This window comes from Oncorhynchus clarkii, chromosome 2, assembly GCF_045791955.1.
Source record: "Oncorhynchus clarkii lewisi isolate Uvic-CL-2024 chromosome 2, UVic_Ocla_1.0, whole genome shotgun sequence".
Taxonomy (NCBI): domain Eukaryota; kingdom Metazoa; phylum Chordata; class Actinopteri; order Salmoniformes; family Salmonidae; genus Oncorhynchus; species Oncorhynchus clarkii.
The window spans coordinates 36605071-36659192 of record NC_092148.1 but is presented as its reverse complement, the minus strand read 5'-3'; the positions used below and the strand labels follow the sequence as shown (position 1 = coordinate 36659192).

Genomic DNA, 54122 nt, shown 5'->3' with positions numbered 1-54122 from the left:
GAACTTTCCTGCGTTTGCCAGCAGCTCTTCGCAATGCTTGAAGCACAGCGCTGTTTATGACTTCAAGCCTGTCAACTCCCGAGATTAGGCTGGCAATACTATAGTGCCTATAAGAACATCCAATAGTCAAAGGTATATGAAATACAAATGGTATAGAGAGAAATAGTCCTATAATTCCTATAACTACAACCTAAAACTTAACTGGGAGTATTGAAGACTCGTTTTAAAAGGAACTACCAGCTTTCATATGTTCTGAGCAAGGACCTTAAACGTTAGCTTTTTTTACATGGCACATATTGCACTTTTACTTTCTTCTCCAACACTGTTTTTGCATTATTTAAACCAAATTGAACATGTTTCATTATTTATTTGAGACTAAATAGATATTTATGTATTATATTAAAGACATCTCCATTACAGACTGACCAGGTGAAAGCTATGATCCCTTATTGATGTCACTTGTTAAATCCACTTCAGTGTAGATGAAGAGGAGACAGGATAAAGGATTGTTAAACCTTGAGACGTGGATTGTGTAGGTGTACCATTCAGACCACACAATCTCACACTCAATTAGTGCAAATATGTACAAAAAGTATTTCAGCAGATTTCATGCATTTTTTGTGTGTGTTTTTACTGTGGTGTTCTACACAAACATTTTTTGTGTCCCACATTTATGTTAAGAAATAATCGTGTTAATCATTCAGGTTGTCACTGAAAAACATATAATATAATAGCCATACGTTTATATTTATTAATGCCAATGATGTTTTCTATGCTTGTTTTCACTTAATACTTTGGGATTCTAGTGCTATGTCGGATTTTATGAGGGTTCCCAGATTGGAGTAAGAGCTATATTTGTCAGTTTTTTTGTGAAATCAATGAAGGTATTTGATTGGGGAATGGGGATACATTTTTATGATGGGAAATTAATTCCCCTGGTGCAACTGATCAATTAAGCCTTATTAATGCAGTTAAACAGGTTAATGTAAAATAATGAACTGTTGGTTTACACTTATGGCACTTCCAAGGCCGTTTCATGATGATTATTACGGTCATGTCAATCATGTTGTACAGTGCATTCGGAAAGTATTCAGACACCTTGACTTTTCAACCTATTGTTACGTTACAGCCTTATTCTAAAATGTATTAAATTGTTCCCTCCCCCCTCATCAATCTACACACAAATACCTCATAATGGCAAAGAAAAAACAGGTTTCTATACATTTTTGCGAAAAAAGAAAAAAATCACATTTACATAAGTATTCAGACTCGTTATTCAGTACTTTGTTGAAGCACCTTTATCAGAGATTACTTCCTCAAGTCTTGTTAGGTATGAAGCTACAAGCTTGGCACACCTGTATTTGGAGTTTCTACCATTCTCCTCTGAAGATCCTCTCAAGCTCTGTCAAGTTGGATGGGGAGCATCGCTGCACAACTATTTCCAGGTCTCTAGAGATATTCAATCGGGTTCAAGTCCGGACTTTGGCTGCGTCACTCAAGGACGTTTGGAGACTTGTCCCGAAGCCACTCCTGCGTTGTCTTGGCTGTGTGGTTAGAGTCATTGGCCTGTTGGAAGGTGAACCTTCACCCCAGTCTGAGGTCCTGAGTGCTCTGGAGCAGGTTTTTATCAAGGATCTCTCTGTACTTTGCTCCATTCATCGTTCCCTTGATCCTGACTAGTCTCCCAGTCCCTGCCACTGAAAAACATCCATGCTTCACCGTAGAGATGGTGCCAGGTTTCCTTCTGATGTGAAGCTTGGCAGTTCAGGCCAAAGAGTTCAGTCTTTGTTTCATCAGATCAGAGAATCTTGTTTCTCACGGTCTGACTCCAAACTCCAAGTGAGCTGTCATGTGCCTTTTTACTAATGAGTGGCTTCCGTCTGGCCACTACCATAAAGGCCTGATTGGTAGAGTGCTGCAGCGATGGCTGTCCTGGAAGTTTCTCTCATGTCCACAGAAGAGCTCGGTCACAGTGACTATCGGGTTCTTTGTTGCCTCCCTGACCAAGGTCCTTCTCCTCTGATTGCTCGGTTTGGCCGGGCAGTCAGCTCTAGGAAGAGTCTAGGCGGTTCCAAACTTCTTCCATTTAACCTTTCTAGGGCAGGGGTTCCGCTCGACAACATTCCGCTGAAAAGGCAGTGCGTGAAATTCCAAAATATTTTTTTAGAAATATGTAACTTTTACAAGTCCAATACAGCAAATGAAAGATAAACATCTTGTTAATCTACCCATCATGTCCGATTTTAAAAAATGCTTACAGCGAAAGCACAACATGATTATGTTAGGTCATAGCCAAGTAAAAAAAACAGCCATTTTTCCAGCCATAGGAGTCACAAAAAGCAGAAATATAGATCAAATTAATTTTATCTTCATCAGATGACACTCATAGCACATCATGTTACACAATACATGTATGTTTTGTTCGATAATGTGCATATTTATATCCAGAAATCTCAGTTTACATTGGTGCGTTACGTGCAGTAAAGTTTTGATTCCAAAACATCCAGTGATTTTGCAGAAATACTCATAATAAACATTGATAAAAGATACAACTGTTATTCACAGAATTAAAGATGGACTTCTCCTTAATGCAACTGCTGTGTCAGATTTCAAAAAGACTTTACTGAAAAAGCATAATCTGAGAACGGCGCTCAGAACCCAAAACAGCCAGAGGGAATATCCGCCGTTTTGGAGTCAACAAAGTTAGAAATAACACCATAAATATTCACTTACCTTTGATCTTCATCAGAAGGCACTCCCAGGAATCCCAGTTTGACAATAAATTTGTTCCATAAAGTCCATCATTTATTTCCAAATAGCCACTTGTTGTTAGCGTGTTCAGCGCAGTAATCCATCTTCATGAGGCGCAGGCACTTCGTCCAGACAAAAACTCAAAGTTCCGTTACAGTCCTTTAGAAACATGTCAAACGATGTATGGAATCAATCTTTAGGTTGTTTTTAACATAAAACATCAATAATGTTCCAACCGAGAATTCCTTTGTCTGAAGAAAAGTACTGGAACGAGAGGTAACTCAGTCGGCAGCGCGCGTCATGAGACCAAGGCACTCTGCCAGACCACTGACTCTGAGGTCTCATGAGCCCCTCCTTTATAGTAGAATCCTCATTCAAGTTTCTAAAGACGGTTGACATCTAGTGGAAGCCGTAGGAAGTGCAACTTTATCCATATCTCAATGTGTATTCGGTAGGCCAAGCTTTGAAAAACTACAAACCTCAGATTTTTTTGCTAGCAGAATGGAAGGAATTGGGAGTTTATTCTCCAAAGGCAGCCCGCCCTTTGGCCCCTTTTTCACTGCCGCCTCTTCACGCAAATCTCAGGGATCTGGGCCTGTTCCCGGGAGAGCAGTCGGGCTCGTCAGACTCGTTAAAGGATGTTCAGAAGTTATTTTCGGTCACGAGACGGTAGCTGCAACATTACGTACAAAATAAGTTTGAATAAAAAAGTTACAATGAAAAATTATTTAAACACAATTGGTTGGGGACACGTGAAACATCAGCCGCCTTCTCCGGCGCCATCTTTAATATTAACGTCTTTAACTTTAATTATTTAATAAGTCGCACAAAAATGTCTCTTCCTACGAAATAAATTGCACAATAATCTTTTCACATGAATTAAGCCACAACAAAACTCACAAAAATGCACAAAATCTGCTGAAAGTTCTTGTACATATTTGCACAAACTCAGTGTGAGATTGTATTGATTAGAGGGTGAATGGGCATGACAAAATATTTAAGTGCCGGTGTGTGTCAAGAACTGCAACGCTGCTGGGTCTTTCATGCTCAACAGTTTCCCGTGTGTATCAAGAATGGTCCACCCCCCCCCCTTCTTTATAACCTCTGTCCATCTCCTAAACAAAAAAGAGCACTAGTCAATACTAAAGTGAGATGTTGTGCATTTTCTAATACATCTCAATTTAGACATGGATCTGTCTCACAGTGATCACTGTATGAGTTCTCTGAACTCTCTCACACATCTCTTTTCTCAGTCTCAGCTACTAGATAAAAGAGTAGTACAAGATCTTAAATTAGTCTCAATTTAATACGAACAATTAGATGCTCTTTCTCATATGTCTTACATTTATCCCATACAGATCTCAGTGGTAATTACACATTGTTATCTTGGACCTCTCTCACTATGAACTATATATGAGAGTAATTATTACAGGTCTGATCAATTCATGCAAATGTAATCACAGAGATATCTCTACATGATCTCAAAGTGTTGCTGAAGTGTAAAATCATCACAAAAGTGGAGCAGATATGATTTATTTCTATTAATTCATCATTCAATATACATTCATACTGTTCCAACACAAGTAATTTGTTGCGTATACCTAGCTTTTCTCAAGTGTGTTTGGGAAATTAGCTGCAAACACAATACCGGGAATAGATGTCAAGTCACGGACAACAACTTTGCCCAAAACATGCTCAAGGGCAATTACAACTGTTTACAGGGGTTTCCAATAGGGGCACAACATGAAAGCAAGTACCATGTGTTATATCTTGCGGCAAAGAATAACCTGCACTTTCAAATTTGCTAATAAAGTGCCCATTTGTCACCTGATTCCTCAGAGGCAAAGAAGAATTCAATCTGTCCATACTTTAGTACATTAGAAGGCAAAAAAAACAGTACATTTGTTCCTTTTTCCAATAATGCTTTGATGTGAGACGAGTTCTCTTAACTTGTGCCCTGTGAAATGCCTTCAATGAATGCCGTGAATTAATGTGGCGACCAACCTGTTTTTTTATTTTGCCTTGCCTCCAGTTAAAGTAACATTTTTTACCTTGGCAAGTCAGTTAAGAACAAATTCTTATTTTCAATGACAGCCTAGGAACAGTGGGTTAACTACCTTGTTCAGGGGCAGAATGGCATATTTTACCTTGTCAGCTCGGGGATTCGATCTTGCAACCTTTTGGTTACTAGTCCAACACTCTAATTCCGAGGCTACCTGCCACCCATATTTAGCTAACATACTCTAATTCCACTGATTTCAAAACTTGATTCTCCAGAAAGTGGAGAACAACACTTATGCAGCTTCACTACACAATACATACTTTTTTTAAAAGCCGTGTTCGACAGGATTACCAACACAGACTGATGAGCTCAAATAGCCAGAAGATCTATATGGCAGACCAATCTGAACTCATCTCTCGGCATATCCAGCCCACTCATTATCTCAGCCAATCATGGCTAGGTGGTTGCTCGCTTTTTCTGTGGCTTAACCAACAAGGCTCGTAATTTAACAATTTTATTTGTATTACAGATGGCATACTAGTTTGTTATTAAGGCACATGAAAGTTCACGTTTGAGAAAGCATTTCTGCCAAATAAAACACATTTTGATTTTTAAAAATGTGACTTGCCTGGTTTCCTGAATCAGGTCACATGCTCTCAATGCAATTTGATAGGAGTGACGCCATATCCAAAGTGGCTTCCCTTGACACTTTTTTGGTGAGCCAGGATCATTCGCTGTTGAGCACACTCAGTTTAGCTCAACGCTGATTGGCAATTATTTTATACTTTTTTTTTTTTTATCAAGGGAGGCCAAATGCTTGCTGACTTCCTTTGCTTTCAATGCTACATGTGGCAACAATGTCATACTCTTTTGGACCAGACAGCATCAGATAGATGGCGTACACATACAGAGACACAGGGGCACAGTTTCACTTGAATGCTTTCTCCGGTGAGATACAGTACATTCAGCCTCTTGTGAATTGAAGGAAAATTATGAAACACAGAGAGATGAAAGATAAAATAATAGGTTTTTTTCTTGGTAAATGTTTTGTGGAAGCCTGGCTTCCCGTCCTCTATAGATTGTGAGAGAGCAATTTGAGAAATTAAGAGTGAAAACTTGACAAAGACATGTAACTATTGTTGGTGGACAATTTGATGCTTTCAAATACGTTTCTTAGCTCATGGTTCTATATTATTTTATTCATTTTGATTTTTGATTTGTGGCAATGATATTCTGCTTGACCAAAGTCAAAGCCCTCAAGTTTGGCCTGTCCGCCTGCGGGACACATCCTCTGCTCTCTCCGCAAGCTCTCTGTCCATTCTTAGCCTGTAATTTTGGTAATTTGTGTGGTATTAAAGATTCTGCTAATGTGTAAAATGTGTATAAACATGCAATTTTTTTGATAGTTCATGCAATGTTTTTACTATAAAGGAGATCTTTCCACCCCTACTCTTGTCCATGGTGGTCTGCGAACCCACAACCTTCTGGCCTGCAGCCCTGTGAGCTATCAAAATTCCTGCAATGCCATGGTTAAAAATGAAAGTTTCTAAAACTGCATATCTAAAGCTCTGTTCTGTCCAAGAAGTGAGGCTAAATGGTAGACATGTTCTCTGCTATCCACTTTATACTTTATTATTTTGTTTATAGGGGAGGGTCACTTGTGTTTAAGTAAAATATATTTTGCTGAAGGGCTATCAATTTTAATTTCTGAGGCCCCTTTTTCTCCATGTAACCCTCATTATACAGTACCAGTCAATAGTTTGGACACACTTACTGATTCAAGGGTTTTTCTTTATTTTTTACTATATTCTACATTGTAGAATAATAGTGAAGACATCAAAACTATGAAATAACACATATGGAATCATGTAGTAACCAAAAAAATTGTAAACAAATCAAAATATGTTAAATTCCTTAAAGTAGCCACTCTGCCTTGATGACCGCTTTGCACGCTCTTGGCATTCTCTCAACCAGCTTGACATGGAATGCTTTTCCAACAGTCTTGAAGGAGTTCCCACATATGCTGAGCACTTGTTGGCTGCTTTTCCTTCGCTCTGCGGTCCAACTAATCACAAACCATCTCAATTGGGTTGAGGTCGGGTGATTGTGGAGGCCAGGTCATCTGATGCAGCACTCCATCATTCCCCTTCTTGGTCAAATAGCCCTTACACAACCTGAAGGTGTGTTTGGTCATTGTCCTGTTGAAAAACAAATGATCGTTCCACTAAGCGCAAACCAGATGTGATGGGGCATCACTGCAGAATGCTGTGGTAGCCATGCTGTTTAAGTGTGCCTTGAAATCAAAATAAATCTCAGACAGTGTCACCAGCAAAGCAACCCCACACCATCCCACCTCCATGCTTTACAGTGGGAAACACACATGCAGAGATCATCCATTCACCTACTCTGCGTCTGGAACCAAAAATCTAAAGAATTGACTCATCAGACCAAAAGACAGATTTCCACCAGTCTAATGTCCATTGCTTGTGTTTCTTGGCCCAAGCAAGTCTCTTCTTCTCATTGGTGTCCTTTAGTAGTCGTTTCTTTGCAGCAATTCAACCACAAAGGCCTGATTAAGGCAGTCTCCTCTGAACAGTTGATGTTGATATGTGTCTGTTACTTGAACTCTGAAGCATTTTTTGGGCTGCAATCTGAGGTGCAGTTAACTCTAATGAACTTATCCTCTGCAGCAGAGGTAACTCTGGGGTCTTCCTTTCCTGTGGCGGTCCTCATGAGAGCCAGGTTCATCATAGCGCTTGATGGTTTTTGCGACTACACTTGAAGAAACTTTCAAAGTTCTTGATTTCCGTATTGACTGACCTTCTTGTCACAACACAACTGACTGGCTCAAACACATTATGAAGGAAAGAAATTCAACAAATGAACAAGGCACGGCTGTTAATTAAAATGCATTCCAGGTGACTACTTCATGAAGCTGGTTGAGAGAATGCCAAGTGTGCAAAGCTGTCATCAAGGCAAAGGGTGGCTACTAAATGTTTATATTTTTTTGGTTTACTGCATGATTACATGTGTTATTTTATAGTTTTGATGTCTTCATTTTCTACAATGAAGAAAATAGCAAAAGTAAAGAAAAACCCTTGAATGAGTAGGTGTGTACAAACTTTTGACTGGTACTGTACAGGATACATTTTTCTTCCTTGCCATCTTGTGGCTACTCTTAGTGGTACAGTATATTGACATTCCATTTCACCTGTTTGATCAATTTGACAATTACATAATGTTTGATAAATTAGCATAATTTCAATACTGTTTACTCATTATGCTGCAAAGCAATACGTAGGCAAATATGTTATTACTATTCTATATATTATACTGTACTTATGAAAATAACCAACTCCACTTATTCATAAATATTTATAGACATTTTAGCTGCTCTTTTGAAATGTCAAATAGTTTTTTGGTCTTTAACTTATCTAGAAAAATTAATTATATTATTCCCTTAAGCCCAAACTGAAGCCCAAACGGTGACAATAAAGAAGTTTGGGCTTGAGATATTAACAATAAATCTGTCTTAATTGAAATGGGTTGCATGATAAGCTTTCATACTGTATTTCTATTTGTTCTGTGGTCTTTGCAGATTTAAATAGAATATACAAAAAAAATGTAAGATGCATTTTTGTAGTCTGAAATTCATAAAAGGCTGCTGCATCTCCTCAGCACCATTGAATTACCTGTGTTCAACCAGGACAGATTAAATGACACAGCCATCAATCTGGAGACTCTCAACCCCTGCCTCTCACACAAATGTTTTCAACTCCCATTAATTTATCATTATTATTTTTTAAATGTCAACTTTATTTAACCAGGCAAGTCAATTAAGAACAAATTCTTATTTACAACCCGGATGATGCTGGGCCAATTGTGCACCGCCCTATGGGACTCCCAATCACAGCCGGATGTGATACAGCCTGGAATTGAACCAGTAACTGTAGTGACGCCTCTTGCAATGAGATTCAGTGCCTTAGACCGTTGCGCCACTCGGGAGTCCATCTTAAAAAGTCAATTATAAATCGGAAGTACCGGTATTCATTTTTGTAAAATTACTCATTGCTAAACATTATAACCCCTCATAGAAAAATGTGGTCTGCAACATCGTCATTGGAGCTGGGCCACATCAGCAGAACTGGAATAGAAAACAAATTAATATTAGTACATTTATAGATTATTTATGTCTGTGGACCATTGTTGTGCCTCAGAGACACCACTGTATGTGCTGGGCTTTATCTGAACTGGTGAGGGAAATGTCTCACCTTCCAGCGGTTCCCGCACTCGTTACACAGAACAAAAGTAGTCATAGGCTCATCAGCGCTGCGGGTCTGCATCTACACACACCCCAAGAAATACAAAGTCAGCTTTCATAAAACAGCACAGGCTGTCTCCACTGTATCTCACTGTGTAAAATGGAACTGGTAGAGTGAACAAAATAAAACTGATATTGGGTCAGTATGTAGAGCATATGTATGTTTTCAGTGCAGTGAGCCGTGTGTATCTGTTTAAGTAAAATACAGTATATACTTGGTAATAAGCAGAATAGGGTGTGTATGCAGAGTACGGTATGTTTACCTGGTTGTAGGTGCAGTTCTTTTTGCCGCACTTGCTGCACTGAAACAGGTCAGAAATGGTACCGCTGGTTTTGGACAGTTGGTGTTCCCTAATGGCCTCCTTAGTCAGATTGTTCCTCAGCTGCTTCAGCTCATCACTAGCCATCTCCTAGATAGTCAGAAGTTTACATACACCTTAGTCAACTACATTTCAACTCAGTTTTTCACAATTCCTGACATTTAATCGAAGTAAAAATTCCCTGTCTTAGGTCAGTTAGGATCACCACTTTATTTTAAGAATGTGAAATGTCAGAATACTATCGCGGAGAGAATTATTTATTATTTATTTATCTTTTATTTCTTTCATCACATTCCCAGTGGGTCAGAAGTTTACATACACTCAATTAGTATTTGGTAGCATTGCCTTTAAATTGTTTAACATGGGCCAAACGTTTCGGTTAGCCATCCACAAGCTTCCCACAATAAGTTGGGTGAATTTTGGCCCATTCCTCCTGACAGAGCTGGTGTAACCGAGTCAGGTTTGTAAGCCTCCTTGCTCGCACACACTTTTTCAGTTCTGCCCCCAACTTTCTATCGGATAGAGGTTAAGGCTTTGTGATGGCCACTCCAATACCTTGACTTTGTTGTCCTTAAGCCATTTTGCCACAACTTTGGAAGTATGCTTGGGGTCATTGTCCATTTGGAAGACCCATTCACTTCCTGACTGATGTCTTGAGATGTTGCTTCAATATGTCCACATAATTTACCTCCCTCATGACGCCATCTATTTTGTGAAGTGCACCAGTCCCTCCTGCAGCAAAGCACCCTCACAACATGCTGCCACCCCCGTGCTTTACATTTGGGATGGTGTTCTTCGGCTTGCAAGCCTCCCCCTTTTTCCTCCAAACATAACGATGGTCATTATGACCAAACAGTTCTTTGTTTCATCAGACCAGAGGACATTTCTCCAAGTATGATCTTTGTCCCCATGTGCAGTTGCAAACCGTAGTCTGGCTTTTTTATGGTGGTTTTGGAGCAGTGGGTTTGTCCTTGCTGAGCTGCTTTTCAGGTTATGTCGATATCGTTTTACTGTGCATATAGATACTTTTGTACCTGTTTCCTCCAGCATTTTCACAAGGTCCTTTGCTGTTGTTCTGGGATTGATTTGCACTTTTCGCACCAAAGTAAGTTCATCTCTAGGAGAAAGAAAGCGTCTCCCTCCTGAGCGGTATGACTGCTGCGTGGTCCCATGGTGTTTATACTTGCGTCAACTTAATGTATGTACATTTCTGACCCACTGGAATTGTGATACAGTGCATTATAAGTGAAATAATCTGTCTGTAAACAATTGTTGGAAAAAGTAGATTTGCCAAAACTATAGTTTATTAACAATACATTTGTGGAGTGGTTGAAAAACAAGTTATAATGACTCCAACCTAAGTGTATGTAAACTTTCGAGTTCAAATGTCGATAGATAGACAATCTCTGAGGGAAATTTGTCTACTCTACTCAATATTTTGGTAGGTGCTTGACTTTCTTGACTCTCTCTTTGATACAACCTCTTAGGAATATGTTAGAGGCAGGGGTGCGTCATGGGTTGATATGACAGAAGTTTACAGTACCTCAGCAGACATGATGGCGAAGCGCCTCAGCTCGATGCCTCCAGCCAGGACGTTCCTCCGCAGTCCAGGGTTTTTGGGGTCCTTCAGGTTGCTGATGCGGCTCCGCACCCTGTTTTTATACTTCATATCTGTGGATCCCATCTCCGTGTAAATATGTGCAGGATAGTTAAGGAAGCGTTCATCACCGTCTGACTGAAATATCTAACGGTGACAATAAAAGATCAAACAAATATAACATTTGTTATATTCAAAGCAAAGAGAGCAAATGGCAGCTCTGCAAACACACTGCAACCTGAAACCAACCCAAATTGGTAAAATACTTCAGAAACACATGCAGATTTAAAAGGATATGATCTTCAATCTCTGCTGCCATGGAGTCACAGTTTGTCCCAAATTCTTTGAAGTTGTCTGAGGAGATAAAACTGAGGGTATTACGTTTCCTCCTTTTCATCTACAAAATCTATCAAGCTGTGTGTAATGTAACCATTAGTAATTTCCATACTGTATGTGTGAATGAATGTGCATTGAATGAGTCACTTTATGTGTAGATTGATCTCTTATCTCTGTGAGTGTCTGTACTTGTACTCATTCAGTTAGTGGCTGGTCTTTTCCCCACCATCTGTACGTAGAGCGGCAGCCAGCATCTCGATGCACTTGTCCCTGATGGTTTCTCCAGTGGCAAGGCAAGGGGACAGGGGAACCCCTGCTGAGCTGAAGGAGGGGGACATGGGACTGGTGGGGGTGGTGGGAATCTTTGGCATCTCTGGTTTCCCTCTCCTGGTCATAGTATACACAAGCCAGACAGCATATACATCAATCAAGAGTTTAACATCTGAACCATATTGATTTCAGTAGTACAGTAGATAGTATTTTCCGGTTAAAAAGGGTACCGTTCAATACTGTCCGTTGAGGACTTTCTCTGCAGAGGACCAGGGTGAGAGGACTTGGAGCTAGGAAATTCTTTCCTGAAACAGACAGACAGAAAAAGACATGGAGTGAACTAACGTCCTTATCTTAATGTGCTCCATTATGCAAAGTTTATAAAAAATGCCTTAATGAAGCAGCAAAATAAATAAGAAAAAGGGAAATTTGCTTTTCTATCTGCATAAGAAAGGGGCCCTCTTACGTCTCGCTAGAGAGCTTCTTAGCCGAGGGTGAGTTGCTAGTCTTGGAATCCACAGAGTCCCTCCTAAAGAGAGGTAGTAAATTAGGAATTATTTGAAAGCGAGAAAAGGGGGTTACTACCCACTGATTGATTCAATGTAATTTCAACAAATAAAACAAATCTATGTGACAACTTTGTCAAAAATGTGGAAAAAGTACACTTTTTTCATCCAAATTTGAACAAAAAATGCAATATGGCTTGCTTGCAGTGGTGTAAATTACTTGAAGGAAAACTCAACCCCAAAATGTGTCTTAGTATTTGTTTCAGTAGTCCATTGCTGATATAGTCCCAAAATATTTTGCATGTAAACAATCAAGTTTTCAAGATACGAAACTTTCAAAATACAGAAATCTGGCCCATATGATACATTTTGCATCATATGATGCTGCGTTCTGCAACATATGACACAAAATGCATCAGACAGGCAAGATTGGTTTCAGAATAGAGCAAATCAAGTTACAGAACTTTCAAAATACAAATGCATTGAGCTTCGTATTTTGAAAGTTGCAAAACGCAGCATCATATGATGCAAAAACCATCATACGGGCTAGATTTCTTAGTCCATTGTTGATGTAGACCCAAAATAGTTTGTATGTCAACAATCAAGATTTCAAGATGCCAGATTGTTGTATATTTCAAGTTACGTATCTTGAAAACTTGATTGCTGACATATAAACTATCTTGGGTCTAGATCAACAATGAACTAAGAAATCTAGCCCATATGGTCATTTTTGCATCATATGATGCTGCGTTTTTCAAAATACAGAATGTACTGTATTTTGATTTTTTCTTTAAGTAAAAATACATAAGTCGTTTTTTGGTGGTATTTATACTTTACTATTTATACACTTAACAAAAATATAAATGCAACATGCAACAATTAAAAATATTTGACTAAGTTAGTTCATCTAAAGAAATCTGTCAATTGAAATGAATAAATTAGGCCCTAATCTATGGATTTCACATGAATAGGAATACAAATACGCATCTGTCATTCACATATACCTTAAAAAAACATTGGGGAGTAGATCAGAAAACAATTCAGTATCTGGTGTGGCAATAATTTGCTTCATGCAGCGAGACACATCTCCTTCACATAGAGTTGATTGTGGCCTGTGGATTGTTGTCCCACTCCTCCTAAATGGCTGTGTGAAGTTGCTGGATATTGGCGGGAAATGGAACCCGCTTTCGTACACATCGATCCAGAGCATTCCAAAACATGCTCAAATTGGTTGACATGTCTGGTGAGTATGTAGGCCAAGGAAGAACTGGGACATTTTCAGCTTCCAGGAAATGTGTACAGATCCTTGCAACATGGGGCCGTGCGTTGTCATGCTGAAACACAAGGTGATGGCAGCAGATGAACGGCACGACAATAGGCCTCAGGATCTCATCACGGTCATCGATAAAATGCAATTGTGTTCATTGTCCGTAGCTTGTGCCTGCCCATACCATAACCCCACCACGGGGCACTCTGTTCACAACGTTGAAATCAGCAAACCGCTCGCACACCCAATGCCATACACGCCATCTGCAATCTGCCCAGTACAGTTGAAACCGGAATTCAGCCGTGAAGGGCACACTTCTCCGGCGTGCCAGTGACCATCGAAGGTGAGCATTTGCCACTGAAGTCGGTTAAGATGCCGAACTGCAGTCAGGTGAAGACCTTGGTGAGGATGACGAGCACGCAGATGAGCTTCCCCGAGACAGTTTCTGTGCAGTAATTCCTCGGTTGTGCAAACCCACAGTTTGATCAGCTGTCCGGGTGGCTGGTCAGACAATCCTGCAGGTGAAGCCGGATGTGGATGTCCTGGGCTCACATGGTGAGACTTGGTCTGTGGTTGTGAGGCTAGTTTGTTATACTGCCAAATTCTCTAAAATCACTTGAGGTGGCTTATGGTAGAGACATGAACATTCAATTATCTGGCAACAGCTCTGGTGGACATTCCTGCAGTCAGCATGCCAATTGCACACTCCCTCAAAACTTCAGACATCTGTGGCATTGTGTTATGTGACAAAACTGCATATTTTAGAGTGGCCTTCTATTGTCCCCAGCACAAGGTGCACCTGTGTAATGATCATTACTTCTTGATATGCCACATGTCATGAGGATGGATTATCTTGGCAAAGGAGAAATGCTCACTAAACAAATTTGCACACAAACTGAGGGAAATAAGCTTTGTGTGTGTATATCTGGGATCTTTTATTTCACCTCATGAAACATGGGGCCAACACTTTACATGTTGCTTTTATATTTTTGTTAAGTATATTTTTGGCAACTTAATCCACTACATCCCTAAAGAAAATGAGCACTTTTAACATACATTTTCCCTGGTACCAAAAAGTACTTGCTCAGGCAGGACAGAATGATGGTACAATTCACACACTTATAATGCGTCATCATCCCTACTGCCTCTGATCTGGCGGACTAACTAAACACAAATACTGCATTTTGTAAATTATGTGAGTGTTAGAGTGTGCCCGTCTGTCCATAAAATAAAATAAATCTACTAGCATTTACTTAAGTATGACAATTGAGTACTTTTCCCACCACTTTTCGCTTGTTATGTAGATTTCATATTGATGTCACGTTATATGGCTATTCAATCGAATATCAATTAAAACTAGATGCTGACGGGTGTACTTCGCCCACTGGGTAGCTCATGGCAACGTATTAAGGCATTTAGCAGTAATGACAAGAGAAGTGTCTGTCAGTCATAGTATTGAATCTGAATGAGAGCCAGTACCTACCTGTCTGATTTGGAATCAGTCGAATGACGTTTCACAGAATGGCTGGGCTTGGAGTCAGTGGAGTCCTTTCTACAACAACGAGAGAGAGAGAGAGAGAGAGGAAAACATGTCACCTTGTGACACTGCTGTCTGTTCATCTGAGTGAGTGTTAGATATTGAGAGTGACGAGGTAAAGCTTTAAATTATATCCTGTTTCTACTTTCATTTGACCATTTTACTACTACTACTGTTGCTGATCAGTTGGGAAACTGATCAGCAACAGCAGTGGCAACTCCCAGGTTCTGTTCTCTACTGTGCGCAAGCTCCTTAAACCTGTGAACAACTCAGCCTCCCCAGAACGGTGCAATCAAAACCGGTTTCTTCCAAAGCCAAATTGAAAACATCTGACACCGTCATGTCCTCTCCAGCACCTGTAGTTGATCTACACAGTCCTACGCTCCCTGAGTCAAGGATCTCCATGTTCACCACAGTCACTGCAGCTGATGTAACCAAGCTGGTTAAAACAATGAGGCTCACCACTTGCTCACTTGACCCTATCCCCACCTCATCTGTCAAGACCTAGTTACCTGCTCTGTAGCCTTTTTTTCACAGAAAATCATTAACAAGTCCCTCACCACTGGATGTGTCCCTCCACAGCTCAAACTCGCCACAGTCACAAAACAGTACTTAAAAAAGCCTGGATCTGACCCTGACAACCTCCAGAACTACAGGCCTATCTCCAACCTGCCCTTCCTGAGTAAGCTCCTCGAGCTTGCTATGTCTAGCCAACTCCAACAACATCTTGCCACTCACAACCTACTCGAGCCCTTCCAGTCTGGTTTCAGACACAGAGACTGCCTTGGTAAGGGTCACCAATGACCTCCTCATGAATGCAGACTCTGGGGCTGCCAGCATCTTCATACTGCTGGACCTCAGTGCAGCGTTTAACATGGTCAGCCATGCCATTCTGCTAGACCGCATGGAGAAGCTACTGGGCCTGTCAGACACTGTCCTGGACTGGTTCAGGTCCTAAGCTCACTGATCCGCCAGGGGGGGTCCCTGAAGGCTCGGTCCTAGGGCCACTACTGTTCTGGATCTACATGCTGCCACTGGGAAACAGTGGACTGGGCTTTAACTTTTATGCTGATGACAGCTGTATATCTCCACAAACACTTCCAATGCCACTGCATTCCTCGTCAGTTGCCTGTAGGACATCAAAGTGTGGATGCAGCAGAGTTTCCTGCAGTTAAACTGCAAAAAGACAGCGGTTGTCCTGATTGGCACTGGCATCAGACTAAATCGGCAGCTACAGCCTCAATATTGATGGTGTCAAGATCCTCCCCTCCAGTGAGGTTCGCAATCTAGATGTGACAGTCAGCTCTCGTTTGAGGCCCACATCAATGTGTTTCCAAAGTTACATTTTCCATCTATGGAACATTGCCAGGTTACGACCTATACTTTTACAGCCTCCAGCTGAGCAGCTCATCCACACCTTTATCTTATCCCGTCTGGACTATTGTAATACCCTGTTTGTTGACAAATCTGACACATGCCTAAGAAGGCTACAATATGTCCAGAACTGTGCTGCATGTGTCCTCACCCACAACTCCCCCATGAGCACATCACTCCAGTGCTGTTCAACCTCCACTGGCTCCGCATAGACTTTAGAATCCACACCTACCAAGCTATCCACAACTCTGGACCCAACTATCTGTCTGACATCACACTGACAAAAAAAACTACGGGTGACATGGTTTTCAGTGGTGCGGCTTCTCGGCTGTGGAACGCGCTTCCAGTCACTGTCAGGGCTGCAGCCTCTGGCCTTGCTTAAGGCACAGCTAAATAACTGAGCTGTTCAGAAAAGCTTTCAATGACCTATGATAATTCTGTTCACCGGATCGGACGACACCTGTATATAGCATTGATTGTTTTCTGCTTTTAGTATAATAATTATTTTCAGTGCCTTGGGTGTGAGAAAAGAGTTTTACAAATTAAAATATTTCTTTCATTATTGTCCTTCAATGTTCACATCATACAGGTTTAAAAGTGAGGTCAATAAGTGTTTTTAGAGTGAAGTTCACTACATCCACCAATTATTGTGTACAGAATATGATCCTGCTTATGCAGACCTGTCTTTCTTGCCATCCAGACTTGGCCTTTTAGAACGTTTTGGATTGGAATCTGAGGAGTCCAGACTCTGCCTTTTAGCAGGTTTTGGTTTGGAATCTGAGGAGTCCAGATTCTGCCTTTTAGCAGGTTTTGGTTTGGAATCTGACAAATCCTTTCTGAAACAGGAAACATTTGTATGTACATTGCCTTGCGAAAAGTATTCGGCCCCCTTGAACTTTGCGACCTTTTGCCACATTTCAGGCTTCAAACATAAAGATATAAAACTGTATTTTTTTGTGAAGAATCAACAACAAGTGGGACGCAATCATGAAGTGGAACGACATTTATTGGATATTTCAAACTTTTTTAACAAATCAAAAACTGAAAAATTGGGCGTGCAAAATTATTCAGCCCCTTTACTTTCAGTGCAGCAAACTCTCTCCAGAAGTTCAGTGAGGATCTCTGAATGATCCAATGTTGACCTAAATGACTAATGATGATAAACACAATCCACCTGTGTGTAATCAAGTCTCCGTATAAATGCACCTGCACTGTGATAGTCTCAGAGGTCCGTTAAAAGCGCAGAGAGCATCAAGATTTCAAGATGCCAGATTGTTGTATAACAAGGAACACACCAGGCAGGTCCGAGATACTGTTGTGAAGAAGTTTAAAGCCGGATTTGGATACAAAAAGATTTGCCAAGCGTTAAACATCCCAAGGAGCACTGTGCAAGCGATAATATTGAAATGGAAGGAGTATCAGACCACTGCAAATCTACCAAGACCTGGCCGTCCCTCTAAACTTTCAGCTCATACAAGGAGAAGACTGATCAGAGATGCAGCCAAGAGGCCCATGATCACTCTGGATGAACTGCAGAGATCTACAGCTGAGGTGGGAGACTGTCCATAGGACAACAATCAGTTGTATATTGCACAAATCTGGCCTTTATGGAAGAGTGGCAAGAAGAAAGCCATTTCTTAAAGATATCCATAAAAAGTGTCGTTTAAAGTTTGCCACAAGCCACCTGGGAGACACACCAAACATGTGGAAGAAGGTGCTCTTGTCAGATGAAACCAAAATTGAACTTTTTGGCAACAATGCAAAACGTTATGTTTGGCGTAAAAGCAACACAGCTGAACACACCATCCCCACTGTCAAACACGGTGGTTGCAGCATCATGGTTTGGGCCTGCTTTTCTTCAGCAGGGACAGGGAAGATGGTTAAAATTGATGGGAAGATGGATGGAGCCAAATACAGGACCATTCTGGAAGAAAACCTGATGGAGTCTGCAAAAGACCTGAGACTGGGACGGAGATTTGTCTTCCAACAAGACAATGATCCAAAACATAAAGAAAAATCTACAATGGAATGGTTCAAAAATAAACATATCCAGGTGTTAGAATGGCCAAGTCAAAGTCCAGACCTGAATCCAATCGAGAATCTGTGGAAAGAACTGAAAACTGCTGTTCACAAATGCTCTCCATTTAACCTCACTGAGCTCGAGCTGTTTTGCAAGGAGGAATGGGAAAAAATGTCAGTCTCTCGATGTGCAAAACTGATAGAGACATACCCCAAGCGACTTACAGCTGTAATCGCAGCAAAAGGTGGCGCTACAAAGTATTAACTTAAGGGGGCTGAATAATTTTGCACGCCCAATTTTTCAGTTTTTGATTTGTTAAAAAAGTTTGAAATATCCAATAAATGTCGTTCCACTTCATGATTTTGTCCCACTTGTTGTTGATTCTTCATAAAAAAATACAGTTTTATATCTTTATGTTTGAAGCCTGAAATGTGGCAAAAGGTCGCAAAGTTCAAGGGGGCCGAATACTTTCGCAAGGCACTGTATGTAACATTTGCATGTATTGCAGCCATAGCTGATTGGCAAAAAGCACACAGCATTCAGGGAGCAGGCATGCTTGATCAAACAGCCTCACCAGCACAAGATGACAAGGTGGCAAAGCACTGACAAATATGCACACATATATTATTTCCCTATGAAGACCTCTGCTCCAATGAAGGGGTTAACAAACAATTCTCTAATATCACCAAATAAACAACCACAACTCATGTCAGTGGGATTCAACGTAAACAAGCACATAGGTGCATGCATAATTATACACTGCATGTGGGCCTGTGGACTGTGGCTTGCTAACCTTTCTTTCTTGGCATCAACAGATGTTATTTTGGGCACTTTGCTATCAGAGTCTTTTCTGCAAATGGAGGACGGTTAGCAGTGCTTTGCAACTGTTGTCATAATAATCTTAAATCTAATTTCACAAAATTACATCCTTATCATCATCTGCATTTACAGAATGTCATGATAAATACAGTGCCTTTGGAAAGTATTCAGACCCCTTGACTTTTCCCACATTTTGTTTTGTTACAGCCTTATTTTAAAATGGATTAAATAAAACAATTTCCTCAGCAATCTACACAGAATACCCCATCATGGCAAAGCGAAAACAGGTTTTTAGAAACATTTGCAAACTTAATAAAAATACCTTATTTACATAAGTATTCAGACCCTTTGCTATGAGACTCGAAATTGAACTCAGGTGCATCCTGTTTCCATTGATCATCCTTGAGATGTTTCTTCGTCCACCTGTGGTAAATTCAATTGATTGGACATGATTTGGAAAGGCACACACCGGTCTATATAAGGTCCCGCAGTGGACAGTGCATGTCAGAGCAAAAAAACAAGCCATATGAGGTCAAAGGAATTGTCCGTAGAGCTCCGAGACAGGATTGTGTCGAGGCACAGATCTGGGGAAGGGTACAAAAACATTTCTGCAGCATTGAAGGTCCCCAAGAACACAGTGGCCTCAATCATTCTTAAATGGAAGAAGTTTGGAACCACCAAGACTCTTCCTAAAGCTGGCTGCCCGGCCAAACTGAGCAGTCGGAGGAGAAGGGCCTTGACCAGGGAGGTGACCAAGAACCCGATGGTCACTCTGACAGAGCTCACGTCTGGAGGAAACCTGGCACCATCCAGCGGCAGGGACTGGGAGGCTAGTCAGGATCGAGGTAAAGATGAACAAAGCAAAGTACAGAGGTCCTTGATGAAAACCTGCTCCAGAGTGCTCAGGACCTCAGACTGGGGTGAAGGTTCACCTTCCAACAGGACAAACACTAAGCACAAAGCCAAGAGAACGCTTCGGGACAAGTCTCTAAATGTCCTTGTGTGGCCCAGTCAGAGCCCAGACCCGATCGAACGTCTCTGGAGAGACCTGAAAATAGCTGTGCAGCAACGCTCCCCATCCAACCTGACAGAGTTTGAGAGGATTTGCAGAGAAGAATGGGAGAAACTCCCCAAATACAGGTGTGCCAAGCTTATAGCGTTATACCCAAAAATACTTGAGGCTGTATTCACTGCAAAAGGTGCTTCAACAAAGTACTGAGTTAAGGGTCTGAATACTGATATATATATTTTTATTCTTAATAAATTAGCAAACATTTCTAAACTCGTTTTTGCTTCATCATTATGGGGAAGATTGATGAGAGAATAAAAAATAAAAATATATTTTAAAATAAGGCCGTAACCTAACAAAATGTGTAAAAAGTCAAGGGGTCTGGATACTTTCCGAAGGCACTATATAACAGGAACTATTAACTGACCGTTGAATACTATATTTATCATGATATTAGAAACATGTACTGAAAAGGCTAAACACAATTGAGCACACTCAACATGAATGAGGTAGTTTGATTTACAGATCCCACACCTATCCTTTTTCACATGGTCAGAAGACGTCACCTTCAGAGAAACGGGTTTGTAATCTGACGACTCTTCTCTGGGTAGCAAACAGCAAAGAAAGTGATGTTTGAAACTTCACAAGGAAAAGCAACAAAAATGCGTTGTATCGAAATGAAAAGAATCCATTAAGCATATCTGTCAATAAGAGCAGTTCAACAATGTGTCACAGAGAACAAATATTGCGGACACTCAAAAGTAACCACACAAAAAAAACAACCATGCAACATCACAGTGACCTCTCCTTTTTGACTTCCACTGACGGGCGCTTCACATGAGGGGGAGGATGGAGATGGAGAGGAAGAGGAGCAAATGGAGCATTGGGGTCCGGAGGCTCTTTTCTAACCACAGAAATCCACGGAGGCTCTTTTCTAAATGTAAAATATTATTTTTCAATCATCACCACTATTCATCATTACAATCAATAGTATAGTAGCACACTCATGTTTCAAGTTTTATTAGTCGTATATGGGGGATACACATGCAGCATCCAACAAAATGCTTACTTGTAAGCAGTAGTGTAAAGTACTTAAGTAAAAATACTTTAAAGTACTACTTAAGTAGTTTGAGGGTATCTGTACTTTACTATTTATATTTTTGACAACTGTTACTTTTACTTCACTACATTCCTAAATAAAATGATATACTTTTTTCTCCATACATTTTCCTTGACACCCAAAAGTAATTACATTTTGAATGCTTAGCAGGACAGCAAAATGGTCCAATTCACACACTTATCAAGAGAACATCCCATGTCATCTCTATTGCCTCTGATCCGGCAGACTCAATAAATACAATAGCTTCACATGTCTGAGTGTTGGAGTGTGCCCCTGGGTATCTGTCATAATAATAATAATAATTTAAAATTGGTGCTGTCTGGTTTGCTTAATACAAGAGCATTTAAAATAATCTATAATTCAACTTTTGATAACTGTTTTATTTATTTAACTAGGCAAGTCAGTTAAGAACAAATTCGTATTTATAATGATGGCCTACCGGGGAACAGTGGGTTAACTGCCTTGTTCAGGGGCAGAACGACAGATTTTTATCTTGTCAGCTCTGGTATTCGATCTAGCAACATTTCGGTTACTGGCCCAACGCTCTAACCACTAAGCTACCTGCCACCCCAAGTAAATATACTTAAGTATATTTTTGCAATTACATTTACTTTTGATATTTAAAGATTTTGGTTTTAAATATACTTAAGACTTTTCCTCAAGTAGTATTTTACTGGGTGACTTTTACTTGAGTCATTTTCTATTAAAGTATCTTTACTTTTACACAAGTATGACAATTACGTACTTTTTCATCACTGCTTGCAGGTTGCTTCTCGACAATGCAACAACAATAAGAAGTAATAAAAGATAAGAATACGAACGAACATGAAGTAGAATAAAATACACATTTTAGCATAAGTATAATACAGGAAGCACAATTTATACTGTAGTCCAATATGTCTTATGAAATAAATCTAGATATGACAGAAGAGAAGCTGACACTGACCTCTCCTTCTTGACCTCTGCTGCAGTGGGCATAGAAGGATGAGGATGAAGAGGAGGAAGCGGGGAATTAGGGTCAGGAGGAGCTTTTTTCCTAAATGAAAAACCAACAGACTAAATAATCTATTGCGATTCTGAAAACTTTTGTCATTTTCTGTGTATCGCTGACAGTTTATCAAAAAAAGGAAGAACATGCACATAGTTGCAATGTTTTTGACTTCGCTGTATAATGTTTAACCTATGATAACAAAACAAACAGTAAAACAGGGATTTCAGGACAGTTTTCACTGTGTCTGATAAAGGTAGGTGATGATCGAACACAAACTATGGACCATAGTACACAACTCAGTCTATTCACAAACAGCATGCCCTCTGACCTCTCTTTCTTCACCTTCACTGAGGGACGTCTGGACGGAGGGGTGGGACGAGGATGAGAAGGAGACAGAGTGTCTGAAGAATCTCTCCTGAATGGAAATCGAAATATTCCAAATGAAATCTGAGAAAAAAAATTCTTTCCAGAACTAATACAACTACCACAAATCGAATGATTAAGGAAAGCATGCATAATTTACCATGATCACACCGTGCACCATGCACAAATGGGTGCTGGGTAAATCACTCTTCAATTCACTACCCACTGGGCACAAACTGATTTAGCTGTATTCTTTAACGTTGATTCTTGGTTGAAATTGAGGAATTATTCCAACATAACAATTATTCATTTGTAAACAAACTGGAAATAAAGCCAGACTAAGTCAGTAGCACAAAATACACATGTTGATGTTCAAATGTTGATATTTGGTTGAGTTGACAATCAAACGATTCAATATCACTTTTGCAATACAGTAAATAGCATATTAACTTGTCGACAAGTTAAGGCATTTTGTCTCCAACTAAATAAAAAAATAAAAAGTTAAAGAATAAGATTAGGCCAGTGGCTCAGATGAAACTATCCAAGCATTATATCTCCTTTAAATGTTATTTGATTGTGTTGACAACCAAACAATTCAATATGATTTTTGTAATACAGTAAATAGCCTAGTTAAGTTAAGGATATTTTACAAACTAAAGTAACAGTATTTATTCAACCGTTTTACTGCAGTGGGCAAAACAGGGTCACACAGTGTTTCAAATCTACTTTGAAACAAAAGTATACACCTCACACACATGGTTATGGGCGTAAAAAAAGAAGACACCTGTACCATGTCAGATATATACAGTTGAAGTTGGAAGTTTACATACACTTAGGTTGGAGTCATTAAAACTTATTTTTCAACCACTCCACAAATTTCTTGTTAACAAACTATAGTTTTGGCAAGTCGGTTAAGGCATCTATTTTGTGCATGACACAAGTCATTTTTCCAACAATTGTTTACAGACAGATTATTTCACTGTATCACAATTCCAGTGGGTCAGAAGTTTACATACACTAAGTTGACTGTGCCTCTAAACAGCTTGTAAAATTCCAGAAAATGATGTCAAGTCTGGTTCATCCTTGGGAGCAATTTCCAAACGCCTGAAGGTACCAGGTTCATCTGTACAAACAATAGTAAGCAAGTATAAACACCATGGGACCACCCAGCCGTCACACCATTCAGGAAGGATCTGCATTCTGTCTCCTAGAAATAAACATACTTTGGTGAGATAAGTGTAAATCAATCCCAGAACAACAGCAAAGAACCTTGTGAAGATGCTGGAAGAAACAGGTACGAAAGTATCCATATCCAGAATAAAACGAGTCCTATATCGACATAACCTGAAAGGCCGCTCAGCAAGAAGCCACTGCTTCAAAACCGCCATAAAAAAGCCAGACTACGGTTTGCAACTGCCCATGGGGACAAAGATCGTACTTTTTGGAGAAATTATGTGGATATATTGAAGCAACATCTCAAGACATAAGTTAAAGCTTGGTCGCAAATGGGTCTTCCAAATGGACAATGACCCCAACCTTACTTTCAAAGTTGTGGCAAAATGGCTTACGGACAACAAAGTCAGGTGTTGGAGTGGCCATCACAAAGCCCTGACCTCAATCCCATAGAAAATTTGTGTGCAGAACTGAAAAAGCGTGTGCGAGCAAGGAGGCCTACAAATCTGACTCAGTTACACCAGCTCTGTCAGGAGGAATGGGCCAAAATTCACCCAACATATTGTGGGAAGCTTGTGGAAGGCTACCCGAAAAGTTTGACCCAAGTTAAACAATTTAAAGGCAATGGTACCAAATACTAATTGAGTGTATGTAAACTTCTGACCATCTGGGAATGTGATGAAGGAAATAAAAGCTGAAATAAATCATTCTCTCTACTACTATTCTGACATTTCACATTCTTAAAATAAAGTGGTGATCCTAACTGACCTAAAACAGGGAATTTTTACTTGGATTAAATATCAAGAATTGTGAAAAACTGAGTTTAAATGTATTTGGCTAAGGTGTATGTAAACTTCCGACTTCAACTGTAGATGTATAAAAATGTTTAGTTTGCATCCCAATATTACATCACAGAAGACTGAAATATAACAAACCCGTTTGACATAGAAACACCAGATATATAAATGATATTTGTTATGAAATTATGAAAAATATTAATAAAATTCCACCCATGTGGCCAGTAGGTCATTTGACTGCAAGAAAGGGCTACGGTGAGTAACACATCTATGGCCACATGTTGAGGTTAGCCTACTGTAACTATAAATGTCTTCTTATGTAAATCATAGAAAGTGTGCATGTTCAAGAAAGAGTGCAAAGGTTGCAGTTCTGTGGAGGTCTTCCCAATTGCTATAATAATCTGTGCAGAATCTCTACAGCATTGAACACTTGCACTATGTACTTTCAGGTAATTTGGTGGTGCAATTAGATGAGGCACAGTGATAAAACATTAAGTTGTTGTATAAATACCTGACATTATTTTCCCCTTTTGAACTTTGTTGTGCTTTTAAAAATGGTTGAAAGCACACTGATAAAACACTGATTTAAATGAGAACTAAAACTATAATCTAACATTATTTTCCCATTGGAATTGAGATATGCTTTTAGATGGTTGCAAGCATAGTGATAACGCATTAGTAATTCAACACACTTCCGGCTGACTTTTTGAGTGGGTGAATAAAGGTTGAAATCTCATTGATCAACATCTTCACCATAATATTACCCACATTTCCACGTTGAAATTACGTGGTGTGCCCAGTGGTATGCTGTATGAACAAGTCAGTTAAACAACAAGGTTAGTGTGCAATCCATCTCAAGGGCTTCCAATATAAACATCTCAAACTATACCCTTATATCTGTACAAACCACTCATTCAGTAGTGCACCAAAGCATCTGAAAGTAATACAGTGTTCTCAGAAAAGTTCCATGCGTTGACACCAGTGTCTTTCCATCCTGACCTCTCTCTCTCTTTCTTCACCTCTTTTTTCACCCCTTTATTCACCTCCCCAGACATACGTCTGACAGGGGGAGGAAGACGGGGTGGTCGGGGGGGGCGAGGAGGAGAGTAACAAGAGGGGTAAAGATCATCCAAGACGCTTCTCCTGAAAACACAACACATCCCTGAGGCCCAGCCCTTGTCCTCTCTAGACTGTATGGAATCAAATTAACAGAGGCACCTCTCACCTCTCAAACCCTTGTCTGTGGTTTTCAACAGGTCTCTCTTGTGGGGGTTCGTACATTGGTATCTCCTTTCTGCGTTCCTCTGTGTGTCTTTCCTTTCTCGGTTCATCGGTGTGGCTCTCATTTTTGGGCCCTTCGAGGTTACTTTCTTTCTTGGGTTCTTGCACATGTCTTTCATTTTTTGTGTCATGTACATGTCTTTCTTTTCTGGATTTTTCGAAGTGTCTCTCCTTTTTGGGTTCTTCTAAGTGTTCTACATGTCTTTCTTTTCTGGCATCTTCTGTATGTTTTCCATTTTTGGATTGTTCTGCATGCCGTTTGTTTTTGAATGCCTCTGTATATCGCTCCTTTTTAAGGTCAACAGCTCTCTCGTCTTTTTTGCGTTCAACATTGTACTTCTCTTTTTGCCGTTTGTCAGAGTATTCTTCCTTTTCAGATTCAGGTTCTGAATCAGAAACATCCAGCCTCTTGTGACTATAGCAAAAAAACAGACCACACCAGATACCGTATCTTCCCCTTTTCTATGTTTACATTTTTGCCTTCACACGCAGGCAATGGTTTGAGTGAGTGTGTGTGTATGCACCTACCTGGTGTCTTTCTCTAAGGGGGACCTGACTGGGGACCCTGTGGATTTGTTGGAGTCAACCCCATTCTTCATCTTATTGGGCCTCTCAGTACTCTGAGTACGTGCAGCATCTAGGGGGCAAAGAGGGTTGAAAATGATGTCTCTACATACTGTGTATACTGTAAAACACAACTCCAGACAGCTCCACTTTCTAAAAGACAGTCTCCTACAATCCTACCCAGCAGTCTCTTCCAGTCCTTGATGAGGATCTTGGCCAGGGAAACTACCTCGTCGTCTGTGCAGTGCTTCCTGATTCCATTCACAGACATGCCGATTCTCGTTTCCTATTCAGCGGAGAGAATGGTTTGTTGCATGTGATCCTTGAAATAATGAGTTTACACTTTTATAACGAGTTCACACTTATCATTTGGAGTAGGCATAACTATATAATTCATTCCCTGTTTGTGTGAAATTGCACTGACTGCACTGTATTCCCCATGCATTTGATAATATTTAATGTTGAATGTAAAAGTAGCCTAAAATATTAAACTTCTGTACACCTAAATAATACATAACAGGTGAGTGGGATATTCCTGTTGCAGGTCCTCTACCTGCAGAAGTTTCAGTGTCATGTTGAAGCTCTTCAGTTCATTCAGCAGGTCCAGGGCACCCTCCTATGTACACAAACATGGAAATTATGGTATTGGAAGTTGTAGCCAACAGGGAGAGGAGCAGAATTATTTATTTTCATTACATATATAGTACCAGGGGTGCAACTTTCACTGGGGATGGGGGGTCATTACCCCCCTCATTCTGAAATTGCATTTTTGTTACCCCCCAGTTTTATCGTTTCATTGTGATACAAAAAGCGGCATCGGTGTGCTTTAGGACCATGCGGACGACTCAGAGTGGTCGGGTAGGCTGTTTGGTGGTTTTAACCAGCTGGATTTAGGACCGTGCGGAGACAACAGAGCATGCGAACAGAGGCAGCTGTTGTATGTGTGTGTTGTGCTTTTTTTGTAGTTGTAAAAGCAAGCATAGCAGAAACTGGCTACTCTTTATTTGACTGATGCAGCTGGCAAGGTAACTGCTGTTTGACTTAACAGAATACAAGTATTTATTCCCAGAGCAGAGCTAGCACTGTAACTGACATGTAATGTTAGCTAATGTTTCATCCCCTCTCGACTAAAGTTCTGTCTGAAGTGAATGAACTAACTTAGCTAGCTTGCTAGCTATCTAGCTAGCTAGTAGCTACCACAGCCAGTTCAGCCTAACTACCTGTCAGCTGTTGTGCAGAAATGTTTTGTAGCTTTTGTTTTGTCTCGTTTCAACAGAAGTAAATTAACTTGGCTCGTTTTCGCCAGTTGATGTACCATTAGAGCCAGCCAAAAGTTGGCTAACGTTAAGATATTATTTTTTCCCCCAACAGTCAGTATACAGCAGCAATGAAACGTTAATGACCTGTCAGCAACTCCCTACTTTTCACACTGACAATAATAAACAGCTCGAGAAGCTTCACTGTCATGGTGCACAGTTAGTACACAACACTATTCTCATCATGTCTTAGCAGTATCAGATGATGACAGATGTCCCAGCAGGGTCAGACAACCAGGGAAGACCAATCTACGGAGCTCAGATTAATTTTGTAGTATATTATAACAATCAATGAATGGATACAAAGTTCCATCTTGAGTTCATGGGTAGTCTACAGTCTGGGATCTGGGAATAATGATAATTTCAATTATTGAACCATTGATTCTATTCTTGGATAATATAATGTATGAATGTACACCAAGGTAATTGTTTGTCATGCCTCATCTGAGCAGTATCAAAATGGTGACAGGGGTCTCAGCAAAGTCAGGCAACCAGGGAAGACCAGTCTGTGATGGCACTGAAGTGAACCTTTGCAGATGCAAATTTAATTTTACAAAAGGTACAAGAACAAATGTACCTACTTCGGACATCCCCCAAAATATATTTTACTAACAAATTCCAAGAATCATTAAAAACAAATTTCTGCAGCATTAGAAAAGATGTGATCAATACATGTTGATGATTTCATTCCTGTGCTGAACCGGAAGCAGGTTGCAGGCACTGGTTACAGTTTGAAGCTTTTTCTTCAGTGGGCAGCTGTATTGTTGTCTATCACTTGTTTTCTTTGGTGCAAATGAATTAAACTAAAACATAAACGTATTATCTCTGTGCAGCAAACACTTGACAAGCCAGAAGCTTCAAGTTGTAAAACACAGAAGGAAACATACAGTGCCTTGCGAAAGTATTCGGCCCCCTTGAACTTTGCGACCTTTTGCCACATTTCAGGCTTCAAACATAAAGATATAAAACTGTATTTTTTTGTGAAGAATCAACAACAAGTGGGACACAATCATGAAGTGGAACGACATTTATTGGATATTTCAAACTTTTTTAACAAATCAAAAACTGAAAAATTGGGCGTGCAAAATTATTCAGCCCCCTTAAGTTAATACTTTGTAGCGCCACCTTTTGCTGCGATTACAGCTGTAAGTCGCTTGGGGTATGTCTCTATCAGTTTTGCACATCGAGAGACTGACATTTTTTCCCATTCCTCCTTGCAAAACAGCTCGAGCTCAGTGAGGTTGGATGGAGAGCATTTGTGAACAGCAGTTTTCAGTTCTTTCCACAGATTCTCGATTGGATTCAGGTCTGGACTTTGACTTGGCCATTCTAACACCTGGATATGTTTATTTTTGAACCATTCCATTGTAGATTTTGCTTTATGTTTTGGATCATTGTCTTGTTGGAAGACAAATCTCCATCCCAGTCCCAGGTCTTTTGCAGACTCCATCAGGTTTTCTTCCAGAATGGTCCTGTATTTGGCTCCATCCATCTTCCCATCAATTTGAACCATCTTCCCTGTCCCTGCTGAAGAAAAGCAGGCCCAAACCATGATGCTGCCATCACCATGTTTGACAGTGGGGATGGTGTGTTCAGGGTGATGATCTGTGTTGCTTTTACGCCAAACATAACGTTTTGCATCGTTGCCAAAAAGTTCAATTTTGGTGTGTCTCCCAGGTGGCTTGTGGCAAACTTTAAACAACACTTTTTATGGATATCTTTAAGAAATGGCTTTCTTGCCACTCTTCCATAAAGGCCAGATTTGTGCAATATACGACTGATTGTTGTCCTATGGACAGAGTCTCCCACCTCAGCTGTAGATCTCTGCAGTTCATCCAGAGTGATCATGGGCCTATTGGCTGCATCTCTGATCAGTCTTCTCCTTGTATGAGCTGAAAGTTTAGAGGGACGGCCAGGTCTTGGTAGATTTGCAGTGGTCTGATACTCCTTCCATTTCAATATTATCGCTTGCACAGTGCTCCTTGGGATGTTTAAAGCTTGGGAAATATTTTTGTATCCAAATCCGGCTTTAAACTTCTTCACAACAGTATCTCGGACCTGCCTGGTGTGTTCCTTGTTCTTCATGATGCTCTCTGCACTTTTAACGGACCTCTGAGACTATCACAGTGCAGGTGCATTTATACGGAGACTTGATTACACACAGGTGGATTGTATTTATCATCATTAGTCATTTAGGTCAACATTGGATCATTCAGAGATCCTCACTGAACTTCTGGAGAGAGTTTGCTGCACTGAAAGTAAAGGGGCTGAATAATTTTGCACACCCAATTTTTCAGTTTTTGATTTGTTAAAAAAGTTTGAAATATCCAATAAATGTCGTTCCACTTCATGATTGTGTCCCACTTGTTGTTGATTCTTCACAAAAAAATACAGTTTTATATCTTTATGTTTGAAGCCTGAAATGTGGCAAAAGGTCGCAAAGTTCAAGGGGGCCGAATACTTTCGCAAGGCACTGTATTTCAATATGTTATGCTCTGTGAAGACTGGCTGAATTCTGGCATAGAGTATGTTATTTTATGTCCACAGATTCGACCTTCTCCCTGTTTTTGTTGGCTTGGAAATGTTGATAATTGAGACTTATCAGAAGAAACTGTGTAACCTAGCATTTATACTGGCTAAGAAATGCATTGCCATTAAGTTATGTATCACAAGATTTTATTTTTTTACAAGATTAAGGCTATACTGTGAACTTTTTTTAAGGTCTGGATGCCTTATATGGAATACTGTACGACAAAAGGAGTCTGTATTGAAAACATGCCCACATCAGGGGAGATACCTATTTAGGCAATCCCTAGCTACTGGGCTGCTCAGTCCTGGCCCTGGGGGTCTGCCGTACTGTTTGTTAATAATTAATTTTTCACTAAGATCTAAAGCTGAGTGGGGTGTGTTGGGTTGGGGCTCTGCAGAGCCGTGGACCCCTAGGGGCATTAGGGAGCGATCCAGCTATATTGTGTGCAAGTAAAAAGAGCTCTACATACTATTAGGCCATGATATGAATTATAGTGCCCTCCGTAATTATTGGGACTGAACAATTTTTTCTCCTTTTGGCTCTATACTCCAAAAGTTTGGATTTAAAATTAAACAATGACTACGAAGTTAAAGTGCAGACTGACAGCTTCCATTTTAGGTTATTTTCATCCATATGGGGGAACCGTTTATAAATTTACAGCACTTTTTGTACATATCCCCCCCCCCCCCCCATTTTGGAGGAGCAAAAGTATTGGGACAAATCCCCTTATATGTGTATTAAAGTAGTAAAAAGTTTGGTCCCACATTCATAGCATGCAATGACAACATCAAGCTTGTGACTCCACACATTTGTTGGATGCATTTGCTGTTTATTTTGGTTGTGTCTCAGATTATTTTGTGCCCAATAGAAATTAATGGTAAATAATGTATTGTGCCATTTGAGTCACTTTTATTTAAATAGGAATATGTTTCTAAACACTTCTGCGTGAATGCTGCCATGATTATGGATAATCCTGAATGAATTGTGAATAATGATGCATGAGAAAGTTAGACGCACAAATAGCATACATGCCCATCTTACTATTTTTTGGGGGGTATGATATTTGTGCATCTATAACTTTCTCACTCATCATTATTCCCTATTCAATTAGGATTATCCATAGTCATGGTAGCATCCACGTCTTCCTGTGCCATGTACAGTATAATACTATAGTGGTGGACTGGACTATACCAAGCACATGAGCGTGGAACGTACCACATAACTGTTTAAAAATATATTATATTCTTAAAATGAAAGTGACCGCAAAAGGGATATATTAGATTGTGTAGAAATGCAGGAAATGAGCTCTAGATGCCCAAAACATTCTGAGGGAGGACCCCCAGACCCCCACCGGGTTATGTCCCCCTACTTCTAAAACCAAAGTTGCACCCCTGTGATGGTGGGAGCATAGTATTCTTTCATTCATGCTGCAAGCAGGGTTTGTACTGTAGTTAGTAGGTCTACTGTAGCTGCTGCACATGTTTCTACAGTCTGTTTTTAAGGAGCATAGTATTATTGAATTCATGCTGCAGGCAGAATTTTGTATTGTAATTAGTAGGCCTATTGTAGCAGCTGCACATGTTTCTACAGTCCGTTTTTAAGTGAGCACACTTAAAATTACAATTGACGTGTAATCAATGTAATCAATTGTATTAATCATAATTACAATCAATAACAAACTGTGATATAATAACTACGTAAAAATATTGTAATAGTAATGTAGCCTAATTGTCAAAATAGTTGTGTTTGTGTAGTCTACAGCAGGCGCTGTTAATAAGGAAATTCATTCAAATGTATCAGTGAACGACTTGCATTCTACAATCCGCAAAAACAGCACAGCCACTGTCACGACCTTGCGTTGTTTATGTTCGGTTCCATGCACGGAGTTGTCGAATACCAGCATGCTTTAAAGTCTCACACTTTTGCATTAGTAGTTTTATTCAGTGTGTGTGTATACCGCACGGTCTTGCTTAATAGGCTAAATCTTGACAATTCTGTGCCAAACACCTGTTCAGCATTTGCTACTTGAACAACTGTTCCTCTCGGGACAGTGCACAACTTTTTAAAGCACAAACCTCGAAATGTAAAACTTTGTATTAATGTAGGTAACTATAAAATAAAATACGTCGTTGCAAATTCAAAATAAAGCATGCATCTACACATGATTTCATACATTTGACTGCACGAGGTAACAGAAAAACATGCGACATAAAGAAAGGTGTCAAAATAGATTCTCACCGTGTTATTTCTAGACACCATCTTGTCCAGCTTTTTTGCAATCCGAATTAACTCCTCTTCTCGCGTCATAGTTTATGCATGGATTAAACGTACAATAATATATAGTCTGTGAAATGCTGTATAATAAAAAATACGAAATGTAAATGTTCATCCTACATAGATAGAACTTTACGTTATGGCGCGATCCATGCCATTCGACGAAGGGGCGTGTCCTCAAGTTACAGGCAGAAGGACAGTTGTCGGATCGTCTGACCAACAGGTCAAAATGCCCATGAGACACATGGCAACAGCTAAATATAGACGTTGCTATGGGTCTGACACTAATATCGTCTTTATATGAAAAATATTGAATAACTTCAAAACGTACTTTAATACAGTGGGCTATGCAAACTGTTTCAGAGGACCCCAATGTAAATGGGCCTTGCGCAATAGAGCTCACCAGTTTGTAGTCCTAAACACCTGAAATGAGTTACTCTGGTTGTTCAGCAATTCTTATAGGGGAAATTAATTGGGAAATAATGGGTATTTTGGGATAAACGTCAAAAATAAGGTCTGAGGTTAACACATCTTATATGTTTTGTTCTATGAGATAAAGTACATAAAGCCTTCATAATTCATGAAGGTCATGCATGATATTATGTGCTTGTGTTGATTACATATATGCTTAAAAATTGACCGGAAGTGACGTTAACTGATGATATTATCTCACAGAACAAAACGTATATGATCTCTTAAGTCTGTGTTAACAACATACCTTTTTCTGGCGTTTATCCCCAAAAACATTAATGTTCCCATGACTATTGCTCTCGATAGTTGCGTATCCAACCACACAGTAAAATACCCCACTCTGTGTGTCTACACTTTAGTTTGAAGATATAATAAATAATTGTTATATGGTATACCTTAGTAGTAAACTATGTAGCCTAATGTTTGATTAATACAGTGAAATATGGCAATCATTTATATATGTACTAGATGACTGACAGGGGGCGCTCTTTTGAAGCCACCGCGCCTCCATCTTGGCAATACCCCCCAACCAGGGACGTCACTAGATATTCATGAATAGGGGGGCTAAGCCACTTTTAGGGGGGTCTGGAATACTCCCTGTCCGTTTATTGTTAGCTAGCAGTCTCAAGCCACAGAAGTAACTAACATTAACTGAAATGTTAGCTACAAGTAGGCCTAACGGTGCATGTATACTAGATAGTGGTAAATTGCCGTGTGCCGCTTAGGCCGCACATTGTGACTCGTTTGTGGGGGTGCTGGCAGCATATAGCAGATTTTCGATTGTAAGTGAAGAATTCAGCATAGCAAGTTCTGGTTATTACATGGGTACATAGCTCAATAGTAATATCCTCTAAAACGCTCTGGTGACAAACAAACTTTGCTGCCCTGTTTCCAATTGGCCACATGTCTGGGAGAACCACTTCAAGTAAGTAAATACATTTCAAAAATGTTTTTTTTTTAAACGACGTATTATTAGCTAACTAGCTACAGTGCAGGCTAACTCAAACGAGCTGCTAAATGAACTAGCTAGTTGGCTAGCTAGCTATCCAGCCAACGTCACATACTGTATAGATAGATAGCCAAGTGAATTAAATATCAACAGCTACCTAACCTCATATTAGCTCGGTATCTTGATGTATTTATCACTGTAAAAACTAACTCAATGCATTTGTTGGTAGCTAGCTAACAACTATGGAGGGTGAAGGGATAGCAGCCCCAACTGTCAAAGTGAGAGAGTAGGCTATTCTGGATAGGGCAGGTACTTTTGTGTAGTTCCTGTCCCTAGAAGTGAGGACAGAGATAATAGTAACATAATATTCAGTACGGTATAATTTGACTATAATGAAGTCTGATTCTTGTGAGGTTTTCTGTCCTCAGATAAAGAGAGTTATGAAAGCCTGTCTACATAGCTTCAAGTGGTATTTATGTATTAATTTATTCATTCTTTGATATGATCCTGTTATTGTCACATGCTATACATGCACATGTGTGCCCATGCATCTTGATATCCATTGTTTTCATGAGTTGTTATAAAGGATATTATACTTTAGTAATCCACAATGACTCGGTGATGTAAAAGTCTAATAATTACATTGTCTTCCATATTACTACAGATACCTAGTAACTGGAGATTCCTTCAAAATGATTGCCTACAGTTAACATAGGGCACTGCAAGGTTGGGTGACCAGGGCCATCTGGGACTGCCTCATGGGGGAATTCAGGTGTGTGAAGGCTACCTGTGTCCTGCATAACTTAATGAGGATGGACTCGAGGACCAGGAGAGGATCTGCAGCTTGCCGCCGTGTGCCAGAGTCTGGTGCTCTGTGGGATGTTAAGGATTGGGTCCAACAACACAACAAGAGAGGCAATCCATGTGCGGGAGATCTTCACCTCCTAATTCTTCGAAGATGGTGCTGTTCCCTGGCAACACCATAGACTATACTATGCACAACCAACGGCTCTTTTAAGAGCCATTCACATTGCAATGAGAGTATTCTTCCATTTACTTAGCTATGTCAATTGCAGTTATTGAATTCACAGTTTCTCTCCCTTTTGATTTCTACTTCTCAGATGAGGGTGCTGTTTAGCTAAGGGTATGATGTCTGTACAAAAACAAAACAGGCTATTTTAAATCACCCACATGTTTTTATTTTTACAATTAGACACCCTATAACCCCCACACTCTTGTATCAATCTGATTGATGGATGGTGTTATGCAGTAAGCAGACTCGGGTGTATGTATGTGCTTCTTCCACATTCAAAGAATAGGCAAGAGGGCCAACCATGGAGAATCGTAAGACACTTCATTATTTCTATAACTACGCTAGATTGTTTGTACTCGTGTGTCCGTTCATGTTTTTCTGCATAAAGTTCTCTGCAGCCACTTAGTGTGGTGTGGACACCAGGTGAGGCCACACCAGGATTCCTGTTGAAAACTGTCGCTTTTATCTACCTTATTTTCTCAATAAGTCACTCTCCTTCACTTCATCCCTTTCTCTTCTTCTCCCTAAATCCTCTAGGTTATATCAGCTGTGTCGGTGAACCCCTCCTGCATCTGAACTGGCTACATGGAGGGCTCAGCATGATCAGATGTGAGTGGTCACTTGGTCAGATCAACAGGAAGTGTTGTTAAAGAGATGCTTTACATTGAAATATAGATAAAGTAGTCCCAGAGTTAATGATCCAAGGTCAGTTTTGCATTTCACCTCCTGATTGATGACTAACAACGTTAGAATAAAAACAAGGCTTAAACATGCTCTCTCTCCATCTGTCTCTCGGCTGCAGTTATGTTTTGATGTGAGAGAGGATGCCAATCCCCAGTCCTATCATCGCCATCTCACCCGCTTTTAAGATGAGTATCTCTCGACAGCCCAAAGGTTATGCAATTGTGATGAACTGAGAATATTTAGGTAGCACTGTGATTCATTAATCATATGCTGCCTTCCCTGCTCTTATGTTTGACCTCTTTCCCTTTGTCTTTTACACCTCTCCCGCCACCTCTTTCTTCCTCTGTTTTTATAATGCACAACAGATGTGCATTGAAGTACAGATTGAACTTGTATTTATAATATTACAATTATAATATTTATAATGCATGTATTTATAACACTTGGATAATGAGCTTTTCAATAAAGCATTTTACATTCTCTACTGGTTGAAATTGTGTCTAGTTTGATTAAATACTACACCTATCCTGTGTTTATCAGATCAATGCAGATGAAGGGCATTAGATATTGAGATGAACCGGTTTTAGACTATTTACATGATGCATAGGAAGTGTAGTGTACTGTTTTTCTGTATATAGAAATTACAAATCAGCCTTTAACTATTTAAAACCTGTTTCTAGTCTACTAGTTTCAATGTGTAACCATTGATGTCCCAGGACCAAGATTGGTAAACCCTGTTGAAGTGTATAATTGTAATACATACATGCAGACACAGAGTCATTCAAAGACTGGTAGTTGATACTATTATTGGATATGACTGAAAACTAATCTCAAAGACATTCATACCTGAACTGCACATTTATTTGCCAAGGTAGAGTACATGATCAGTGAATTTATTAAAATGTACAGGCTACAATGTGGGGATCTCATGTATGGTAATAACATGTATATACGACTTGCATCCTTGGCACAAAGTTTTATATTATATTCTACTCAATCCATAGGCTTCATTGATGTCATTCAGACTGTTTTGAAGTTGATACAACTGGCTATGATAGCTGAGGTTCTGAACTAATATGTATACCAAACGTTTGGGTCAATACACAGATCGACTAGATAGTTAGTTACACATCCATAGGCATACAGGTATTTGTATCCTCCAGTGCACAATAAGCAAGAACATAGCTAGCTACATTATTTAATCTATCTGCATGGCATATCAGCAAGGCAAGCTTACAAAATTGTACATTCAATTTGCAATAAATACTTAACAAGCTAGCTAGATTCTATACATTAAGGTGACCAGATTTCTGAAATTACAACCGGGGACATTTCCAGTTCGGCGGTCAATATATCATTAAAATATCCAATGTTATTATCTATGAAATAAAAAAGGGGGACAATTCCGGTCTAACAGGCACACTGATAGAGAAAACAACTATATTACAGAAACACTACAGACAAGACAGAACTGTCTGATCTGAACAGTCATTCAGTGGTCCTGGTAGTCTGGGTAGAATAAGAGCAGAAGAGAAGTGAAAATTTGAAAAAGACAAGTCTATGTGAAATACTTAACATAATAAAGAAATAAAATGATGAGATTATATTATGTAGTTAACACCTATACCAACCTAATCTGTATATTTCTCAGAAGAATGTATCTTATTCAGCATTGCTTTGTCTTGGCCAGCATCTCCATGAACTCCTGGCAGGGGAGGTTGAAGTTTGTCTTCGCAATAAGCATGGCCTTGATGGTAGGAACAGTGAACCTATTTCTTGCTGATGTCCATATATCATTCATTTTGGAGAACACGCTCTCGACTGGTGCATTACTTCCAGGTAAACACATGACAACATATGCTAATCTAGCTAGGTTAGTGTGTGGGATGTCGTTCTCTTTGAAGTGGGTAACCACCGTGCTCCATCTCTGACTAAGCGGTGTCTCCAATGTTTTCCATTCTTCAAGCGATTTCTCCCCCCCCCCCCCCCCCCTTTAGGAACTCTTGCAAGCCAGTAACCTCGTCACACAATGCATCCTCATTGATGGTCACATTGGGGAACTTTTCCTGCAGTGTGGCTGCTACCTTCTGGATCTCTTCACGCTGAGGTTGCCTTTTTAAAAGGAGACCATGTAAATATTTTAGATTATCTGTATAATCTATGCAGTCAATTTTGCCTCTTTCTCAGAATTGCAGCTGACTCCACAGCACAGTGGTCCTGGCCTTCAAGCATCTTGATCGTGTCACTGAATACGGTCAAGTTTCCATGGACAAAGTCCAGCGACTGGCTGTATTGATACACCATCCACAGTTTAATTAATAACTTCACCATGGTCAAAGGGACATTCAAGGTCTTTTTTTTTTTTTTAACTTTACCCATCCACCAATAGGTGGCCTTCTTTGCGAGGCATTGGAAAACTTCCATGGCGGAATCTGTTTGAAATTCACAGGGGGGGAACTAACAGAGTAGAAAGCTAATGACTTTTAAATGAACAATGGTGTAGTTCCTCCATTTAATCCTCACAGGAATGATCTACAGAATACAAAACCAAATCAAACAGCCCATAATAAGTTGTAGGAGCGCTGAACATCTTTGATACAACTGCTATAAGCAGTTTCAAATGAATAAATACATAAATGGTTGACTACCAAACAGCGGTTCTCCACAACTATACACACGGTTAATTTCAGTATATTGAAGGAAAAGTAGGCATCAATGGACCTACCCCAATTCCTCTACGAGCTATAAAAGGTATCTAGAATGTACTAATGGTGTTGTGGAAGTAGATAACACCCCCTTGTGGCCAACAGCATTACCTTCAGTGTAATGTCATGTTACAGATTAGTAGTAGTCTATGATAAACGACCAGTCCAAGGGATATATGGTTTCATGCCACTAGTAGCACAGGCAAAGGTCACTTCAAGGCAAAATTACAACTTGCATTGCCTACAAGCGGTATCATCTTACACTTCTAGAAGTTCTGTGCTTCAAACATAATGTAAACCCTTACATATCACATTAATCTGTACCTTACTTCTCTATGACAAAAACATAATGTGACATTACAGTAAATATACATGAGGAAAAAGAGGGAACCAGGCATCACATTTCAAAATGTGTTAATATGTATTAACTGGCCTCAAACACAGAAGAAACTCAGCAGGCAGTAGTGAATTTGTATCCGTGCTTAAATGAGAATAAATGTAAAAGGAACATTCAAAGGCCAATCAAAAATGCAAGCTCACGATGAACTCTTTTCTTAAAGCACATGCTTATTTAGCTTGGAAAGTCAAAGTCTAGTGCCAGTCAGTTCAAACAGAATACCATAACAAATTCTCTCTGCCTCACTGACACTCTCTCTTAAACATAGTGAGAAATAAATATACAAAAGCAAGTCTGAGTTTAAATCCAACAATCAATCTGAACACTTTTTGAGCCTAAGAAGAAGAAAAAAAAAGAGGTCCAACAGATTACGATGTCTGTAGTGGGAAACAATAGCTCTTGTCCCATCCAATCAAAATGAGTCACTGTCGATCCAAAAGCCAATTGAGCAGAATGGGGGGGGTGGAAAGTAACTTCAAAGAGCACTTTACACTGGGAGACCCTGGGTGTTTTCACTACAGCTAAGACCAAGAGCATATGAAGCTAGTTTGCCCAAAACCCTACTTATCCACTGACAAAAGCCCTCTCACACACCCCTATTCTGCCATAGGTGTATGAATTATAGGCATAAGAGGTAATACAACAGAGTACATAAAAGGCAAAGAGACTTCTTCCTTAGTTATTATGCTGGAACACCAGCCAAGCAATTAAGTGCATATGGCTTGAAGCTTTGTGAAACAAATGTTCTATGAATCAGTGTTTATAAGAACTTTTATCAAAGCTTGGGGAAGCTTCCCTTCCCTCTTCTGTTAGGGGAATGAGGATATGTAGGACAGGACAAGGTGTATGGTTGATAGGATAATTATGTTCTCCAGGTACAATTAAATTATATTACTCTGTCTGCAAACCAGAATTTGTCCTGGTCGAATGAAACAGACGGAGGCCCAGTCTACCACAGTTAAATGTTTATTCACGGGAACGTTCTGGAGTCAAGAATACAAACAATTCATTTTATACTGACTTCTCACGCCCACACATACACACAAACATACGCACACATATGTCCTGCTACGCACACACTGTCTGTCTCACTTCCCAGCCGACAGAGATAGTGACTTTGTCCTTGAGACGTACTCCCCGTTCTCTCCCAAATCTCTAGTCAGGTCGGCACCAAGCTCAGACAGTCTGTGTTTAAAATACCATACAGGCATATTGTTTTACCCTAATTCTAACTAAGACTACACATTTATTGATTATGATTTCATACATTCTAATCAATTCCATACAATTATATGTTTCAGGGCGGAATATTCTAATCATTCAATTAACAGACAATTTTCACCTATCAATGGTTCCCCTTGGGTCACCGGGGTTGACAAGATGGGCTTGTTTATACCAGGGAAAGTATCCATTATTAGCACCAGCAAGGAAGGCAATACTGAGCCAGTATCCCAACACAGATATTTCTCACAAATTGTGATGTCATTTCACAGTTACTTATGATAGCAGCCACACATGATGAACATGCAAACGGAACAGATGACAGCAAAAATAAATGTGTGGTGATGGGTTGGAGCTTGAGCCCTACTCTTACCATCGACCCTCTACATTTGAAAGTTAACCGTTAGGCTGTGCAGGACAGAGCAAAACCTATAGTGAGGTGGAAGGGACACATCACAAAACTGGGAGTTACACACAGTGGATCACAGAGATCTGTCAGTTTAGTCCTTGTATAAAAGGAGAATTACTCAAATATTAAAATGCTACTATGGGAGAAAAGGCCTCAGGAAAAGGCCCCACTCTGCCCAGAGTGGGTGAAAACACTTTGGTTATGACATTTCACTTCCTTATGTTATAAAATCAATTTTACCAATATGATTTGTCATGTTCTGAATCATTCAGTGGGGTCTTTCGGGTCTAACGTATTATGAACATTATATCTAAAAAGTCTGATTTTGTAAGCTAATGCATCTGATAATAAGCACTGAGGTCAGTTGACAGAGCAGTGCAGCTTTCGACAAAACTTAAGGATTTTACATTTTTTGGTCGTTGTCTTATAAGTTGTTTCCGCGGGCTGCAAATAGCTAAAATAGCATCACACGAGCTGAATTAAATGTAAAAGACTGAAAATAAAGAGCTTGCAGAATGCTCAGTGCTCCATTGACATTTCACAGAGTCTTTGAAACGAACAGGAACTTTGCAATAATATGAAAATACTACATCATGTCTCAAAATCTATATATATACATAAAAATCCAATTAACTTCACAGATCTTCATTGTAAAGGGTTTCAACACTGTTTCCCATGCTTGTTCAATGAACCATAAACAATTAATGAACATGCACCTGTGGAACGGTCGTTAAGACACTAACAGCTTACAGATGGTAGGCAATTAAGATCACAGTTATGAAAACGTAAGGCACTAAAGAGGCCTTTCTACTGACTGAAAAATACCAAAAGAAAGATGCCCAGGGTCCCTGCTCATCTGCGTAAACATGCCTTAAGCATGCTGCAAGGAGGCAAGAGGACTGCAGATGTGGCAAGGCAATAAATTGCAATGTCAGTACTGTGAGACGCCTAAGACAGCATTACAGGGAGACAGGACAGACAGCTGATCGTCCTCGCAGTGGCAGACCACGTGTAACAACACCTGCACAGGATCGGTACATCCGAACATTACACCTGCGGGACAGGTACAGGATGGCAACAACTGCCTGAGATACACCAGGAACGAACAATCCTTCCATCAGTGCTCAGACTGTCCGCAATAGGCTGAGAGAGGCTGGACTGAGGGCTTGAAGGCCTGTTACAAGGCAAGTCCTCACTAGACATCACCAGCAACAACGTCGCCTATGGGCACAAACCCACCGTCGCTGGACCAGACAGGACTGGCAAAAAGTGCTCTTCTCTGATGAGTCGCGGTTTTGTCTCACCAGGGGTGAAGGTCAGATTCACGTTTATCGTCGAAGGAATGAGCGTTACACCGAGGGCTGTACTCTGGAGCGGGATCGATTTGGAGGTGGAGTGTCCGACATGGTCTGGGGCGGTGTGTCACAGCATCATCGGACTGAGCCTGTTGTCATTGCAGGCAATCTCAACGCTGTGCGTTACAGGGAAGACATCCTCCTCCCTCATGTGGTACCCTTCCTGCAGGCTCATCCTGACATGACCCTCCAGCACAACAATGCCACCAGCCATACTGCTCGTTCTGTGCGTGATTTCCTGCAAGACAGGAATGTCAGTGTTCTGCCATGGCCAGCGAAGAGCCCGGATCTCAATCCCATTGAGCACATTTGGGACCTGTTGAATCGGAGGGAGATGGCTAGGGCCATTCCCCCCAGAAATGTACGGGAACTTGCAGGTGCCTTGGTGGAAGAGTGGGGTAACATCTCACAGCACTGCACAGAACTGACAAATCTGGTGCAGTCCATGAGGAGGAGATGCACTGCAGTACTTAATGCAGCTGGTGGCCACACCAGATACAGACTGTTACTTTTGATTTTGACCCCCCTTTGTTCAGGGACACATTATTCCATTTCTGTTTGTCACATGTCTGTGGAACTTGTTCAGTTGGTCTTAATTGAATCTTATGTTCATACAAATATTTACACATGTTAAGTTTGCTGAAAATAAACGCAGTTGACAGTGAGAGGACTATTTTTTTGCTGAGTTTACATATATAGACGAGCGATGTCAGAGCAGACCTAACTAAGATACAGTAGTATAGAATACAGTATATACATATGAGATGAGTAATGCAAGATATGTAAACATTAAGTGACAATCAATCCATTCCTTAAAGTGGCCAGTGATTTCTAGCCTATGCCTATAGGCAGCAGCCTCTGTGCTAGTAATGGCTGTTTAACAGTCTGATGGCCTTGAGATAGAAGCTGTTTTTCTGTCTCTCTGTCCCAGCTTTGATGCGCCTGTACTGACCTCGCCTTCTGGGTGATAGCGGGGTAAACTGGCAGTGGCTCGGGTGGTTGATGTCCTTGATGATCTTTTTGGCCTTCCTGTGACATCGGGTGCTCTAGGTGTCCTGGAGGGCAGGTAGTTTACCCCCGGTAATGAGTTGGGAAGACCCTCTGGGGAGCCTTGCATTTTTTTTAACCTTTATTTAACTAAGCAAGTCAGTTAAGAACAAATTCTTATTTACAATCTATTGGGGCGGTAGGCAAATTGAAGTGGGTCTAGGGTTTCCGGGATGATGCTGTTGATGTGAGCCATGACAAGCCTTTTCAAGCACTTCATGGCTACTAACGTGAGTGCTACGGGGCGGTAGTCATTTAGGCAGGTTACCTTCGCATTCTTGGGCACAGAGACTATGGTGATCTGTATGAAACGTGGGTATTACAGACTCGGTCAGGGAGAGGTTGAAAATGTTAGTGAAGACAGTTGTCAGTTGGTCCGCACATGCTCTGAGAACACGCCCTGGTAATCCTTCTGGCCCCGCGGCCTTGTGAATGTTGACCTGTTTAAAAGGTCTTGCTCACGTGGCCTACGGAGAGCGTGATCACACAATCGTCCAGAACAGCTGGTGCTCTCATGCATGCTTTAGTGTTGCTTGTCTCGAAGCGAGCATGAAAAGCATTTGGCTCATCTGGTAGGCTCGCGTTACTGGGCAGCTCGCCATATCCAACAAATGTCAGAGCCGGTGTCGTAGGATTCAATCTTAGTCCAGTTTTGACACTATGCCTGTTTGATGGTTCGTCTGAGGGCATAGCAGGATTTCTTATAAGCGTCCGAATTAGTCTCCTGCTCCTTGAAAGCGGCAGCTCTAGCCTTTATCTTGTTGTGGATGTTGCCTGTAATCCATGGCTTCTGGTTGGGATATGTACGTACAGCCACTGTGGGGACGACGTCCTCAATGCACTTATTGATGAAGCAGGTGACTGAGGTGGTATACTCCTTAATGCCATTGGATGAATCACGGAACACATTTTTCAAAAACCTTTTATCTAGAGTGACTTGCAGTGCATCATTTTTTCTCGAACTTGACCACAACCCTGACGTTGCAACTGCCATGCTCTACCAATCTTATCTACAAAAGTGTCTGCTAAATGACTTAAATGAAAGAATTACAGAGTGGCTGCGGTTCGGAATTCTCTGGGACAGGTATTTTCTGGACTAAAGATGCTGAGATTTCTGCGCATGTGCAGGAACCGCTAAAATATATTTGAGGTTCTTCAAAGTAGTCACCCTTAGCCTTGACGGCTTTGCACACTCTTGGCATTATCTCATCCAGCTTCATGGAGTAATCACCTGGGATGCATTTCAATGATTGTACCTTAAGTTAATTTGTGGAATTTCTTTCCTTAATGCGTTTTGTGCCAATCAGTTGTTGTGACAAGGTAGGGGTGGTTTACAGAAGATTGTCCTATTTGGTAAAAGACCAAATAAGTAAAGGGTAACAACAGTCCATTATTACTTTAAGACATGAAGGTCAGTCAATACGGATAATTTCAAGAACGTTGAAAGTTTCTTCAAGTGCAGTCCCAAAAACCATCAAGCACTATGATGAAACTAGCTCTGAGGACCGCCAATGGAAAGGAAGACCCAGAGTTACCTCTGCTCCAGAGGATAAGTTAACTGTACCTCAGATTGCATCCCAAATAAATGCTTCATTCAAGTAGTAACAGACACAGTTCAAGTAACAGACACATCTCAACATTCACTGTTGAGAGGAGACTACATGAATCAGGCCGTCATGGTCGAATTGCTGTTAAAAAAAAAAAAAAAAACACTACTAAAGGACACCAATAAGAAGAGACTTTCTTGGGCCAAGAAACATAAGAATAGACTTTCTTGGGCCAAGAAACACGAGCAATGTACATTAGACAGGTGGAAAACTGTCATTTTGGTCTGATGAGTTTGGGGATTTTTGGATCCAACCGTTGTGTCTTTGAGAGAAGCAGAGTAGCTGAATGGATAATCTCTGCATGTGTAGTTCCCACGTGAAGAATGGAGGAGGAAGTGTGGGGGTGCCTTGCTAGTGACACTGTAATTTATTTTGAATTCAAGGCACACTTAACCAGCAAGGCTACCACAGCATTCTGCATTGATACGCCATCCCATCTGGTTTGGGCTTAGTGGGACTATCATTTGTTTTCAACAGGACAATGACCCAACACACCTCCAGGCTGTGTAAGGGCTATTTGACCAAGAAGGAGAGTGATGGAGTGCTGCATCAGATGACCTGGCCTCAACAATCACCCGACCTCAACCAAATTGAGATGGTTTGGGATGAGTTGGACCGCAGAGTGAAGGAAAAGATCCCAACAAGTGCTCAGCATATGTGGGAGCTCCTTCAAGACTGTTAGAAAAGCATTCCTCATGAAGCTGGTTGAGAGAATGCCAAGAATGTGCAAAGCTGTCATCAAGGCAAAGGGTGGCTACTTTGAAGAATCTAAAATAAAAATATATATTTTTGTTTAACACTTTTTTTGGTTAATACATGATTCCATATGCATATTTCATAGTGTTGTCTTCACTATTATTCTACAATGTAGAATATAGTAAAATAAAGAAAAACCCTTGAATGAGTAGGTATCAACTTTTGACTGGTACTGCATGTACGCAGCATATCAAAAAAGCTAGACACAGACACACAGTCAATAGCGATCTAATGTGCAAACATTGGCTATTGGGAGGCAGAGTTATTTTTTTCAGCAACTCTGGCTATATGACAGCATAACTATAAAGATTACCTCACACAAAACGCGGATAGTTTTGCCCCCATTCTTGCGCTATTGCAATATCAGTTTTCATAACAGCTTTCATAATACAATTTTGGAATGTTACTTAAAATCGCCACCATTTTATTTCTGCTGAAAAATGAATCAGAGACATAAGCTACATCATTATGGTCGCATTTAACACAGGCATCCCAATTCTGATATTTTCTTCTCTCATTGGTATTTGGACCAATCACATCAGATATTTTTCAGAGTTGATCTGATTGGTCAAAAGACCAACTAGTGAAAATAAAAATCAGAATTGGGCTGGCTATACAGTGAGGGGAAAAAAGTATTTGATCTTCTGCTGATTTTGTACGTTTGCCCACTGACAAAGAAATTACCAGTCTATAATTTTAATGGTAGGTTTATTTGAACAGTGAGAGACAGAATAACAAAAAAATCCAGAAAAATGCATGTCACGACAATTTGCCCTCACAAACTAGATTATTGATTCTGTCTGCGGAGCTTTCCAGTGAGGGTCTGCGAGGAAAAACCAGTGGCACATTTTATGAAGGGTGAGGGAAATTCCCGTCTGACCATAAGACGACGAGGACCCGCCCAGACCCTTAATGTGAGCTGCCCAGGAGGAGACACATCATCTGCAAACAATTGAGGAACACGGCGACTGAATTTCAGTAAGTCAATTTAAATGAATTTGTATAAAAATACAAGTAAAGATGCTGAGGGACTATAGATGCTATTACGACTGTAGACGAATGATCTGTTTTCATTATGGGGAACAATGAAAGGCCCACAAAGTAGATTGCAGGCTGAGTTTATTTTATGTTAAAGGGACAGTGTACGTTTATCACAGTTGTGTGTCTCTAATGGCAGGGTGTTTAAGAAGTATTTTGGGGAGACAATTTGGAGAAACACCAATGTAAGACATGAAACATCGAGGAAATTTAAAACGAATTATATGAGTTTGAGGGGATTATCATAATGATTAGGTTTTGTTTTTGTAGTAAACGTTTGGGTTAAGGGGATTTCCATGTTCCCAGAGACATGATATCTTAAAGGGGTACACTCACATATGAAATATTAGAAGTTTTTATTTTCTGAGTCTTAATTAAATAGGTGAAATCTTTTGATAAAGGAATGTTGTTTAATATAGTAAGAAACACTTCTTTGGAGGGGTGGTATGACTTATGACCTCCATTGTAACTTTCCTTTGTGGTCTGATCAGCCTCATTGGATGAAGAATCTAGGGTCATTTGTAATACTGATATTAAGGTAATTTAATACAAAAAGGCAGTGAAATTTACATTATAGTGTCATTATATTTTCTCTGATGAATGTGGTGTAAAAATTAGCTAGGATAAGTTTTAATGATGGTAGACTCATGTTAAGTATTTGGGACATATTTTGAGCCAACAGGGCAGGGAAGAAATTGAGATATTTGTGTTTGGTTTTGACACCTGTGTACAGGAGTGCCAGTGTACCTGTGTAATGGGGGAGGGTGTCCGTATGGGGATTACATGAAAACCAATTTGGGACTGTTCTGGGATTGGAGAAGAGGGTATCCTTATAGCATAGGGGATCCCACAAAGGTGGATAGGTTTTCCATGATATGGGGGAAACCTGGGAGCACTGTTGAACTTTGTAAAGGTGATGAAATCCTACTAACCATCAAAACTATTAAGCTCTCTGATGCAGGCACTTACACCCTCGGACTACAAAGGACCGGGACAGACACGATGGGTGTGTTTTCTATTAAGGTGCTGCCAAAACCACAGAGGTCCCAGACGAACCAGAGCCAGACACACTCCTCTACCAGCCCTGGACTTCACCTGCCACCTACCACCACTGTGTCAAATCCCATTCAGGTAAATAACGTTAGAGACTATTCAGCTATTGATCAATTAGGTACGGAGACTGGTTTTGATGGTAGGGACAATTTGTGGCGGTCCTATATGAGGTATACGTATAAGAACCTGAAAAGAAAGGACTGCATTATATGTGGTCATGCTAGACCTATTCTGTCTACACATCCATTTGCTATAGGAGAAGGAGAGGGGTGGTTGTGTATTCTGAGAGGTTTTTACCAGGTTTAGCCCAATTTAACTCTGTTCCTCTTTGAGCCTTGTGTTTCCTACAGTACCTCCTCATCGGGCCCCTTGGGGTGTTAAGGCATATGGGGGCAACTACAGTTGCATCACGGGTACAGGTAATGGCATTGATTATGGGAGATTGCCTGAAGCTGATTGCAGTAGTAACATAACCATTAATGCCACTTGGCCAGTTGCAGGCCTAAACCAAACTAGTGGTCTGGCTGATGTGTGGTGGATCTGTGGACCCAAAAATAGTACTGAGACCCATTCTTAGAGGAGACTGGCAAGGTACGTGTGCTCTGACCAGTTTGATAATTCCACTGACCATTGTTGATGTTACTGCTGAGCAGCTGTTGGGTTCTGTATCCAGGGGACCTGAAAACATTCCATCCCATGAAAGACATAGACGTAGTGCTCCATGGACGGAGGATGGAGTTGACATACACACTAATCTGTTGGGGGTGCCTGTTGGGGTTCCTCATGAATGTCAGGCATTAGGTAGGAACGATGACTCTGGCTTACTACCTATTATGGGTCCAGCCATAGTGGATGCTAAACAGACTGCATGGATTAATTATATCTACTATAATTAACAGCGTTTTGTGAATTACTCCCGTGATGCACTCACTGGTATGTCTGAACAGCTTGAGGCCACATCTAGGGTTGCCAGACAGAATAGACTTGCTTTAGATATGCTTCTTGCCAGTCAGGGGGGTGTCTGCAAGATGTTTGGTGAACAATGTTGCACGTATATTCCTAATAACACCAGTCCAGATGGTAGTATATCTAAGGCCCTTAGTGGGCTTGATGCACTATTTGCTGAGATGAGGACCATGGCGGGGGTGGAGGAGTCTGGACTGTTCTCTTGGTTGGGAGCCTGGTTTGGTAAGTACACTGGTATGGTGGTTACTGGATTTCTGACCCTAATTCTTGTATTTTTTATTATTGATGTGTTGTGCTGCTTGCTTCATACCGTGTTTTAAGAAGTCTGTTACAGATGTGGTGAAGGCTTCAGGCATGATGCCTTTGCTTGATGCTCCAGTTGGAGATGCTGATACTGAATCATGCATTCAGGGGAGGATGGGACTAACTGAGGATGACCCATGGTATGCTGTGGGTGAGGTAGTAGAATAAATATTACACCACCACAGTTCCTTGTTTTACATTTTTGTTTTATGTTAAGTTTTCTTTCCAGTATGTTTGTTCTCCCTGTTGTGAAGGTTTGGAGTCCCTGGGTGGCATGGAGCCCACCTGGTGCAGGATAGGAGTAGCTGAGAGGACCAGATGGTTTATAATAATGCTTTGCTCTGCTTTACTCTGTTTTCCATGACCAAAGTTTTATCCTACATCTTACATGTCAATAAACAATAAAGTTGTATCCTGTTTTTGTCAAAGGGGGAGACAAAAGCATATATCACTTGTTGATTTTTTTCCTATTTTTCTGTAAAAAAAAATATTTAAAAAAAGTTAAACGTTTTATTATTTTCATGAAATGCTATTAACATATTACTATGTTGGGACCGCTGACAAAAAAGGATAATGAGTGACACCCTAGCGGGTGTCAAAAGGGGGACTTAAATTTAACACCATTTCCTTTATACTGTTTTTAAATGAGCTGTTGTTCTCTTTTGACATGAGGGCTTTAAGTTCTTAGGTGGCTGGTAGCCAATCTAGTACATAGTGGGATAGAATGGAGGACATGAAGGTATTTTAAACTTTGTAACTGTTATATGATTCATTGCTGAATTTTTATTCACACCCTTTGGGGGATTGTGGGATTCTGTGTTTTACATTATAGCCATTACCATATACAGTGCCTTGCGAAAGTATTCGGCCCCCTTGAACTTTGCGACCTTTTGCCACATTTCAGGCTTTAAACATAAAGATATAAAACTGTATTTTTTTGTGAAGAATCAACAACAAGTGGGACACAATAATGAAGTGGAACGACATTTATTGGATATTTCAAACTTTTTTAACAAATCAAAAACTGAAAAATTGGGCGTGCAAAATTATTCAGCCCCTTTACTTTCAGTGCAGCAAACCCTCTCCAGAAGTTCAGTGAGGATCTCTGAATGATCCAATGTTGACCTAAATGACTAATGATGATAAATACAATCCACCTGTGTGTAATCAAGTCTCCGTATAAATGCACCTGCACTGTGATAGTCTCAGAGGTCCGTTAAAAGCGCAGAGAGCATCATGAAGAACAAGGAACACACCAGGCAGGTCCGAGATACTGTTGTGAAGAAGTTTAAAGCCGGATTTGGATACAAAAAGATTTCCCAAGCTTTAAACATCCCAAGGAGCACTGTGCAAGCGATAATATTGAAATGGAAGGAGTATCAGACCACTGCAAATCTACCAAGACCTGGCCGTCCCTCTAAACGTTCAGCTCATACAAGGAGAAGACTGATCAGAGATGCAGCCAAGAGGCCCATGATCACTCTGGATGAACTGCAGAGATCTACAGCTGAGGTGGGAGACTCTGTCCATAGGACAACAATCAGTCGTATATTGCACAAATCTGGCCTTTCTGGAAGAGTGGCAAGAAGAAAGCCATTTCTTAAAGATATCCATAAAAAGTGTTGTTTAAAGTTTGCCACAAGCCACCTGGGAGACACACCAAACATGTGGAAGAAGGTGCTCTGGTCAGATGAAACCAAAATTGAACTTTTTGGCAACAATGCAAAACGTTATGTTTGGTGTAAAAGCAACACAGCTGAACACACCATCCCCACTGTCAAACATGGTGGTGGCAGCATCATGGTTTGGGCCTGCTTTTCTTCAGCAGGGACAGGGAAGATGGTTAAAATTGATGGGAAGATGGATGGAGCCAAATACAGGACCATTCTGGAAGAAAACCTGATGGAGTCTGCAAAAGACCTGAGACTGGGACGGAGATTTGTCTTCCAACAAGACATTGATCCAAAACATAAAGCAAAATCTACAATGGAATGGTTCAAAAATAAACATATCCAGGTGTTAGAATGGCCAAGTCAAAGTCCAGACCTGAATCCAATCGAGAATCTGTGGAAAGAACTGAAAACTGCTGTTCACAAATGCTCTCCATCCAACCTCACTGAGCTCGAGCTGTTTTGCAAGGAGGAATGGGAAAAAATGTCAGTCTCTCGATGTGAAAAACTGATAGAGACATACCGCAAGCAACTTACAGCTGTAATCGCAGCAAAAGGTGGCGCTACAAAGTATTAACTTAAAGGGGGTGAATAATTTTGCACGCCCAATTTTTCAGTTTTTGATTTGTTAAAAAAGTTTGAAATATCCAATAAATGTCGTTCCACTTCATGATTGTGTCCCACTTGTTGTTGATTCTTCACAAAAAAATACAGTTTTATATTTTTATGTTTGAAGCCTGAAATGTGGCAAAAGGTCGCAAAGTTCAAGGGGGCCGAATACTTTCGCAAGGCACTGTATATGATTAAATATTATCTTATGTTGGTTGTGTGAGGTATCTGCATTTGTGCACTGGAGCATCATTATGAGATTAAACAACTGCTTGCTACTTGCCTGTTTGTGTGTGTGACAAGAACTGAGTAACGTGATGTGACCTGCATGTTGCAAAACTTTAGATAACAGCCCAGCAGATGCTTTGTCCTTGTGTTTGTATGTAACAATATTGAGCACATGGTGTGACTTGCTGTATATTACAAAGTTGTGATAGGGAGGGGTGGTCATCGAGGTTTAACTGAGATGGAAAAATACTGAACAACACAATAGCAGGAACTGAGCAACTGTTATAACTAGGCTGCGATACCAGAACAGTAAGAATCTATACATCGACGGAGGGAGGACTCCAAGAAGCGCCAAGAGGCGGGGGCCCGGCTGAGTGCCTGCGATAGGTTGAGCAAGTTTAATCCACGCCCAGCCTCTACTGTGATAGGCCAACAGACGGGTTGGACCGATGTCCATCACAGTATAAGAACACTGTTTACATACATCCTGTCAGTTCTCTGTTCTGCCCTGCGTGGTATTACAGTGAGACCTTATATACGAAAGTTGCATTTGCCATTTATTACTTAGCTAATAAAAAATACATAGTATACAATCGGTGACTCATTGTTATATTTATCCTGATACCAGATTCGAATTTACGCAACTCTAACACTAGATGACATCACAGCACCAATTTACCTTGCTTTGGTCCCCGACATAGTGGTTTTGGCCCCTCTCCCGCCGCACCCCACTCCCCTTGTGCACCATTTATGTGATTTATGTTGCAGACAGATTCTCCCGCTCTCCTTTGGCTACTTTCCCCCCTCAATTCTGCCACAAATGAAACCATTGGTGTCAACACTCCCTAAGGGTAGCTTGAAACGTAGCTGAATGTCACTAGAATATTTTACCCCCCCCCCCAAAATAACTGAAGGGGTCTGAACTCACTAAATAGGCTATAGGGGGCTTGCAGTTGTGTCACAAATCACCTAGCAACTGCGCCAGGCGCCATGTTGGAAGACCAGAGTCAGTGTGTTCGATGCCTCCAATGGTCCACTTGACAAGCTGCGTTCTGCTACCACTGTAAACTTCGGGAAGATTGCAATTTTTTTTTCTAAGGACCCAGAAAACTGAGGCAGTGGGAGAACCTATTCAAGTAAGTAAATATATTTAGAAAATTATCAAAATTATGTATTATTAGCTAGCTTTGGCTACCGTAGTTAGCTAACTTTACATACTGTATGACTAGCTAAGTGAATTAAATATCACCAGCTTGTTAACTTTATATTAGCTAGTTAGCTAGCTATCTTAATGTATTTATCGTTGTAACTAAATGCATTTGTAGCTAGGTAGGTAGCTAGCTAGCTAACAACCATGGAATAGGATGAAGGGATTAGCTAGCAGTTCCAGCTGTCATAGAAGGGAGAGTAGGCTACTCTGGATAGGGCAGGTACCTATGTGAGAGGACATTGTAAAAATATTCTCCAGTTCCTAGAGAGAAAAACTGAGGACAGAGTGAGATAGCAACATACTATTCAGGGCTGTCTAATTTTAGTATAATGCTGCCTGATTCTTTGTGATGTTTTCTGTCCTCAGAGAGTTGTCTGCAGAGGTCCCAATGAATGTCCCAAGAGAATAAGGGTACATCCTTAGGTACACATATAATCCATGGTATACATGTTGGCAAATTTTGTTTACAAAAGAAAACAGTTTCAAAGTCACACACAATGTATAAACCTATTACAACTGGAGCCGGCCAACCCTGCTGGGTGTGCACACTTCTGTTTCAGCCCAGCACTAACACGCCTGGTTCAATATATCAAACTTAATAATCAAGTGTGCTATTGCTGGGCTGGAATGGAAGTCTGCTCACCAGGAAATCAGGGATCAGTGGCGCGAGGTTGGTCACCTCTGGTATTGACTTCTTGGGTATGATGCTACAAGCATGGCACACCTGTATTTGGGGAGTTGCTCCCATTCTTCTCTGCAGATCCTCTCAAGCTCTGTCAGATTGGATGGTTAGCGTCGCTGCACAGCTATTTTCAGGTCCCTCCAGGTAAGTCCAGGCTCTGGCTGGGCCACTTAAGGACATTGAGACTTGTCCCGAAGCCACTCCTGCGTTGTCTTGGCTGTGTGCTTAAGGTCATTGTCCTGTTGGAAGGTGAACCTCTGCCCCCAGTCTGAGGTCCTGAGCGCTATGGAGAAGGTTTTCATCAAGGATCTCTCTGTACTTTGCTCTGTTCATCTTTCCCTCGATCCTGACTAGTCTCCCAGTCCCTGCCGCTGAAAAACATCCCCACAGCATGATGCTGCCACCACCATGCTTCCCTGTAGGGATGGTGCCAGGTTTCCTCCAGACGTGACGCTTGGCATTCAGGCCAAAGAGTTCAATCTTGGTCCGTGCTGGGGCCTATCCTGTTTTTAATTTACATACTCCCTCTCGGGCCAAATCCTCAGACTATAACAACTGCTATGCTAACAATACCCAGGTTTACTGGACACCATCTCTACTCCAGTAAAACTCAGCAGCTGCCTAGGGCATGGATGAGAGAGAACTACCTCCAGTTGAACAGTAGCAAGACTGAGGCTTTGCTTATTGGGACACCCAAGCAGGTCACCAGTGTTGGAAACATTTGCCCTTTAATCAACAGCCAGGCCATCTATATGTCCTCTTATCTCCAACCTGGGAGTCAAGTTTGAGCCTTTCCTGTCTTTCGATGCCCACATGAAAAAATATGTAAAGTATAATTTTTCCTTCGAAAAAACATTGCCCGGGTCATCACTCTCCCAGCCAGATGTATAGAAACTCATCCACGCCTTTATCATCTCTCAGAACGACTAAGGCAACATGCTGTTTGGGGGGGGGGGGGGGGCACACTACAGAGGCTCCAACTAATCAAGAACAGTGCTGCCAGGTACCAAGAAGTCAGACCATATCACCCCGATCCTGGTCCAACTCCACTGGCTACCGGTCAACTACAGGATCAACTACAGGATCGACTTCAAAATCCTCCTGCTTGTATTTAAAGCTTTGAACGGATTGAGACACGTCTCCGAACTATGGAGAGCAGAGCCTTCTGCTCCCTTTACCCTCACCTTCGGA

The 54122-nt window shown here is 40.7% G+C and overlaps 1 protein-coding gene across 25 annotated transcripts; it reads right to left on the bottom strand.

The window, feature by feature from the left end:
- Positions 1-4268: 4268 nt before the first annotated feature.
- LOC139367377 (transcription elongation factor A protein 3-like) lies at positions 4269-33438 on the bottom strand. 25 transcript variants are annotated; one of them, XM_071105702.1, is made up of 23 exons: positions 32503-32706; positions 26972-27034; positions 26599-26704; positions 26383-26491; positions 26053-26269; positions 25799-25993; positions 25573-25716; positions 22569-22655; positions 22196-22285; positions 21995-22018; positions 20932-21063; positions 20664-20732; positions 19095-19151; positions 16962-17117; positions 14854-14922; positions 12064-12126; positions 11828-11902; positions 11554-11714; positions 11289-11345; positions 10938-11092; positions 9338-9484; positions 9025-9096; positions 4269-8897 (listed from the first exon to the last, which is right to left on the bottom strand). In XM_071105702.1, exons 5-23 carry the CDS (start codon positions 26253-26255, stop codon positions 8889-8891), a joined length of 1965 nt encoding a protein of 654 aa, XP_070961803.1. In that variant the 5' UTR covers positions 26256-26269; positions 26383-26491; positions 26599-26704; positions 26972-27034; positions 32503-32706; the 3' UTR covers positions 4269-8888. The 25 variants fall into 25 exon arrangements, 23 of the variants coding, with proteins under 23 accessions (XP_070961803.1, XP_070961675.1, XP_070961690.1 ...); XM_071105574.1 differs by having other exon boundaries at positions 10938-11093; positions 11290-11345; positions 25799-26269; positions 32503-33438; XR_011626864.1 differs by lacking the exon at positions 21995-22018 and having other exon boundaries at positions 5963-7768; positions 7953-8897; positions 25799-26269; positions 32503-33438.
- Positions 33439-54122: the final 20684 nt, after the last annotated feature.

Excerpts from the sequence above, each read along its gene's own strand:
- LOC139367377 (XM_071105574.1), bottom strand. The coding sequence starts at position 32,571 with ATGACGCGAGAAGAGGAGTTAATTCGGATTGCAAAAAAGCTGGACAAG. Across the intron at positions 19,152-20,663 it reads GACCATGTGAAAAAGGATAG|AAAAGACTCTGATAGCAAAG; the intron begins GTGTGGGATCTG and ends CTCCATTTGCAG. Across the intron at positions 12,127-14,853 it reads ACTGATTCCAAATCAGACAG|GAGGGACTCTGTGGATTCCA; the intron begins GTAGGTACTGGC and ends ACCTCTCTTTAG.